General features: G+C 37.1%; 5 protein-coding genes across 8 annotated transcripts; 2 read left to right on the top strand and 3 right to left on the bottom strand.

The window, feature by feature from the left end:
- The first annotated feature begins 15,795 nt into the window (after positions 1-15,795).
- Positions 15,796-18,684, top strand: LOC140815915 (cyclin-J18). Of its 4 annotated transcripts, XM_073174947.1 has the most exons (9): positions 15,796-15,940; positions 16,045-16,121; positions 16,491-16,587; positions 16,658-16,756; positions 16,833-16,850; positions 16,951-17,021; positions 17,116-17,242; positions 17,334-17,394; positions 18,122-18,684. In XM_073174947.1, exons 1-9 carry the CDS (start codon positions 15,896-15,898, stop codon positions 18,229-18,231), a joined length of 705 nt encoding a protein of 234 aa, XP_073031048.1. In that variant the 5' UTR covers positions 15,796-15,895; the 3' UTR covers positions 18,232-18,684. The 4 variants fall into 4 exon arrangements, with proteins under 4 accessions (XP_073031048.1, XP_073031049.1, XP_073031050.1 ...); XM_073174948.1 differs by lacking the exon at positions 16,491-16,587; XM_073174949.1 differs by lacking the exon at positions 16,833-16,850.
- A 1,165-nt stretch (positions 18,685-19,849) lies between these two features.
- On the top strand, positions 19,850-27,368 carry LOC140815914 (IAA-alanine resistance protein 1). Its single transcript, XM_073174946.1, has 11 exons — positions 19,850-20,536; positions 21,616-21,699; positions 21,799-21,848; positions 22,892-22,943; positions 23,914-24,024; positions 24,461-24,741; positions 25,695-25,847; positions 26,010-26,117; positions 26,646-26,747; positions 26,845-26,889; positions 26,997-27,368. The coding sequence occupies exons 1-11, from the start codon at positions 20,215-20,217 to the stop codon at positions 27,150-27,152; spliced, it is 1,464 nt and encodes a 487-aa protein (XP_073031047.1). The 5' UTR covers positions 19,850-20,214; the 3' UTR covers positions 27,153-27,368.
- A 1,247-nt stretch (positions 27,369-28,615) lies between these two features.
- Positions 28,616-34,967, bottom strand: LOC140816912 (uncharacterized). The gene is made up of 11 exons (XM_073176408.1): positions 34,843-34,967; positions 33,569-33,702; positions 32,725-32,806; positions 31,762-31,832; positions 31,169-31,270; positions 30,967-31,056; positions 30,109-30,183; positions 29,989-30,021; positions 29,819-29,899; positions 29,052-29,111; positions 28,616-28,976 (listed from the first exon to the last, which is right to left on the bottom strand). Exons 1-11 carry the CDS (start codon positions 34,895-34,897, stop codon positions 28,806-28,808), a joined length of 954 nt encoding a protein of 317 aa, XP_073032509.1. The 5' UTR covers positions 34,898-34,967; the 3' UTR covers positions 28,616-28,805.
- Positions 34,968-36,649: 1,682 nt separating this feature from the next.
- Positions 36,650-37,159, bottom strand: LOC140816019 (uncharacterized). The gene has a single exon (XM_073175085.1). It carries the CDS (start codon positions 37,157-37,159, stop codon positions 36,650-36,652), a length of 510 nt encoding a protein of 169 aa, XP_073031186.1.
- Positions 36,812-38,041, bottom strand: LOC140816018 (uncharacterized). Its single transcript, XM_073175083.1, has 2 exons — positions 37,514-38,041; positions 36,812-37,419 (listed from the first exon to the last, which is right to left on the bottom strand). Exons 1-2 carry the CDS (start codon positions 38,018-38,020, stop codon positions 37,171-37,173), a joined length of 756 nt encoding a protein of 251 aa, XP_073031184.1. The 5' UTR covers positions 38,021-38,041; the 3' UTR covers positions 36,812-37,170.
- Positions 38,042-72,089: the final 34,048 nt, after the last annotated feature.

Raw genomic sequence — 72,089 nt, 5'->3', positions numbered from 1 at the left:
ACATGTTGGGCGCAGGTGCGGTCTTGCATCGGCCAAAACTCTTATTTTTCATGCATTTTCTCCTATCTTTTCATAATATGCATTCTCATATCTTCCCGTGTCTTTCGTCAATGAAGACTGATAATTCTCGAGCCTTACAAAAATTGTAGAACTTTTTAATACCTTCATTTTGATATAAAATTCGAGTTATTTGGATAAGCATTGAGTGAGTTATGGTGTTTTTCGTGGGACTGCTCAAACTGCATTTTTCAAAAAATTATGTATTGATGTGTTCTTGAGAATTTCTTGTTGCAGGCTTCGTTGAGAATCGTTGGAGGTTCCTTGCTGTGTTTAGGAGTGTCCATTTGGTTGATCATGTGAATTTTGAGGTGTTGTTTCGGGGTGGTTAAGTTGTGCATGCATTAGAAGTCATAGGGAACTCATGTGCAGGAATTGAGGGTGAACTAGCGCAGGCTAGCGCCACAGCGCCGCACTGCGGGCGCTGCAGCGTTGCCAGTACGTGCCAGGCAGCGTCTGCAGCGCCTAGGCGCTGCTTAGTGCAGATTTTTGGCTTTAAAACTAGTTTTTCTTGCTTCCTTTGGGTACTATTAAATCTTTATATCCTAGTATACTAAAAATTAATTTAGATGTCATGAAGTTTGATTTGGGATCTTGGAACTATGTTTTAAGAAAGGTCTGTACCATCTATTGTGTGGAGAAATTCATACTTCTTGGCAAGATCGACTTGGGGGTTGAGTCAGGGGTTAGCATGCGGTTTATCACGATCAAGTCCTGATCATTTCTAGAAGGTCATAAGTTAGTAAGTCAATAGGTGATGCATTTGATAGGCATGTTTATGTTGTGGAATTTAAAGTTCATGGTAGCATGTTACCATGTACAGCAAGGTCCCGAACGAGATCCAACGAATCCCTCAACGCCAAGTAAGTATGTTTGACGTGTAAATAAAATATTTCCAAGTTTTTGAGGTATGCTAAATGTCTTGTGACCAATTTATGTATGGGGTTGGAAAGCGTTAAATCATGAACGGGGACCAACCCACCCCGTTAAATTATGAACGGGTTTAGATCGAGATTGGAAATCATTAAATCATGAACGGGGACCAATCATCCCGTTAAATTATGAACGGAGATCTCATGTATATAGCAGTGGATCTTCCCTGTCAGCCCAGTACTGTGGTTTAGTCTGCTCAGGCGATTATGTTATAGGTCACTTGCTTTGAAACATATCTCTACGCAAAATGATGAAGTTATGTATGTTCAAGTATGTTCAAGTATGCAGCATGTTTAAGAAAAGTTTATGGGACGTCTAAGTATGTATGTACGTACGTACGTTCAGGTTTTTATACGCAAGTTCAATTTTTAAGTATGTATGTTCTATTTTAAAGTTGCATGTGATTTTATTATGTAGTACTTGTTACTTCCAGTTTATACGTGTTGAGTCTTCAGACTCACTAGACTTGATCGATGCAGGTGAGGATATTTATGAGAGACTTGAGGTGGGGGCCAAGGAGCAGGCTTGGACTAAGCGGGAGGCTAAACCCGAGGACCGCCATGTTTTAAATTTATGAAAACATTTATTACTTTTGTCAAACTTCGAATTTCAAATCTTTTGTTGCAACAACGTGTGAGACGTACAATTATTTCTTTTATCGAATTTTGAATGCTCACGTTTTTTTTAAGAAATTTTTTAATTTTTCGCAATTTTAAGTAGTAAAAAGTACGGTATGTTACAGTTGGTATCAGAGCCGTGTTTTTGTAAAGGGTTATGCCTACTGCTAGTCGCAAGAAGCTCACGAAGTCACACCTCAAGTCTGTAAGTTTTAAAGTTTTGAATTATGTTATGTAGTAAGCGCATAGTCATGATTTTCAGCATGTTTATATTTTAAGTTCAAAGTACGTGCATCTTATGCTACTGTTATTATATTCATGCATATTGGGTTTACGTGTTGGGTAAATTGTTGGAACAGTATGCCTCCCAGACATTTGATTAACCAGGAAGTTAGGGAGGAGGACCGAGAGACTCGAGTTGAGGAGAGGGCCAATCCTCCACCTCCACCACCAGATACGCAGGCACAGATGCTTGCAGGGATGACTTAGTTCTTCGCACAATTTGCGGGGAACCAGGCCGCAGTGGGTGCAGGCCAGAGGCAGTCTATGAGAGGTTCAATACGTTGAACCCAAAGGAGTTTTCGGGTACCACTGACCCGATGATAGCTGAAGGATGGATCAAGTCTATCGAGGTAATCTTTGACTTTATGGAGCTGACCGATGCTGATAGGGTCAGGTGTGCCACGTTTCTTCTGTCAGGGGATGCTAGGCTTTGGTGGGAGAGTGCATCAGTGTCGGTAAACCTGCGAACACTGACATGGGATGGTTTCAAAGAGGTGTTCTTCGCCAAGTACTTCACTGAGGAATTACGATCCAGGTTGACCAGAGAATTCATGTCGCTGCGACAGGGAGACAGCAGCGTGGCAGACTTCGTCAGGAAGTTTGAGAGGGGATGTTACTTTGTGACCCTCATTGCTAATGATGCCCGAGAGAAGCTGAAGCATTTCACTGACGGTTTACGGCCGATCTTGCGCCGTGACGTCTGAGTTGCTGGTCCTACTACTTATGCAGTTGTCGTGTCTAGAGCTCTAGCGACAGAAGAAGATCAGAGGGACATCGAGTATGACAGGCAGGGCAAGAGGCCCTTTCAGGCACCACCGAACCAGCAGCAGCAGCACCAGTGACCCCAGCCTAAGAGGCCTTACCAGGGGCCGCCATGGAAGAAGCCTTATCAGGGACCGCCAAAGGACAAGGGTCCAATTCAGCAGCAGGGGGCACCTCAGAAGCCCGGTGTATTCTCGGTGTGCCTTAAGTGCAACCGCCAGCATCCAGGACAGTTCTTATATGGGTCAGGCAAGTGTTTTAAATGTGGAGCTACTGACCACATGCTGAAAGAGTGCCCACAGTGGAAGCAGCCAACTCAGCGCAGAGTGTTCGCCATGCATGCACAGGAGGCGAATCCAGACACAACTTTGCTGATCGGTAAATTTTTCTACCTAAGCTCAGTATTATTTTGCCTTGCATGTTGGAATTTATTTGGGATTAATAGTGTGCTAATATTATTTTTGAGTGACTTGGAATATTGATTTCTACTATGATTAAGGTTAATGTTAGAATTTTGGGAATATAAGTTTTGTGTTGTGCTAACACCTCTCAGAAAATATTTTCATAAGGAGAGTGTCCACGAAGGCCCTGATAGACTCAGGAGCCACTCACTCCTTTATCTCAGAAGCGTTCGCTAGTCACTTGGATATCAAGACCATCGGTCTTGACGTGAATTATTCAGTAACAGTCCCATCAGCGGAAGAGCTGTCAGCTACTAGTGTGGTCAGAGACATTGATCTGGAATTGCACGGCCACCTTGTATGCCGACTTGATTGTCTTGCCGATGCCAGAATTTGACATTATTTTGGGGATGGACTGGCTGACGAGGAATAGAGTACTGATTGATTTTCAGAAGAGATCAGTATTGGTTAGACCGTTGGGCGTGGAGTAGTTTCTGTTTGAACCAGCTAGATGGAGGAGTTTCCCGCGCATGATCTCTTGCATGCAGGCACGGAGACTTATTTCCACAAGACAGCTTTCAGGACCCCGCTATGGGCATTACGAGTTCTTAGTGATGCCGTTTGGACTGGCGAATGCTCCAGCCATTTTCATGGACCTCATGAACCGAGTATTTCAGCCTTACCTCGATCAGTTCGTCATAGTATTTATTGACGACATTCTTATTTACTCGAAGAGCCATGAGGAGCACATCCAGCATTTGGGGATAGTTTTGCAGAGTCGCAAGTTGTTTGCGAAGTTTAGTAAGTGTGAATTTTGGTTGGAGAAGGTAGCGTTTTTGGGGCATATAATATCTAGCAGTGGGATTGAGGTGGATCCAGCCAAGGTGGCAGCAGTCAGAGATTGGGTTGAACCGAAGAATGCATCAGAAATCCGCAGTTTTCTGGGTCTAGCCGATTACTACCGTAAGTTTATTCAGGGGTTTTCCTCGATAGCAGTGCCACTCACTTCACTGACCAAGAAGAATGCTAAATTCGTGTGGAGTTATGCATGTCAGAAGAGCTTCGATACTTTGAAGCAAGCTCTTATTTCAGCACCAGTGTTAGTCCATGCCGATAGGGCAAGGTGATTTTGTGCTATACACTGATGCATCTAAGCTCGGGTTAGGCGCACTGTTGATGCAGCAGGGTCGGGTTATAGCTTATGCTTCCAGGCAGTTGAAGGTGCATGAGAAGAATTACCCGACGCATGACATAGAATTAGTCGTCGTTGTCTTTGCATTGAAGATTTGGAGACATTACTTGTACGGCGAGAAATGTCAGATTTTTACCGACCACAAGAGTCTCAAGTATTTCTTCACGAAGGAACTGAGCATGAGACAGAGGCGGTGGTTAGAGTTGGTGAAAGACTACGACTGTGAGATTAGCTACCATCCGGGAAAGGCTAATGTTGTCGCAGACGTCTTGAGCATGAAAAGTGGCAGTTGTAGCACAGTTGTCAGTGCAGAGACCCCAGCAGTCTGAGATTCAGAGGTTTGGTCTAGAGGTTTATCGTAAGGACAGAGCTCCTAGGCTTTCTAATCTGACGGTGCCAATCTTCTCTACTAGACCGTATTCATGCAGGTCAGCCTTCAGACGAGCAGTTACAGAAGTGGAGACTGAAGGATGAAGCTAAGGGCAGTGTACTCTACATAGTGTCTGATGGTATTGTGTGATACAGAGATAGAATGTGGGTGCCTAGTGTTGATTCGATCAGAGAGGATATTCTGACAGAGGCACATGCATCTCCGTATTCAATCCACCCAGGAGGTACCAAGATGTATAAGGACCTGCAAATTTTGTATAGGTGGCCAGGGATGAAGCGAGACATCCGCAGATTTGTATCTGAATGCCTCACTTGTCAGCAGGTGAAGGCAGAGTATCAGAGGCCAGCAGGAATGCTTAAGTCACTCCCTATTCCTGAGTGGAAATGGGAGAATATTACCATGGACTTCGTCGTTGGGTTTACAAAGTCAGTCAGAGGTTTTAATGCCATTTGGGTTATAGTAGATCGACTCACTAAGTCAGCGCACTTTTTGCCAGTGAAGACGACTTTCTCCATGACGCAGTATGCGGAGCTTTATATCAGGGAGATTGTTCGATTGCATGAGATCCCAGTTTCTATTGTGTTCGACAGGGGCCCTAAATTCACATCGTCCTTTTGGAAGAGTTTGTATGCAGCCATGGGGATGAAGTTGCTTTTCAGTACAGCATTTCACCCGCAGACAGATGGACAGTCTGAGCAAGTGATATAGATTTTAGAAGACTTTTTGCGAGCCTGTATGATCGATTTCCAGGGAACTTGGGAATCGAAGCTACCTCTAGTGTAGTTTACATACAACAACAGTTTCCAATCATCTATTGGTATGGCTCCCTACGAGGCATTGTATGCAAGGAAGTGCAGATCGCCGATTCATTGGGATGAAGTCGGTGAAATAGCAGAACTTGGTCCAGAGATAGTTCAGCAGACTGCAGATGTGGTGGTTAATATTCGAGATAGAATGAAGACCGCACTGAGTCGCCAAAAAAGCTATGCTGATAAGAGAAGAAGAGATCTAGAGTTTGCCGTTGGTGATCACGTTTTGTCAAGATAGCACCTATGAAGGGTGTTATGAGATTTGGGAAGTGAGGAAAGCTGAGTCCGAGGTTTATTGGACCGTTTGAGATTCTGGACAGAGTTGGGACACTAGCTTATCGTGTTGACCTTCCGCCAAATCTGTCTGGGGTACACAATGTGTTCCACGTCTCGATGTTGAGGAAGTACCTAGCTAATCCTTCGCATGTTTTGAGCTATGAGCCGCTACAGCTTGCTCTAGATCAGTCTTATGAGGATATACCTGTCCAAATCCTAGACAGACAGGAGCGTAGACTTCGGAACAAAGTGACCAATTTGGTCAAATTCCGGTGGCTAAATCAATCAGTGGAGGAAGCCACATGGGAAGCCGAAGCAGATATGAGGAGTCGCTATCTAGAGTTGTTCGGTAAGATTTAATTTCGAGGACGAAATTATATAAGTGGGGGATGAATTGTAGTGCCCAAAAATCAGTACACGTATAACCCATACATTTATTTTAATTATTAGATCATTTATCTAAATTTAAATGAGTATTAGCCATGCATGACTTATTTAAATGCATTATTTTAAATTATTCATGTTTACGTGATGCACGTTAAAATGTTTTTCGAGTTTCATGTTTCAGGAGATTATTCGAGGCGGGAACAAGGAAAAGACCAGTGACGATTTTTGGCAATTTAAAATGCGGTATTTTTATTTTAAAGCTAGGATGGGGCATTTTAAATAATTTATTAAGTTTTTAGTATTTAAAAGCCTTATTTATATATTTAGTGATTTAAGAGTTTAGAACTATTAAAATTAGTGTGTAATTATTTTAATTGAGGAGTTTGATCAAATAGTGTGTGTTAACCTTAAATTAGTATTTTAATTAGTTAATTTAGCTATAACTCCCCATAATTAAAACATACACACGTTTTATACACCCACACACACTAGAAACCCATAAACACACACACACACCTATTCATTCAGAATTTTATTATTTTAAAAGTGAAAACCTAGGGTTCTTAAGTAGGTCAGCAGCCACCCCCTCCCTCTGAATTTCCAACATAGTTTCGTTGAGTTTTCTTCAAAGAAAATCGTTCCAAGATCGTCCCGGATCAGTCCTCACGCCATATCCGCTTCGGTATCGTCGTTACAGTATTTTTAAATATCAAAAGGCACGTATATTCTGTTATCTCTGCATAGATCTTGTTGTATTATGCGTTGTGTTAATTATTATGCATAAAATTATATGTGTGACGTAGAAGTTTGAGCAGAAGATCCATCGAATGCGTTTTGAAATATTTTTAGATATGAAATTTACGTTTTTGCTGTCAATTCAAATACTGCGATTTTTCAGTCGCTCTTCTGGAAAAACTTTCAACATGAAAATTGTAGAAATATTTGATACCTTCGATTTGATATAAAATTCGAGTTATTTGGATAAGAATTGAGTGAGTTATGGTGTTTTTCGTGGGACTGCTCAAACTGAGTTTTTCAGAAAATTATGTATTGATGTGTTCTTGAGAATTATTTGTTACAGGCTTCGTTGAGAATCGTGGGAGGTTCCTTGTTGTGTTTAGGAGTGTCCATTGGGTTGATCACTAGGTTCGAATCGCTGCAGCGCTACTTAGTGCAGATTTTTGGCTTTAAAACTAGTTTTTCTTGCTTCCTTTGGGTACTATTAAATCTTTATATCTTAGTATACTAAAAATTAATTTAGATGTCATGAAGTTTGATTTGGGATCTTGGAACTATGTTTTAAGAAAGGTCTGTACCATCTTTTGTGTCGGGAAATTCATACTTCTTGCCAAGATCGACTTGGGGGTTGAGTCGGGGGTTAGCATGCGGTTTATCACAGTCAAGTCCCGATCATTTCTAGAAGGTCATAAGTTAGTAAGTCAATGGGTGATGCATTTGATAGGCATGTTTATGTTGTGGAATTTAAAGTTCATGGTAGCATGTTACCATGTGCAGCAAGGTCCCGAACGAGATCCAACGAATCCCTCAACACCAAGTAAGTATGTCGACGTGCAAATAAAATATTTTCAAGTTTTTGAGGTATGCTAAATGTCTTGTGACCAATTTATGTATGGGGTTGGAAGGCATTAAATCATGAACGGGGACCAACCCACCCCGTTAAATTATGAACGGGTTTAGATCGAGATTTGAAAGCGTTAAATCATGAACGGGGACCAATCAGCCCGTTAAATTATGAACGGGGATCTCATGTATGTGGCAGTGGATCTTCCCTGTCAGCCCAGTACTGTGGTTTAGTCTGCTTAGGCGATTATGATATAGGTCACTTGCTTTGAAACATATCTCTACGCAAAATGATGAAGTTATGTATGTTCAAGTGTGCAGCATGTTTAAGAAAAGTTTATGGCACGTCTAAGTATGTATGTACGTACGTTCAGGTTTTGATACGCAAGTTCAATTTTTAAGTATGTATGTTCTATTTTAAAGTTGCATGTGATTTTATAATGTAGTACTTGTTACTTCCAGTTTATACGTGTTGAGTCTTTAGACTCACTAGACTTGATCAATGCAGGTGAGGATGTTTATGAGAAGACTGGAGGTGGGGACCAAGAAGCAGGCTTGGACTGAGCGGGAGGCTAAACCTGAGGACCGCCATGTTTTAAGTTTATGAAAACATTTATTACTTTTGTCAAACTTTGAATTTCAAATCTTTTGTTGCAACAACGTGTGAGACGTACAGTTATTTATTTTATCGAATTTTGAATGCTCACGTTTTATTTAAGAAATTTTTTAATTTTTCCGCAATTTTAAGTAGTAAAAAGTACGGTACGTTACATCCTCCGTCAAAAGAAACACCCCTTGTTGCTTCAATAACTGAAGACGACATTTCTACCAGAAGAGCATGAAGATTATGGGTCTATCTTATAGAAATGAAAAAAATTCAAGTTTCCATTTAAATTTTATCATAATTTGATAAACGGATCATTTTATTAACAGGAAAAACCACAAGTTTTGTAGAAGATCTATTCGAAAAGAAAAGAAATCTTATGTGGAATAACAAGATGTCGGGGAGTTAAGAAACTCGTCAGAAATTTTTCAATATGGCTCATGTGGGAAGATGGTCAGAACAAATCTGTCCAGAATGCCCAAATCAAAAGGAGCCAGAATTCGGCAAGGGCTTCAGACCTCGGTCATACAGGAAGCATCTTGCAGAGACATGACCAAGTGGTGAAGGACCACAACCATGTTTTCCTCGGGGTCATCAAAAGTGTTAGATTCCTCCACAAAAATAAGTGGACATGTGAACCTAATAACTTTTCCTTGGGGATAACAAAAGATAAAGATTTTCCGACAAAAGATAGTGGGCATGTGACTCACCCACTAAATGAATAAGGAAAATTGGATCCAATTACAATTATAAATAGAGTAAATGGGAACCAGTAAAAATATACAAGAACTAAGTCGAAACGTAAAGAAAATGCATTACACATATTTGAAGGTTTCTAAAAGACGCATCAAGGCAATAAGAAAGCAGCTGACAAATTTCAAAGATTTCCACAAAAGGCTAAAGGAATCAGGAAATGAAATATTAGCTGATATTATAGACATACATATCTACTGGTTATGCCAGAAGATAAAATCATAAGAACAAGCTGTTTCTATATTAATGATCTTGAAGAAGACAATTCAAGAAAAGTGGAAGGACCACTTAACCACCACCCACTCAAGAGATAGTGTCAACCACAACTGGAAGGCATTAAAGAAAAATTTAATGCAAGAGTTTGAAGTCCGAAAAACAAATCCGCCACGGGCTTCTATAAATAAGAAGGCAGAAGGAAGATGAAGGCATCACTCAACCTCTTTGTTTTTCTTCAAAAAAATTTGTAATATTTTCTCTTTCAAGTTTATGTGTGTTGTAAGATCAACTACTATTAATAGCTAAACAAGTTTCTCCTCCTCTACATGAGGTTACTATGTAATAATATTTTGTATGTTTGAATAAAGAGACCAAGGCTTTTGCCCCTCTCATGTATTAGTTTCAAATTGAACTGTTTTACTCTACACCCTGAGATAAGAAATGAAAAAGAGTTGTGCTAAGTGCTGCTGAAGGAATCTGCGTCAGAAACCATCGGTTGTGATTGTGTGGTTGGGTTGTGAGGAGCAGTCTGTAAAAATCGGTGGATATAACCCGACAACATTCTAGGTCAAAAAGGTAAACTATTCAATTTATCATACAGAAGCATGATGGGCCTTGTATATAAAGAAAAAAATCGATCATTTGAGTATGATATATAGGCTGAAAACCTTTCGTAGCTGTATGTCTTGAGGCTATATGCCTTTAAGAACAGACTCGATAGGTATGACAATGCCACGTACCATAATTAAAAGAAAAGGGCATTATTGGAATTTTAAAAAATTGGGGTAGTTAAAACTAAGGTTTGAAGGGATGGGTAGTAAAAAGAAAGTTGAAAAGGGATTTGGGTATTTTTAAATAAGTTGCCCTTAATTATGCCTATCTCCCTTAAACATTATCATAATTTTTTTAAAAAAACTATATTAAAATGTTACATTTACGCTCTTGAGGTTTGTCAAAATGAAGAAATAAATCAAATAATTTCTAAAATTACAAACACCCCATTAAGTTTGTATTTATCCCTTAAGTTTGTATTCATCCTATATTTTTAGAGGGCAAATTTAAGAAAAATACAAATATGAGAGGAGGGGTGTATGTTGTTAAAAAGTATCAATTTGTTACTTTTCACAAATATGTATGTAATATTTAAATATAGTTGAATTTTTTTGTTAATATGACAAACCTGAATGAAAACTAAAGAAATTAACCCTTATAATTAATATAAGTTTAATAGTACAAATAATTTGATTGTTTTAAAACCCATATCCTATGAAATCACACTAATTTTTTAAGATTTTTCATTTAGTTAAATGAAATTCTAAGAAATCCCATCAATATAAATCTCATTTTGCCACACACTAAAATGGTACATCTCACCAAATTTCATCCAATTACATGCTTTTCCAAACACACATTTTCTAAACTTTCCATCTTTTCTCCTCAACTTGCTGCACGTTTTTCTGTTTTCCTTCAATGTCAATATTGATTAGTAAACAACATCCAAATTTCATTATTATTATGTTGTTTAATTCTTTGTCTGGAGTTCTTAAATTTAGATAAAAGAAAAGAAAAGAGTGATGGTTTACGCCTTCAATTTTCAGTCAATTTTATTTTATTTCATTTTATGTAAACTTGTTTTGACTGCTTTTTAATTCCTGTAGATTTTTATTTTATGTCGATTGAGATTCAGTTGATCACTTAAACTGATCATGTCTACTTTTAAAATTTGTAGATTGTCTACTGACCTATAGTAGACATCTGGTGAAGGTCAATAGATTGTCGACAGAAGATCAGTATACGGTTAATTGCCTTTCAATAGATATCTAATGGCAGCACTCGACCATGTCTATTGAAGATCAGTCGACCGTGTACTGACCTTTAAAGTATTCTCACATAAGTAGTTTTTTCTTGAAAATAGGAATGAACCTTAAAATTCCATATTACTCTTAAAGGGAGACTCTTTTATCCACTTGAATTAAAAAGAAAAAGAAAAAAGTGAGACTCTTTGACTGAATTAGAAACGAATTGAAGCCTATATATTAAATTGCCCCATTGTTTCCTTATCTGTTTTTTATTTTTATGAATTTCCTGGAAAGCATTAAATTTTAAGTTCTTTTCCAAATAAAGGTTTTCAAAAGAAAGCTCGTTGCCAAGGATATCTTTGTTTAGTAATAAATATTAAGGCCCAAAATACATAAAGTATTTGGTTCGAATCACATTTATGTGTGTAGTAGATAGAAAATTTCACCACCCTATCATATTAAAAAAAAAGGAAAACAATGCTTGCTCTTTTAAAAAATTAACAGATCGTAACATCTAAATTAACTAGCATTAATCCTTTAACCTTAATATAATCACAAAACTCATGTGAGACCGTTTCATGTGTCAAATTTGTGAGATAAATTTTTAACACGAACCGACTCATGAAAAATATTAATTTTATATTAAATGTAGTATTTTTCACTACAAAATAATCTTTTTTTTATTTATGTAATGAATAAATATTGTGTAAAATATGTTTATTTGAATTAAGATTTTTACTGTTAATTTGAAAATTCCTTAAGTTCTGGTGATAACAAATATTATAGAGCTATTTTAGTGTCTAGGTTTTAAGTTGGATACTATGAAGTCAAGCCGAACAATCGTCGCGTCAAGATTCAAGCTGAATTGTTTAAGTTCAAATTGCACTTTAAGCGGACAACATCATATGCTCAAGTTGCAGACTGATCCTAGCTGGTCTTATCTATCAGATAAAGTATCTTTGATTTATTGGAATCGTTTGGTTCGCTGTATGATTTATTCACATTTTTATCCAATCTAATCTCATGTTTGATGCACCATATTATTTATACATCTAACAATCATTTATCTTACATCAATCAAATCATCAATCATTTATTTCACATCAATCAAATCATTCAATTGAAATTACAATATTACCCTTAATAAATAATATTATAAATATTTTCAAAATAGCAAAACGGTAATATCACATTATCTCAAATTTAATCAAATTAACCGATCATATCAAACATTAAATTACATATCATTTTTATATATTTTATTATTAAAAATATTACTTGTCTTCATACTATTTATCTCATATCACAAATCAAACGGTACCACCAGGTACAATATTAATCCACTTCGGATTGACAAGAATGTTTCCTAAAAATTCAAGAATCAATTAGATTTTCGAAGCCAAATCTGTCTAATAAAAGGTGCATTAAATACGACGTACTATGAAGAAAAATTGATAATGCCCTCTTGTTGGATGCAAATGCATATGATCGTTACAAAAAATTTTATTGTTGAAAAAGGCATATTGAAGACTGAATGAAAATCAGAAAAACATCAAGACTGAAGCTTTCATAATATGATATCCACGAGATCTCGATCAACATTATTATTTCAATATCAAGTTGCTCATCTTTGCACACTCTTATTATACGTATTGATATGGGGTGTTTTTACGTGTTTTATTACATTAGTTTTGTGTGTGTTTGCATTGTGTGTCTGTGTATTTCATCTACATTTTGTTCGTTTTAGAATTAACATGTAATGTCTACTGTTTTAAAAGTGCGGAAATATATATATATATATATATATATATATATATATATATATATATATATATATATATATATATATATATATATAGTCTTGTTACCCTGCATACCTCTTCCTTGCACACCTGTGGGCGCCTGTCTACGTGGCACGCCCACAACCACACAAATTTTTTTGTTTTTTTTAAAAAAAAAAATGGCTGACCAATCATGCACCGTCACGTATGCGGTGCACATGTTACCCTGCACACCTGGTGTGGAGGGTAACAAGACTCATATATATATATTTTGTAAAGCACACGTTTTGAAATTAATCATTTCAATAAATTGCATGCATTCAGTCCTACTAAAAATATCGTTTAAAAATAATTATAAGTAATTACCAATAAAAATATATCGGAGTAAAAACGAGTAAAAATCCTAACATCGAACAGTAAAATAAAACAGCATAAAAATGCTCATATCCTCTCAATAACATAAGATCGTGCGTGTGCAGAAAATCATGAGGTCCTCGGGTCGTGTCACCTCACCAAGCCTGCCTACTCAGAGTTCAGCACCTCCAGTCCACTCAAAATCATGATCACCTGCATCACACATGTCTAGTGAGTCTAAAGACTCAACACACCTGTACCGTGATAACAAATACATAAACGTAACAAGCAGTAGTGAAAAATATCGTAATCAACATACATTTCATGTCTGCAGTAAAATCATATGCCTAATCGTGACCTGTCAAAACATGATAATAATCATAGCATGTATCATCGTATCAACATATACGTGTTAATTTTCTTAATTTGAATTCCGTTCATTAGCTGTGACTTTCGTATCATCATGTCAGTCGATGGATCTATCTACGTGTAAACGTGGTACCCGACGGCAAGGACAACAGCGAGAACATTACCCGTCCACTGAGTCCCGACCTTACATGTCATCGTATCATCGTGTTAGTCACAACTAAATCACTTCCTTCAAAACGTATCATCGTTTTCGCCATTTAATGCAACATATTTATTGTAATTACGTAAAAACCATGAGCATGGTGCATAAACATTTTAAATATCATAAATTTGTACTCAGGGTGCTGCCAGGACCAAAATCTCATCCCGGGTGTAAAATGACCATTTTGCCCCTGGAAACCCAAAAATTGCCGTTTTACCCCTGGAGCTCTAAAATTGACCCGAAGCTTACCAAACTCCTTAAAATGTCCCAAAATATATTTATAAGCCTTCTTAGACGTAAACTCGAGCCCATATTAAAACTAAACTGAGTCGTTTTAAAAACTTGGACCACGGTCCCCGTTTTAACCCGAATCGACTTGAAACTTAGCCAAAATTTTCCAAACTTATACCATGCCTAAAACACGACCTATCAGCCCCAAAACTCCATGTTCCAGCCCTCATAGACTCACGAAGAAAACCTCAAGAGCTGCTGGAATTTTCCAGCATTTCCCCTTCGAGCCTATAGTCTAGAACTTTCATAATTACGCTCCTAGCCTTCAACCCGGGGATCTAGCCACGAACCAACCTCCCCTTGCCCACCCTAGGATCCTGCTGGAACCACTAGACTCATGGACCCAGCCCCACGCAGGCTGCAACCTGCTAAGAGCCGAGAAAAAACCCAAACCATCACATGCATCCTCGCCCCTCGCACTTGCAATCGATCGAACGGCCTTGAGGACGGCTCCAACAGCGGTCAGGCCTCTCTAAGCCGTGTTTCAGACCCAACAAGGTCTGGTCCAAGGCTTGGTTCATCCCTTGCACCTCCGGATCGGCCTCTCACCCGATCCCTACAAAAAAACGTGACCCCCCTTCGACCACTACACCTCTCAGCCCTCACTAAAACACAACCAAACCTCATATCAACCTCATGACTCGACTGTACTGCCATGAACAGCCCCTTAACATCAACAAAACGGCCTGTCCCCTTGCACAATTCATAAAAATAGTAAATTTGTGTTTTGTCAGAATTAGGTGTTGTGCCAGATGTTACAACATCTCGGACAACATCTACATGCGGCGGAAAATTAATAACACAAATTGATTTGAAATAAATAAATGGACAAGATTGAATATGCACAAGTATAAATACTTGTGCGGTGCCTTATGACAAAAATTAATCACTAGAAAAACCAAACCGTTTACAAAAAAAAACCTATCACTAGTGATTATCACGAAAATTAATTTTCTCAACACGTTGAGAAAATAAAAGCTTTCTAAAACAAATAACCAAAACAACAACGACCAAACAAGAAAGCAAAAACGTGTGCCAAAAGGGAATCCAAGAAAAACAGTTTTCAGCCAACTTCTGCACAGATGTTGTCTTCAGATGTTCTCAACATTCAAGGCAACACTTGCTATCGGCAGTCTTCAAAGCAGCAACGTTTGACAGTGATTTTCTCTGAGATTCAAAGCGTGCAGAGTGTGCGTATTACTTCGAGTAGAAAACAGCCACCTTCAACGTCCTAGATTTTCCTTTTTATAGATGAGAGCCTTATCTCATAAGAGAACCTATTAAGCAAGGAAAGTAAGAGTTTTATTAGAAATAAACTCTTTTTAATCATTGAAATCATATTTTATCAATTTACTAGATCTTTTAATATCTCATTATCTAAGGAAGACAAAATCAAATCAAATATTTACTCAATCAAAACAATAAGGAAAAATATACTAGAGAAATAATTAACTATATCAATCGAAAACTTGGAGAACATTATTTCCCTTCAAATATTATTTATATTTTATTAATAATCATAATTTAATTGATTTATTTACTATTTGTATGAATCTATAATACAATCTTTAAAAAATTAAAGTTTCGTATATTTTACTAATAATTAAAGAAAATTATTTAAGAATTTTTTTTGAAAAAATAGTTTTCATTTTTGATATTTTGTTAATTAATTATTTATTATTTATATTATTTATTTTATTTTATTTTACTTTTTTAAAAAACCCCAACATCTGCACATTCTGCTTCCCAAATGCGAAATTCACAACCAAAAAGTTCCCACATTACACACATTTATTTGCGAATTGTGAGAAATCGCTGCTTCACTCACACACAGGGCGATGCTGCGATTCGGAGTGGTAGAATTCCTCATCCAATCTGCTCAGGTGAGATTACGAATCACAATGTAGAGATTACGAATCAATCAGAATTATGTTCTCCATTCCAGTTTTGATCAAGCGTTTTTTGCAAATTATTGGGGAAAAAAAAGCTGCTGGAAGTCTCTCCGATTGTGAAGTACTCTGCATTATCGCTATTCGTCGAGCGTTTTTATCCAGCTCTGTCCAGGTAAATTTTATTGATTTTTATATTCGATGCTCTCGTAGGTATTATTTTGTTGGAATACTGTAAAATCACGACTAGAAGTTGTAATTTAGAATATATCATATTTGATATAGTACTAATTATGAGAACTGGAAAAGTATGAATAATATTTGCGGTCTGAATGGTGGAAATATTATAATTATGTCAGAGATTATCGAGGTAAGAACCGGAAGTACCTCGGATGTGTTGGGTTTTCATGCTTTATGGTGATTTTAGTTAGCTTCAAATCAATCACCTCCAAACCTGTGCTAGAACATATTTCATACAATGATTTTTTGAATGCTGCATATCTTAGGAAATAACTTTATACGCTTTATTTTCCATCTTTCAAAGATTTAAAGATGACGACACCAAAAACTGGCTTCTGCATCCGATTAGAGAAAGTAATTTGCAGCTATTTGCCCTTGTTTCAATATGGCTCTCAAGCAAAGTACGTAGTGTTTAATATTATTGCCTTAGCGACATCCTTCTTTTGTTCAAATGTTATTATCAATATGCAGATACACGATATGACTCCCCTGTCCGTCGAGGTGTTAAAGTCATTTGGGGATGACTTTATAAAGGAGCAGCATTACACGAAGAGGGATCTGTTGGATGCAGTAAGCTCTTTATCTCAGTAATTTAGATTCTGCTTCCTTTTCGTCTTAAGCATGCTGGTTGATGAAGAATCTGCAGGAGATGATCTTAATGCAGGTAATTTGATGAGATGGATATGCACCTTATAACATTGAACTTTCTGTTGTTTCTTGATTTCACTCTTTCATTTGTCTGAGCCGAACAAGTCTCCTTTCAGGTACTGAAATTTGAGATTGGCACATCACATATTGCCTTCATAATGGTAGACGAGCTTCTCAGTCAATTAAAGTAAGCTTCAACGACATCATTCTATCATTTTGCCAAGTTTGAGTTTCCCGAGTCACTATTAATACCTTTTTTTGCTCTTCTTTCTATGAATCAGAGTTATTGCCCGAGTTGGGGAACATGTGAATTTTGAAGTTTGTATGGATGTTCTGGACCTGCTTTATGAAAAAGAAGCTACATCACTTCTCTACAACTCTCCCTGTTTTCTTGCTGCATCAATATTGGCATGTCTTTACATTTCCTCAGCTGCAGTCAGCCTCATGTTCGGTTACCTTTTGAGGATAAATGTTTTCAGGAGTGTTCCGTTCTTTGCAGGTTGTCGCATATGTTATTTCAGTACCTGCACAAAAGTGGGAATTCCCCATTCTTCCTTGGGGTAAGATTTCTAAGAATGTGCACATCATTATATAACTAGCTAGTATTAATCAAAACATGTGGTTTGGTGAATTATTTGAATCTAATATATCTTTAAGTCAACACAATTCTATTCTTGTCGAGAATCACTATCGACACAAGATCTAAATACTCACGTAAAATCTCGTAAGAGAATCTGTTGTTAGGTGAGATGAGCCACATTTATTTCATGGTGATTGGAAGATTGCAAATGTGAATGAAGTCAGCTGCATTTCATTTGTCATCTGAGTTTATTGAGTATTGAAGAGATTCTCTAGTGCAAGATAGAGAATTTCTTGATTATAATCTGGACTGAGATTGCGAGAGATTGACTGTTTTGTATACACTTATAATATTTCTTCCAATAAATAAATATTTGTAGTAGTTTCGTTAACATAACTTATATCAGTTAAACCACACAAATCTTTGCTGTCAATTATTTTATTCCGCTTTTTTTGTAGTATATTATCGTCATGACAATTGCTTCGGTGTATTTTACAATATATAATCGTCATGACAATTACTTCGGCGTATTCCACATCTGTTATAGGCAGTTTGAAGTTCCAAACCGATGTAATATTAGTGTATGTGAACTGGAAATTTGATTTGATATGGACTAAATTGGTGGAGTCGTTAGTATCCATCACTTTTTTTAAAACATGGCCTTTCGTGAATGTATACACTTATCTTATATTTGTTAATTTTTGTAGTCAAATTTGTTACCTCGTACAAAGAAGAGGAAATCATGTGTTGTGTCAGGGACATCCTAAAGCATATCTTTGAACCTCAAGCAGATTACGGAGATCAAAAGTTAAATTGAGGTATCCCTGTATATCCTAGTCTTTTAGGTTAAACTACTCTCTGTCCCTTTGTTAATTTTTTGAAAGTATTTTTCACAACTATTGTTTTAGAAACTTCATCTTCGTTGAGTTTTTGGCTGTCATTCTTCCAAGTTCCAGCAAAGCATCAACAAATCAAAATGCTAAGAGTGAGTCTCATGTGAGACCGTCTCACGGATCATAATCTGTGAGACGGGTCAACAATAAAAAGTAATACTTTTAGCATAAAAAAGAATACTTTTTCATGTGTGACCCAAATAAAAGATCCGTCTCACAAATACGATCCGTGAGACCGTCACACATAAATTTTTGTCAAATGCTAATGCCCTTATGCGTGTAATTCCTTGGCTATTCAACTTTTCTTTGGCCTCGGTTGGCTCTATTTTGACACATTTTCTTGCTTGGGTGCTCTTATTGGATATATTCTTCCCAAACAGCGCGTGTTGTGATTCAGTGTTGTGATTCAGCCGGCTTTGTGTTTCTTGAAAGATCTGGCTTCTTATCTATCTCGTTTTTTTTTGTTAGTCCTACATCTCGATTTTTTTTTTTGCAAATTATCTATCTCGATTTTGAGTGATAGTGCTTAGTAAATGTTTTTTTTTTGAATTTTTTTTAAAAAAAAAATCGAGGTGTATTATTTATGTTAAGAAAATATAATTTCGGAAAATTAATATACGTTCTCACGGATCAATTTTGTGAGACTGATATTTTATTTGTATCATCAATGAAAAAGTACTACTTTTATTATAAATATCAGGGTTAACCCGTCTTGCGAATCCACAACCGTTGCTTTTCGATGTGTACCGGGTAATCACGGGTTAACACAATTGTCTTTGATCACGTTAATCGAGTAAATCACATTGAACTTAAACGTTGTTACGATAAATCAAACTCTTAAATAGAACCTATAACAAAAGTTTTAAAATTTAAATTAACAAAGTTAACACCATTATCAACTTATTTTAATTAACAAATACCATTTTTTAAAATCAAACGCCTGATGCAACCTATCATGTTTGTATAATATAAACACAATGTTTACATATTTGTATTTGCATGTGGATCATAAACACAATGTTTACATATTTGTATTTTCATGTGGATCAATGTATTGGATTACACTCGTAAGTCGTATAAAATTGACGGATTAGATCGATAATTTTTTAATCAACCCGTCAAATTAAAGAAAGAAATTGACTAAGCATAACAAATCATTTAAAATGAGGTTTGATAGATGTTATTCACCTGGATAGTTTTTTTATCAACTCAACACATGACACACTGTTGAGTGGTGAATTATTTTCGTTAATTCATATATGACAAAAACTTATGTGAGACAATCTCATGAGTTGTATTTGTGAGACAGATATCTTATTTGGGTTATCCATGAAAAAATATTATTTTTTATACTAAGAGTTTTACTTTTTATTGTGAATATCGATAGAGTTCACCCGTCTCATAGATTAAGATTCGTGATACTCATTCTTTATATATTATGGTTAAATGATTGACTATATTTTCAAATCAGTATGATTTATTGAGGGGATAAGAATATTGTCTATAAATGTAACATGAACAAAATCCTCAAATATTATTTCCACCGATCTACACATTTCCTATCTTGAGCCCGCTTTTCGAGGCGAAATAAAGTAGCAAGAATCTCGAACAGTTCTGATACGACGACGTACAGTGGACTTCCAAGTATTATATCAGTGACTAAATTATATGCAAATTACCCTCCTTCAAATTATTACATGCTTTCGGAATAATATATGTGTGTGTGTATATATATACCTTCCATTCAATCGATGGATGTGGTAACGTTCGGCGTCATCATCGGAATCATAGTTCTCTTTTTCTGCGCTGTTTGCTTTATTACAATCGAGGGCACCTGTAAGAAAAACCGTGCTACTTAATTCTTGAACCCCAATTCTTGATCTTCACCATTTCGATCATCCTAAATAATGCGGGAAATTTCGAATAAGAGGCGCCAGATCTGTCTCTTTTTCTGCGGCGTTTTGCTGGTGACTGGATATGGATTCTCCGTGACGGCGGCCCACCAGTGTAGCCACGACCACCACCACCACCACCATCATAATGCTCGTGATGAGAATGTAGGCGCAGTGAGGAATGATAAGCAGCAACACCCGCAGAGGCTACTGCTTCCCGAGGAAATTGCTGAGGAGGAAGATCTGAAGAATATGTGGGCTGCCCATGACCACAATCATGGCGATGGACTTGGATATGGGCATAAACACGATGGTCATCCGAAGCCTTCTGGGCTTGGTAACTATTCTTTTTCTTTTTTTGAGAACTTTTTTAGGTTCACGGCTTTTATCGTGCTCCTTTTTGTCGTGGTTTCTCTTTTTCACTAATTTTCATATTCTAACTTGTTTTCGGCAATGTTCTTGTGAGATGTCATGTTATCCCACACTGTAAAAGGTTTTCTTTTCTGTTGATTCCTTTTTGTTTGTTTGCTTTTTTCTTGCATGTTTATTTATTATGTTAAAATGTTTTTTTTAACAGATGCTTTAAGCTCCTATGATTCAACTTGGGTAAATGTTTGAGATTCTTGGTGTCACCAAATTTTTATCTCGTAATTGCTTGTGCCATCTGTACTCTGTAGGGCTGCGGTGTTGTATGGGCTTGAAATGAGAAATCCCATGTGATGTTTATAGAAAGTCTTAAATACGTGGAATTTCTCTTGAAAACATCATCTTTTATTTCTTGTTATTTGCATCTCAATCAGTGGAATGTTACAACAATTAATTCTTTTATTTATGTGGAGTCATCTTTGCAATTTAATCCTTATACGTTCCTTCCATACCTGCCAAGATCTTCATTTCGGTGGTTGTTTAAATGTTGTTAAAATTTATGAATTTTTTTCACTCATTTATGTGGTTTTAGAGTTTCAGAGAAAAATTTCTCAGTATCAAACTCCAACTATTTAAATCTTGTATAAATTGTACTAGGTTTGCGCTCAGAAAACTTGACGGATTTCATGTTTGTAGGATGGATAATTCCGGTGTTCTTCCCTTCTAATCTACGTGATTGTTATGTGTTTGTTCTCAGAACTATCTTTTCTTATTTTGTACTTTTTCACCTTATTTTAAATTTTGATAATTGGCTCGCAGCTGCATTCTCTATATTACATGTAGTATGCCTTTCCTTTTTGGTAGTCTTTGATCGAAGTTTATTGAGTGGATTGTGGCGCGGCATTTTAGACTAAATAAGTTTTCAAAAATCAAATGTCCGTTACCCGCAGATAAAAGAATTTCTAATAATATATTTTGTGCGAAGAGTTTGTCATCTTGCATTTATATTAATTTTTTATGTAGACACTAGTTTTCTGTGTTGTTTGGCAGGCCTCTGGATCCATGCCATGGGATGCTCACTATTGGTTAGCTTAGCATCCCTTATTTGCCTGATCTTATTGCCTTTAATATTTAGTAAGTACTCCAAATGTCATCATTAGCATTGGATCCTGTTCACAAAAGGGTTTCTTATGCCATTGCTATCTAACCATGTTGAACTCTTGATATGTGCAGTAAAAGGGAGGCCATCAAAGGCGGTAGTTGATTCTTTAGCATTATTTGGGGTTGGATTTCTTTTCTTGTTCTTGTTCTTGTTCTTGTTTTGTTCCTTGTGCTCATAACTATATATAATTTTTTAGTTATTTTCCTTAGTATTAGATTGTAGGACCTTACTGTATGTTTGACATCAGCTGATTTTACCTCACCTATAGTTCTCCTTCAACACCTTTGTTAAACCTTGTGTTTTTGTATCATTCTTCAATAAAAATTTGGACTGAGCAGATAATGATTTCTGTCGGGGTTCCCATTTTAACTTTGATCAAATAATGATACACAACACTTCAATATTGTTGTAGGATGAACTACTTTTTCGTTAGCTGGCCCCTTTAATTCGGATATCATTATAGTATTCACTAAGCATTATGGTTTTAGTAGTCTATTGCTTTTTACTTTTTGGGTACTCATCATCGACTCTGAAAATAATTTAACTCAGTAAACGAAGAACTGTTGGGAGTTTTCTTTTCTGGACCTAGAAATCACGGTTCGCATTTTCCAATGCTTCACACAAAACTGGATATAAGTGAAATCACTTGCATGGATCTTTCAGTCACAACCATTCATTACCTTCATCAAAATGTCCGATCAGGCTTAGGATTTCGATAAGTTGAAACCTAAATGACCCCATGTTGTAATCCATTTATGACTGACTCTTTGATGCAACCTAAAAATGCTATTCTAATCCACATCCACGACCACCTACGGTAATGACTCCTTAAGTCATGAGCTGCAGGAACGTGTAGGATATGCATCCTTTCAATGAAAGGATTTAGGGATTATTTGGGACAAAAAATAATTTTCTTTGTAGATTACAACAACATATAAAATGAACCTCTAGCCATCCTCTTGCAACCAGAGGTTTAATCCAAGAGTGGTCATTTTCAAATAAAATATTATGGCATTTGTGGTGAAGACTATTACTGTGCTATTGTAATTACAAAATTTCCTACTAACCACAAATAATAATGGTGGATTCTATTTCGCACCTGCTTAAACATAGAATCACTTCTTAAGTTAGAAATTTTGTTTAATATGTACTATACTTGTGCAGGCAGGGGCTATGCTAGGTGATGCCTTTCTACACCAATTGCCACATGCTTTCGGTATGAATACATAACAGAATGTTATTCTTCTTTGGTGACATGTTGATCTTTGTATCACTTTTTTTTCCCTTGTTTTATTTCAAATTGTTATCAAGACATGACATGCAAAATGATCAATCTTCACCTCCTTGATGAGAAATTTTATGATTTTTTGGCTTCAATTTTATATTTTCGTGAGTGATCTCTTCCATTCACATGATCTTGAGAGATCAATTGAAGAATGACAGAGAGGGATGTTCTTTGTTACTTGCATCCTTTTTAGGTTGTGGTTTGTAAGCAGAGCTGGTTAGTAGCATTCATCCTCTCTTAAGCATACTTACCATGTATCTTTTAATGTATGATGTTACTCCAAAAAGACCGAGAGTAAGATGTTGCAGATGACTGGCTCAGGCTTTTAAATATCTGCTTTCTGTTCTGGTCCTATTTTCTATTGAAAATTGACAAAATTTCATATGTTTTGTATTAATTGGCTTGATGTGGAATATTATTTTATTGATAACTGTGACTTTGCAATACCATGAGCATATGTATTGCCTGTGGAGCCCGGTCCAATACCTAATTCAGACGTTTGGAAAAATCTTCCTTTCATCATTGTTCTGATTCTGTGTTGGTTGATAGAAGGTATCTGATGAAAGTCATAAGCAAAGTATCGTGTCTTCCTTCCACATGCTAACCTTGTCTTCCTTCCACATGCTAACCAGGTTGCTAGTTATTTCAGATGTTCAGATTCGATATTCTCCTTTGGTAGATTTTTACTTTAGTTCTGTCTATGTAGCTTGAGAGGAAGTTATCTGGTAAACGTAATTAGCTTTATGCCGTGCTTTATATTGAAAGGGTATAACCTCCTTTCTCATCCTGGTGCTGTTTTGAGCTTGTTTAACTTCTTGTAGAATTCACCAATTTAATGGGTTATGATTCACTTATATAGTACTTGTATCTTAGCTGCTTGAGCTTTGATTTATTTTTTCAGGTGGTGATCACTCCCATTCACATGATCACCATGATGGTCAGGCTGAGCATCATGTGCATTCCAGACACTCACATTCATTACAGGATCTTTCCATCGGTTTGTCAATTTTGGGTATGTATAAATATTTGTTGACATATACTTCCAAGTGTAATCCATGTTTTGTTCAATGTTCTGGCATCCTTGCCTGCACAATTCTTGGAAACTTGATTCTCACTTTAGCTATTGTCTCGTTTGTTTCAAAATGAATCTTTTAGAATTGTGTACATTCACACAAAGTTAGCATGGTAATTGGTATTTTGGTATCATGCTGCATGACAAGAGTGGAACTCATGTGTTATTATTGAATAAACTGGAAGACATTTCTATTCGACGAGTCTTCTTGGTGCTTAGTAATTTACCTAAGAATTTTTTTCTTATTTATTGTCTTTTCTTATGCATCTCGTCTTCCTACATGATGCAACCTAGTCTTTCTTTACTTCAGTGCCTTTTATTTATAAATTATTATGATTGGATATTCAGAATTGTTTTATGATATTTTCTGGCACAGCTGGAATCGTGGTATTTCTTATTGTTGAGAAACTGGTAAGGTATGTTGATGCTTTTTCTGGAGGAGTAAATGCTTGGAGTCACCACCACCATCACCATCACAAACACACTAACAAGTTGAAGGATGACAAAGAGACTCACAAAAATCTTCAGGGATCGGCTGCTGAAGGGAAAAATGAAAGAGTTGAAAAAGAGACATTTGAGGAAAATGAACTGGACAAAACACCACCCCTGGACACCCCTTGTGGTGATAAGCCACGTGAAAAAGATGTTTTGCGGAAGGTATAAAACAACATTTTTTTAAACTTTTGCTTGATTGATGTGATAGGCTAATAAAGTAATTGATAAATATTTGATTTTATAGGATTAAGAATTATATGTGAAAAATATCGAAGTGTGTGGTTGACTATTTAATAGAATGATAATTTATCATTTTTATCTTACATGACAATTTCATATCGATCGATAAATATTTATTTTTCTTTTCTTAATGACCCATGTTCATTCCCTTCGCCTCTCTCTTTGCTCTTTAGTGCATGTCGTCCATTTCTGTTCTGTTAATCTTCATTTTCATTTTATCCACACTTCAAGCTTCGCTATATTTCTTTTCCTCTGTCCTTGATCTTTGCCTAATTAAAGTTTTGGAGATAGAATTCATTGCCAACACCTTAAAATCTACCACCATAATTCCATTTGTGCAGCCACTGGCACCGTCGGTGCTCGCCAATTTCATTCCCCAAATCATACTCACCACAGTCGGTGCTAGTCTCCGCCATTCTCTCCATAGCTTCAGTTTGGTTGTGCTGCTTCTTGCATGTCTTTTTCATTTAGTTCTACAGATTTGGGTTTCAGTTTGCTTTATTGTTATTATCGCAATTTCAGAAAAAATAAAAGCTTCAGATAACTCACACCTTGCAGGTGTTATGAGTTATTGTCTAGAACATCTAGAAATTAAAATTACAACCGGGCCCAAGTATTTGTGCTTGAAAAAAAAATGAACAGGAGATAGGAAATCTTAGTATTAATAATATATCATGCCCTTATCCTGGAAACCATATGTAACTTTCTTCTGTATGATCCATCAGTCAATATAATATGGGTTCCTAATAAAATGTCTTTGATGTATCAAACATGGAAATTAAGAACCAAAGGGTAAAATATTTTTCATGCATGACATAATTCATGTGCGTCTAGTGTGAAATTCAGAAATCTCGTCCTAATTATTGTTGATGCAGAGAACCACTGGCGATAGAGCTCATGAAAATGGAACCGATGAATGTGCTGAAAGCATCTCTGATGTTAACGCAGAGTCACTTGATAGAAAAGAACCTATCAAGTCACAGCCAAATCTGGTGTTTGGTTATCTGAACCTCTTCTCCGATGGAGTGGTATGTTTTCTCGTTTTCTCTGAATTTCTGTATTTCTCTCTTTGTGGCTATCAAGAAAGCCACCGAAGTGTTATGCTATGGTTTTCATATATAAATTTTAAATTTTATCCAATTTGAATTTGATGATATTATCTTCATTAAATGTGTTAACTACTGGCTCAGCATAATTTTACCGATGGAATGGCTTTGGGAAGTGCTTTCCTCCTTTATGGATCAGTTGGTGGGTGGTCCAGAACTTTGTTTCTACTTGCTCACGAGCTACCTCAAGAGGTTTGGTTCCACATTTATCACCATCTTCATCGTGTTTATATGCAGTCTGTAATTCCTGATATCTTTTTTTTTCCTTTATTTTCCTAAATAATAGAACAGGAAGTGTTATTCTTGTCATAGAGAGGACATAACCTCTTGGTGATCATCCAATCATTTACCATATGGGTTTAGGTTAGATTTTGATTGTACAATTTACTCTTGAAAGAAGAATCTGATTGAATTTGGCGGAAATGAGCCTGGGTCGACAAACTGGTTTACTCCATATCTAATCATTCGAGATGAGACAAAGTAAATATGCTTTTGTGAAATAAAGATGAAGCATTGTTCAAGTATTACAAAAGCAGGTCAAAATATGTGGTGCATCACTAATTATGCAATAGATGGGGTAGTGAGGGCTGGTTTTCTCTGTATGATGTTTTGTTTCCTTGAATTGTTCACACAGTTATACGCCACTGAATTGGAATATTTCTGCTCTTTTAATGGGAAGATTAAATAACATTAATACCTGAGATTGGCACTGTTTTGCAGATCGGTGATTTTGGAATTTTAGTAAGGTCGGGCTTTAGTGTCTCCAAAGCCTTATTCTTTAACTTTCTGTCTGCATTGGTCGCCCTTGCAGGAACTGCTCTGGTTTGTAGTCTCTTCTCTAACTTATCTACCTTAATATATCTGTTTGATTTATTTACTGGAATATTAAGAACTGCTGCTATACATTATCGTACCGCAGGCTTTGATGTGGGGAGGAGATCCTGGGCAATCGTCTTTGATTGAGGTGACATATGGTCTTTTTGAATGTTAGTTATTTTGAATGTGGCATTTTTATAGAATTTTTTTGTGAATATGACGTTTTCTTGTGGTGTTTTGGTTGTAAAATTGCAGGGGTTTACTGCAGGAGGCTTTATCTACATAGCCCTCGCTGGCGTGCTAGCTGAGATGAATAGTGGAGGCATGCCTGGTTTGAGAAGCACAACAATACAGTTGCTATCTTTGTTGCTTGGTATTGGTGTCGCCCTTTGTATATCCATTCTAGAATGAATATTTATTTACCAATTTTCCAGGAGTTTTTTTTTTGTTTTTTTTTTTTTTACTTTTTTGTCGAATATATGCTTGTAGTTTTCTTAGTACCTATATTTAACCATTTAAAACTGTAAAAGTATAAAAAAAACTTTTGCATCTTCATTCACTTGTATCATCATGAAGCCAGGATTCTGATAGCTTGATTGATAGTAAAAATTGTGGATTTCAGATAAAGCGTTTTCAATACATATTTCATGCACAAGGACAAATGCCGAGACCATTTTCGGCATAATTGCATTAGTGGGACATGATTAATGATTTGGTTTTTATCATATTGAAATGTAAATTTTACATGCAGCATCCGTGATATATTAAAATATGCATGAGTTTTATGCAAAGTCACTTGGGGCTTTTATATATGTTATTTAATTAATTAGTATTTTCAGTTGTGGCATAATCAGCGTCAAATTGTCAAACGTCAAGCTATCACACAATATTGCACATTAAAAAAAAACTAGTAATTGAGGAGTTAGCTGGTGTAGATTACCAGCTAGCTGCGTCCGGTACGGTTTGCGCATAGAATGTATGCTAAGCATATAGATCAAATGAGAAATCAAGAAAGAAAAGAAAGTGTCAAGTTTTTTTCCCCTTTCTCCAGTAATGCCAAGCTAACGACACAAAAAATGCATATAATTCAGTGAAAAAAAAAGAGGCGTGTACATGGGAGAAAGTAGTTGCGATGAGAGGATAAATTGTTTTTAACATCAAAATGAGAGAGGATATTTTGGGTGCTTATAAAGGTGGGTAAATGGTTTCGGGATGACCAAGACTTTTCTCCCCATATTCACTTCAGGTAGATCTTAAGTTCCAAAACAGTACATATGTTGATTTGAATACAAGGGTTCAATCATAAATTTTAGCTCGACTGGCACAGACACACAGAAGGTAGACCTGGAGACTGGATAAAGCTAGGCAAATGGTTCGATATGTTTCAGAAGTAAAATTTGTGTTTATTAATGCTTTCTTCTTATTTAGGTGCAAACATCCGTGGAGTTGGACTGGCAACGGTTCTAGAACCGATAATTTCGATTTCGAAACCGGCATTTGCAATTCCATTGAAAAGTAAAATCGAAATCAAATAGATATATGATTTTGGCTGAAGATTGCTCGAGTATTTCTCTACGGTGTATAACGAATTAAATTCGTTTCAGTTTTCATATTTATGATTGAAGAAGTTTTTGTTCCAAAAAAAAAAAAGTGTTGGAGTTTTCAATGATGAATTCCGTGTATTTCAAGATTTCCCAAAACTAATATCCAATGTAACTTCGAAATGTTCACAAGTTCATTTACAAGCACTCCAATGCCTCAGGCAAGACTTGCAAGTTCATAATCATTTATCAGGTGTGTCAAGAGCATATTATTAGTTATGCAATGATCATATACATAACCATGTGGTATTTCAACAACATTTATGAACAAAATTGGCAATGATTTCTTCCATATATTTGCTTCAAGCTGACACAAATGTTTCGAAAAACTTTTCATGAATTCGGTGAATATGTCTTAAACCATATATCCACATGTATGTATATTTTATACATATACACATGACAAGGTCTGTCAAATAGTGTGTTATTACCTTCAATAAGAAAAAATGTGAAATCATGGGTTTCAACCCAAAATATCTCTAGCAACAGAGAGGCCAACGGGATACGAACGATGAATTCTCTTATTTGTAGAATGCATCTTTTTAGAAGGAAAATTAGCGTCTTTCCCATCCATACCTGGGGAAGTTTTCTGTACTGTATTTGGTTCGTCGTCACCGATGATGAACTGAAGCCCCTGGACAAAAATTGGTGGACATTGTCATTAAGATGGTTCTTTTCCTGCTTTGAGGAAAAGTGTCAGTTAACTAACCTTTGCTCTCTCTGCCTCCTGCAAGATGGTCGAATTGTCTATCAGCTTTGCCCCAACATCCTGTCAAAAGACTGATACATTCTAAGGAAAAATGTAGCTGAATGAAACAATAAAGCACAGGTGATGGATTTATTGAAGTAACAAATCAAGCAAAACCAGCCTAAACTTTGATAGAAGCTCCAATATAAACGCATTCAAAAGGCAAATTTCTTATTGGATTGATGTGAATTTGATAACAAAAAATATTAAAGTATATGATCCACAATCCCTGTTTCATAATCCACTTGTCTGAGTAGATCACGATCTGGATGTGTGCGTATAAGTGCGATGGCTTGGGCTCGTCTAGAACCCACATGCAAGAGAGCAAAGTAGCACTTAGCTACTACTTTACAGTTAACCTTACTCGAGGAAAATGGTTCATTTTTATGGAAGCTGGTTTCATTATTTCTAAACCACCCAGATCTTCCACCCTTTCCAAAAAAATGGGAGCCAAAAGTAATTTTAATCACTGTGCACGAGTGAACATGAATGGTGCAGACACTTTCTTCCTTTTTTATACAATATATTATGTATTAATTTCCAAGTCAAGGCTTATACTAGGTAGAATATTATGTATATGCAGGATAAAGTCTCTTTCGATTTTATTCTCCACACTGATTGTTACAGATTTCCTCCCTCGTTTGATGCTTCACTGCGGATATATTTGTAAAATGTCAAATTTTCGCACATTAAAGGGCAGAAAGATTATTTCAATCAAGAGTCAAGACCTGTATAATTTTCGAACTCCGCCCATCTTCAATGTTTCCAGCCACGTGACAGAGATACCACAGACCAGAATTTGTCATATCCTGCAGCCAATGAAGGGGGAATAATATATATACTGGCTGTTACTTGTGACAAATCAAAATACCAACTCTGAAAAGATTGGGAACTTTACCTGCTTGCTTTCAAGAAGCTCAATCTTTCCTTCCTGCAAATTAACAAACAATAAAGAATGCGTAAGATAACATTATGTATGGCTAAGTAAATTTGAATTAATGAAACAGGTATTGCAGACCAGGCCAGATAATGTCTCCTGAATCAAACCAATATCATAACCAATCTGATTGAGATTTGATTTCACATCACCAACCTGCATCATTAAATCATCATTAGAAACGAGACATGTTCACGTGTAATTTCAGAATAAGGCTATTTTCATCTGGGGAAGTCCCTCAGGCAAAACATTAAGTCGGCAATTGCCGAGTTCTCCATTACTTTCAACTCAAAAGTTTCCATATTAGTTTTTGGCAATGTTTGGTAAGGAATTCCTGGAAGCTGATTTCATATTTATTATCTGAAACACATTTCGGCTTTGAATGTGAGATATTTCCTATTTATATAGTTTGCTTATAGAACTTACCTCTCGAATTTAATTATCGATCATGAGAGAAAGTTAGTTTGAACGAGATAAAACTTGATGAAAACAAGTCATTTTCCCAGTTTTCAAGTGAAGAAAATAATACTCCAAAAGCCAAGCAAACAGACCTAAATCAATTTAGGTTAATCATAATGTAATATTCGACATCAATAGTTAGAGCACTCAATTAAAGAAAGAAACACTCGTACTCGTTTTTATTCTTACATATAAAAGTTGATGAATATTAATTCCATTAATCAAATCCCGCTTGTTTAGTAAAGCTGACCTAGGTAATGCAATCTCTTATACTGCAGAAGAAAAACATATGATCACAAGGATGCCAGAAAATAGCTAAGCTTCTTTTCATTTCATGACAGACATGATACTCAACTATTTTTTCATTAAATGAGAATTTTAAATCTAAAGAAAGACAAAAGATGTAACCACGATCCAAAAAGCAACTATTTAATTGCACAAAATAAACATTCAATCACGAGGAAATACGAGTCTACATACATCATTGGAAATAAATTTTGATATCTCCCTCTGCTCATCAAGTTTCCAATCCAAGTTTTCCAGTCTCTTTGATAGGTGTCTCCTTGTTGACTGCAATTTGAATGAATTGATGTTGAGTAAAGAAATGAAAGTAAAAGAAGGAAATGGAAAAACAGAAAGGTGACTTAAAATGCTTGGCTTGAGTTGACAGTAAGTCACATACAGCCAATGCTTCAGAAACATGCTCCAACTGCTTAGACACAGATGCAACAGCATTTTCCATGTTTTGCTTTGTGACAAACATAATATCAGAGAATGACCAGCCCTACAGGGAAAGAGAGGAAATAAGTTTAGTTAAGAAAAAAAATAGAACTACTGAAGAACTAAAAAAGAAGGGGGCAAGGTCAAACACCTCAGCACCTACACCAAGTCCCTAACCCCACTCAAAAATAACAAAAAAACTGCCCTAGGAAACTGAATGTTTCATAAAAATCTTTCTCCAAGATTAACAAATAACCACATTCAGACTTTTACCATATGATTATTATTCACTCAAGGTATATGATATAATTAATGATGGAGAAGAAAGGCACAAGATTGATATTCTTTATACTCAACCCTGGATTTTAGTAACTTCTTTGACCTAAAACAGCAAAATGATAGGCACAACTCAATTTGTGAAATAATGAACTTAAATTCAAAAGTTTAATTAGAAATTAAATCCTGACAAATGGGAGTTGCCAATAGCTTCCACAAAGTCAACAATCCAATAACAATGAAGATTCAATGACTCAATTGCCAAAACTAAATTCTTGCCTTCCACCACACATAACAACATCCCATAGCACCAAGAGCTGCAGTAGGCAATAGGTATGAGGCATAACTCCCTGCAGAAACCATTTCCATCATGAAGCTCTTCAAATAAAGTATGAATTGAAGATCTAGGATCAAGCTAAAAGTGAATTGAGGGTTTTACAAATAATTCAACTAATGGTTCTGTTAAAGTTCTAAAAATCAGAAAGAAGCTGTTTCTTTGGCACACTAATAACAATTAAGTTCAAGAAAGTATATCTTTGTAGCATTCAATCAACAGAGCATAATCAGATTTCTGCACATTCGTGCTATTAAAATTAAAATTGAAAACTTATCTTCTTTCATACAACTAAAATCAACAGAAACTCTTTTTACTGTGCCGTAGATAATTTCCGATTCTTCACCAAGAGATTTATCTGCTTTAGTTTTTAGAGGACTGACCTTCAAAAGCAGTCACAAGGTTGAGATCATAACTAAAGTTAAACCTCAAAACCAAACCACGAGGCTTCCCGAAATACAATATGGTAGGTAAATTAATAGAAAGCAACATTTGAAGTTTGAACTTTCCAGTAAGCATAAAATAGTTTTTGAATTTGCAAGCTAGTTAGTACACTGTCGGTTATAGCTAATCTACCTAGTTAGAACCGATTTACCTTTCCTTAATTATACGGGAAAAATAATGCAGGATTTCATATTCATTCATTTTTCATTCCAATGGAAATTACTTCACAATTTAAATTTTGACAGTTATATTGCAAAATCGATAACTTAAGATACCCAAATCTTACAGTTACAAACAAAGCTTTAAGCAAGACTAACTCTATGAATGTGGAAGGATGAGTCCAAAACATATAAATAAAAAAAGCTTACAATCAATTTCAGGTAAACCGAAATGTTAGGAGCAATGCAAGCAGCTGACTCAAGAAATTTTTTTTAGAAAAAGAACTCATAGAAACAATTGCATACCGTTGGAGGATGAATTTCCATTAAATATCGTAACCGGATTGGATAAGCTCAACTCCTTGATCTCTTTAGCTAATAATCGAACCTGAAGCAAAGGCCATGTTATTAGAAAACGAAGAGATGATTTGCTATGCTTCTCACAAAACTCTTTAAATCTTAGTTCAATTCAAAGGAGCCGACTTGATCACATGTAGATGGTAAACCAAAGAAAGACCCTAGGTACCAGATTGAATATCCACATGCATGTAAGAAGTTTAAAGAAATAAAAGGAAATACTTTTTTCACCAGTGTTATGGCATATATGGAAAATTAAATCAAACCGACTTTTCCAATTCGTAGGGAGCAGCAGAACATACCTCCACTGCTCCACACATATAAAAACTTGCAAACTGATAAACATCTCTATTCCTGAGTAACAGCACATGCTTCTCCTTATTTAATCATAGAGAAACTTACAAAGCTAATTAGTCCAACTGTAATCATGATCTCTGTTTGGCTTGTAAAATCATATGGAACTCAGTATCTCACACAAAAATGGAGCGGGATCATGACCCACAAGTGGGATCAATCATAGCGGGACTGTGACTAGGATCGCAATATCCTACCAATCCACATAAATGAAAAGTTTCATGTTTTACTACAACAGCAACAAAGCAAAACTACACTTACTGCTGAAAGAATTATGACATTTTTTTATCTGGATCAGCAGATGTTAACGACGAGTAAAACCCATGAGAACCCGACCGAAAGTAAATTTTCCAGACTATTAAGGTTATATATCCAGGTACGGTAAGACTGCTAACAAGAAACTGATATTGGTAAATCAAATAAAAGATTTAATCCGTACTTGAGTGGCTAGGAGAGCTGCATCGTACTTTCCAGGTAATTTTTCAGCTTCATTTAATCTTTGTATCAACTCTTGAATCTGCGAAATTATATCAGACAAATGCCCACTCCTCAAGATGATAGAACCAGTTAAACCTGTTCAAACCCAAATATTTCAAGTAACTTGTTGGTTAATTTTCAGTTTTCAAGAAGTTTATGGATACTATAAATACATCCAATGCCAATCAAGTATCAGAGTAAATGGACTATGCTGCAGATCACTTCTTTCAGCTGGAAAATGCTAATTCTTCCGAGTTATACACAAATTTTTAACTACTATAAATTAAATATAATACTTCCACACATATAATAGCCATGATAGCATTGACAAGGTGAAGTTTAGGATTATTAAGATGAAACAAAGCTCAGAGACATATGAAAGGTCCAAACAACAGCCACCAATGAGGTATATAGTTTTTAACTTGAAACAAAAAATCACTAATCACTAGGGCTAAGTGATAACACAAAGTAAGAAAATGAAAAATTTCCACGTGGAAACAATGTGATTGTTTGAAATCCTAATTCACTAAGGTCATACTCTTTTCAATAATATTCCCAGTTTCCACGAAATAAAATACGACTACACATCACCCATTAGAGTTGACCCACCCAACCCCTTCATTTGAATATACGGAGAGAATCAGAATAGAAAGCTATATGCTGCAAAAGGCATTGAAATGAAAAGCACACCCATAGACTTGGCATAGGAATATTTCATGTAAATCATAGAAATAGTCTACCGAAGCTTGCGCGACAATAAAGAAACGAAAAACACCATCATTTGAGCATTTGGGTTGCAGAAGTGAACACCATCCTTTCATTGAACTGTGAACAGACCGTTGGGAGCATTTAAAGCAGGAGGAAAGAAGAAAGATTAGCACTTGAGTTATTGAACCTTACAAAATCCTCTGCCAGAAGTTGCTTTTACTTTGAAAATCAGGAAACAATGATTAACAATTTCCCTGTCGATTATTTAGGTCCAAAATAAAAGCAGTAGAAATGACTTCGGATCCATATACCCCCAAACTTCAGCACAAGGAAAGAAATAAGCACAAAACCAAAATTTAAACTTCAGGAACCAATAATTTCAATGCGTAGAAAAATAACCTAATCTACTTCAAGTTTCCGTAAAACTCAACTAAATCTGGCGACTTAATCCAAAAAAAAAACAATAACAACAAGGTCGATCCATCGTTAATCAAACAAAAAGCTAAACGTAGATGGATTAAAAGTAACCTGCGCCGACGATGACGAGGACTTTGGAGGCGGCAACGCCAGTTTGCATCGCCATGGCTGAGTTACCTTTCCACCCTTATGTTTTCCTTTTTCTACTTTAGCGATTGTCAAAAGACGGTATTGAACCTACTTTTAAATTGTGATAATTTAAATTTAAGAAACATAAATTCATCCCAACTCTCTGCACCTCAAAAATTTTGATTCCCTAAAATAATAAAAATTACAAAACTATCCTTATTTGTGCTAAGTTTTACAGTGTGTTTGGCATTTAGGATTTGGGAGGATTTTATGAGATTTGGAATTGGATTTGGAATTCAAGATTTGGAATTCTATTTGGTGTTTGGTTTAAAAGTTAAAAATAGTATTTACAAATCCATTTCTTGTTTGGAGTAAAAAGAATTCGAATTTGAAATTTTAAAATTTTACTAAGCTACCCTTATTAATCATAGTGGACATAAAATAATAATTAAAAAAAATCATCAAACAAATTTAAAATATGAAAATTTAAATCCAGAAAAATTATCAATAAAGAAACCAAAATAATCTAAAACATCAATAAATTCATCAATGAATCTAATGCATAATCAAATTCATATTTTATCCTAAGATGAGTTGTTCATTTTCCAATTCAACCACCGAAGACGAGCATGATGTGGAATCCCCAAGAAAAAATCGGCTGCAGTTGGATTTGACATAAGATAATCACTTGCTGCAAAAATGAAATCTTCATCTACTCCATTAAGTTTTGTCAGTTCAGTGTATATCTCTTCACATCGACGCTTGCTCTGTTCATTGACATCCATCGCCTTAGCCATTTGTGAGATCATGTTATTCAAAGTGTCAAATCTCTCATTCATTTCATCAAATTTTGACACTTTTTTCTTGCCAACTTTAGAATTATTATTTGTGAACGATGAATGAGGAACAAATGTTTGTTGAACATTCTCCTCCTCAAAATCATCCAAAATTTCTAAATGTATATGTTGCTCGGCTACCAACCGATCGATCTCTTCTATTCTTGAAGATTCTCCATAGCTCGGCTCTTTCCCCTCTCTTGTCCAACGACGTGTCTTCTCTTTTCCAGTTTCTGCTCCTTTTCCAGTAGCTCTATCCTTTTCAAATATTTCTCGAAGCACAGGAAAATACGGAATTGCAATATGTCGGACATGTTTAGCTTCAGGATACACCTAATTACATTATATTGATATTTTAAGATAATAACAATTGAAAAAAATAAAAACAATTAAAACTGAACACAATAACAATGCATACCTTGATTAATGTATCCCAAACCTCCTCTGGTGCTTTAATTTGTTTTGTTATGTCATTCCAACCAAAACCACTACCTCGTTTGAAGACTTCCAAAGCAATGGTCATCTTTCTTTTCAAAGTTTTTAATCTATTTTGCACGTTATCTTTATTTACTTTCATAGTGAATTTGGAATTAATAGCCTCGATAGCAGCATTGTACGCAGCTTGAGAAAAATTTCTGTCTGGTTTTTGTCCTTGATTCTTTTGTTCAAGTAAAAAATCAAGCAAAAACTCATCCATCTGTTGAGTCCAACTTTTGTAGTGGATAGCTTCAATAGCTGGAGCATCAATACTCATTTCCTAAGATGTGATAAACATTACAAAGCTCAAATCTTAAAAAAAAATAATTAAAATGTCTAATGATAAGACAACTAGCAATTAGTTTGTTGAGTAAAACAATAAAAAAAATATAAATTCATAAAAAAGAACAAATTTTACATAGAAATCAAACAACTCTAATATTATTAAATTTAAATTATAGGACGACCAAAATATTCTAAGTAGGACCACACGAATAATCTTCCCACATTTCTTGCGCTATTCTATTTCTTATCATTATTCCACGCCTACCACTATCGGATCTACCACGAGATGCTGTATTTTCTTCAGTCACAATATTTTCATAATTTGTTAGTTCACTATCGACTTCAGCAATCAATCTTTCATCAGGATCTACTCCCATGAGAAAATTATGCAAAATGCAGCAGGCTAATATAATTTCGGAATGTGTCTCTACGTTGTAGTTGGGCTCGGCACCACTAGCTAAAATTGAAAATCTCTTCTTTAAAACACCGAATGCTCTTTTAATGGCATTTCTCAAAGATGCATGTCTGTGATTAAATATTTCTTTTTGGGATTCTGGCCCACGATTAGTGTATTCTTTTAGATGATATCGGGTTCCTCTGAAAGGAGCAATGAAACCATCTCTTAGCATAAATCCAGCATCGACAAGATAAAATTTACCTACACAAAGTAATTGAGGATTAATAATATTTTTATGTACCATTTTTACATTTATTAGTATATGTATGATGAAATACCATTTGGAACTTTTAGCTTATCTTCTCTTTCGAGTGCATCCTCAAGGACACGTCCATCAGCTGCAGAACCTTCCCATCCAGGTAACACATATGTAAACCTCAAGTCAAAGGTACATGCAGCCAACACATTTTGTGTTGGGAAATCTTTTCTTCCTCTATATCTTGCAACATGTTCTTTAGATACTTTAACACGGAAATGTGTTCCATCGATTGCACCAACGCAATCCTATTATATGTATCAAAATTAAATTATTTTTTAAACATGTATGGCTTAAATTTTAATAAAACAATAAAAAAAAGTTTTATCTATATATTTTTACCTTGAAATATGGATATAATCTATGATTATCAAAGATTTCAGGTGGGACCTCATTCCCATCAGGTTGGATCATGAATTGATCTTGAAGAGATATGATCGCCTTCAAGATATTGTGAAAATGTCGACTGATGGTTTCTCCAGATCGTAAAAATATAAATCCCATTGAGCGAGTACTTTCATTTTGCCCAACAACATACAAAAATTTTGCAAATTGTTCTTCTATGCTGCTGTAAATAGTATCTTTGAGGAAAGTTTTCTCTCGTAATAGTGTAACAAATTTCATAAATGTTGTTGGCCCCATAAGAAGCACCCCACGAATTCTTTCATCGGTTTCAATACGATACATTAACTCCTTCCTAACTACATCTCTTCTTGAATCTTTTTCTGATATGATGCTACTTATGTGGCTCTTATTTTTATGAAATAACATATTCAAGTAAGCAACACAAGCTACTATTGCTACAACCGCAATATGTGATCGTCGAGTTGATTCTTTGACTCCATCCATCTATAAAATAAAATTTTCATATACAAAATAAAAAAACTATTGCAAAAATCCAACATGTATTATAACCAGAAATAATAAACTAGTAGCACACAAAAGCATGATTAACAAAAATATAACAAAAACAAAAAAAATAAATACCAGTATAAAGATCAAGCAACAAAAATTGATTTTGGACATCAACATGCACTCTATTAAACGTAAAAAGAGACTTTGATAATTACTATAATTTTTATTATATTAATCAGAAAATAATACACGAAACTTATAAAATTCAAACAAAAGCTTTCAACTTCTAAAAAAAAGTTAAAAGGAAAAAAGTCTAACCATGTAGAAACTTTTGGTGGAGAAATTTGAGATGTGTTGAAGAAGAATGATGAAGAGAAGAAACAAGATTTCTATATAAGTTCTCAAAAATAAATAGAGATACTTGAAATCTTTTTCTCGAATATGCAAAATATTATTATAAATAAGAACCAAATAAAAAGGGAAGATGATTTGAAGAATCAAACGATGATTCATTATAATTAGTTTTATATTATACAAGTTAATGAATTATATTATTACTATTTTGATAATAAGTCTCCTCCCGCCGACTATTGTAATGCCCGGAAATTAATCACTGTAATTGACGTTGATTGATTTATAATGTCATGTGATTATGAATGGACCAATCGGGATACCAAAAAGAGTATTTAAAATGAAAGTAGGGATTTTTGGTGCGAACCAAGACCGCACCCGCGGTCCCTACGACACAGCACCCGCGGTGTAGATGATGAAAAATGGATAGGATTGCCGTGGGGTGACCGCACCCGCGGTTCTTACGAGACCGCACCCGCGGTGCAGCAAAGACCGCACCCGCGGTGCTGCGTGTTGCGCGGAAATGCTGCCACTTCGTCGAATGCATGCAGGGTATATATATGTTTGATAGCCATTCATTCCTTCGAAAATCATTCAGCAGAAATCGAGAAAGGGTCAGAGGAATTGGGTTGAAAATCCTTACGCCTTTTCGGAGAAATCCGTCCGTCTGATTTTGATTCCGACTTCGGTATTGAGTTCCTAGCGACGTAGGCTACAACTGGACGTAAGTTTTGCTACGTTTTGACATGCTTTGAAATTATGATATTGTCAGAATTTAATGGAATTCATATATGATGTTCTTGACATATTAGACATCATAGAATCGAAGTCAGATTTAGAAACGGACTGATTATGGAATTATTATGAATTTTTAGGGTATATTGATATATACCGGACAGATTTGAATTATGATTGAATTATGGATTATATTGGATATAGTTTATGGATTGTAACTGTTATCTGGTGTTGTTGTATTGACGGGAATATTGAGATTGTTCAGTTATGCCGTCAATTTCGAATTAAATCCAGATTGACAGATTATTATGGAATTGACTGGTATATTGATATGAGATTGTTGGTATTGTCAGTACCAGACAGATTGTGAGTTCAGGACTTCGACTGAGCCAGACACCGACGAAAGAAAGGTATAAGTCAATGTGGTATTGGGAGATGGACTTGAGTCGGTTTAGACTTGGGTTTCCCTAAATCACATACTTTATTTTATTGCATGGATATTTGCATTACATTGATTAATGTACTTGTTCTCTTGAATTTAGATGACAGGTATTAGACGAGTTATCTTGTGACAGAAGTGCCGGATAGTGGTGGCATCGCCACGGCACATTGCACGATGTCACAAGATAGGATGCTAGCGATAGAACTACAGTCCTTGACGGTTAGGTCAGGACACTGGATGTTTGGTTATATCGAGTAATGGAATCTATTACGGAATTCGATATAGGAACACCATATTTGGTTATATCGAGTAAAGGGTATTGGAATTCTTCTATTACGGACTTCGATATAGGAATACCAGGGCACTGGTTATATCGAGTAATAGAGATTATGGTTCCATCCTTTACGGAATTCGATATAGGAATACCACATATGGAAACCGGGATCCCTAGACTAGGATTGAGTCTAGTCTGAATTATGATTGATGTCGACAGTTTGATTTGATATTGTTTATGTTTCAGATTTTGATACATATTCATGTTACCTGATTACATGCTTTATATTGTTTATATGATTGCATGTTTCATTGATTTATACTGAGGATTATATTCTCACCGGTATATCCGGCTGTTGTCTTGTCTGTATGTGTACTTGACAACAGGTGGGACAGGTCCAGGGTCGAAGAGATGAAGAGCTAGATCGTGATTAGAGTGGTGGCACCGGACTTGGACTAGATGTAGGGTTAAACACTTGACTTTAGTTTTAAACCCTAGTTTGAATAAATGTTGAAATACAGGATTTGTATTTTATATACTGATATGTATATATGTTGTATGTCACTACGTTCCGCATTTTAAAAAAAAATTTAGACCCTGTTTTAATTGATTAATTAGTCCCAATGATGATTAAGAACTTGATTAGCGTCCGGGTCCCCACAACAGGTGGTATCAGAGCGATAGATCCTTGAGATTGAGATAGGAGCTAGTGAGCGGGGTAGAATGTGTTTTCTTTCCTGCTTTTGATTGCTAGCGTGATTTACTGCTTTATAATGCATGTTTATCTGTTTATCTGATTTGATTTGAAAACATGTATTATTGAGATTGAATCAGAACCGATTCTGGATCAGCAGTAAGATGATCCGAGGAGGCTTGAAACAGGATTATTGTTGGAATTGCTAACCCTTTTGGTTATCAGATATGCCTCCGAGGAGAATGCCAGAACAGGGGAGTACCTCTAATCCTCCCATGGATGTGACACCTACAGCAATGGAGAAATTGCTGAAAAGGTTTCAGTCATTTCATCCACCGACTTTGAAAGGAACGGAGAACTCCGTGGAATGTGAAAGTTGGTTGGACGACATTGAATCACTGTTTGAATCTTTGGAGTATACTGAGGAAAAGAGGGTGAAACTGATAATACACCAGTTGCATGACGTTGCTAAACACTGGTGGATCACGACTAAAAAGGCATTGGAACAGCGAGGTACGGCCATTACCTGGAATGTGTTCAAATCTGAATTTTATCTACGGTTCTTTCCAGTTTCTTATAGGAAGGACAAGGGAGCCGAGTTTGCAAACCTGAAACAAGGCCAGTTGAACATTGAGGATTATGTGGCTAAGTTTTCGACATTGCTCCGATTTGCTGCCCACGTAGCTGAACATGATGAGGCCGTAGCAGATCAGTTCATAAATGGCCTAAATCCTGAGATTTTTACGCTGGTAAATACTGGGAGGCCCAACAACTTCACCGATGCCCTGAACAGAGCCAAGGGAGCCGAGGCAGGCTTGATGAGGCAGAGAGAGGCTTCATTTGTGCTTCCAGCACCGGGACAGCAACAACCACCTCCTCGATTTGAAGGAGGCAGCAGCAGTAGTACCGGGAAGAAGGATTTCTTGAAGGCTAGAGGGAAGCAATTTAAGAAATCAGGGACTACTTCGTCCAGTTCGAGTGGCTCTAGACAGACCGGTCAGAGCCAGAGCTATGAAGGACCGTACTGTTGTACTTGTGGAGGGAGGCATTCCACAGATCAGTGCCGAGGAGTAGTTGGCAGCTGTCGTATCTGTAGACAGCAGGGACACTTTGCCCGAGTGTGTCCACAGCGAGGTGCCCAGGGATCCCAGGCAGCTGAGTCATCTGGATCAGTGGCTCAGGCAGGTAGACGACCATCTGCCGTTCATTCCTTTCAGCCAGTACCGTCTCCTCTGTCACAGCAGAGGCCAGGAGAGGGCCAGACCGCGAGCCAGCCTCCTAGATAGCAGGCCCGATTGTTTTCTTTGACTGAGGAGCAAGCACAGGATGCACCTGATGATGTAGTTGCAGGTAACTGTTTTATTTCTGGTTATCCTGCATATTTACTGATTGATACTGGTGCATCACATACTTTTATGTCTGAGCGATTTGCTTTAATGCATGCATTGCCTGTTGAGTCCTTAGCTACTGTAGTATCTGTCACGTCTCCGTTAGGAACATGTTTGATATCGGTGAAATCTGTGAAATCGTGTATACTGCAGTACGACGGGCATACGATTGATTTAGACTGTATTGTTCTTGGTTTATCTGATTTTGATTGTATTGTCGGCATCGACATGTTGACCAAGTACCGAGCTACAGTCGATTGTTTCCACAAGATAGTTCGATTCAGACCTGAGATGGCTGAGGAGTGGAAATTTTATGGTAAGGGTTCTAGAGCTAGAGTTCCTTTGATATCTGCCATAAATATGACTCGATTATTGCAGAAGGGAGCGGATGGATTCCTGGTATATTCAGTTGATTTACTGAAGACGAGCCCATCATTGGCGGACTTGCCAGTGGTGTGTGAGTTTGCTGATGTCTTTCCAGATGAGATTCCTGGATTGCCTCCGATTCGAGAGATAGACTTCGGCATTGAGTTAATGCCAGGAACAGTTCCGATTTCGAGAGCTCCTTACAGGATGGCACCGATCGAGTTGAAAGAGTTGAAAGAACAGTTGGAGGATTTATTGGCCAAGGGTTACATTAGACCTAGTGTATCTCCTTGGGGTGCTCCAGTACTGTTCGTGAGAAAGAAGGATGGGTCGATGAGACTTTGTATCGACTACAGGCAACTGAACAAGGCAACGGTAAAGAATAAATACCCCTTGCCTCGTATTGATGATTTATTTGATCAGTTGCAGGGTTCATCGGTATATTCCAAGATCGACTTGAGATCTGGATACCATCAATTGAGAGTCAGGGATTCTGATATCTCAAAGACAGCATTCAGAACCAGGTATGGACACTATGAGTTTATTGTCATGCCTTTTGGTTTGACGAATGCACCTGCGGTATTTATGGGATTGATGAACCGCGTATTTCAGAAATACTTGGATGATTTTGTTATCATATTCATTGATGATATATTGATTTATTCAAAGAATATGATTGAGCATGCTAATCATCTGAGGACTGTGTTGAGAATTTTGAGGGCAGAGAAACTGTATGCTAAATTGTCGAAATGCGAGTTTTGGCTGAAACAGGTTGTGTTTTTGGGTCACATTATATCGGGAGATGGTATATCAGTTGATCCTAGTAAGGTTGAAGCCGTGATGAGTTGGCCGAGACCTATATCTGTACCAGAAATTCGCAGTTTTATGGGTTTGGCAGGATATTATCGACGATTTATTAAAGATTTCTCGAGTATTGCCAAACCGATTACGCAGTTAACTCAGAAGAATGCTCCATTCGTGTGGACAGAAGACCGTGAATCCAGTTTTCTTGAGTTGAAAAAGAGACTGACCAGTGCGCCTGTGTTGACGATTCCTTCAGGCACTGGTGGATTTGTTGTTTATTGTGATGCATCTCACCGAGGATTGGGTTGTGTTTTGATGCAGCGAGGGCATGTGATTGCTTATGCCTCAAGACAGTTGAAACCCCATGAAACTCGTTACCCAATTCATGATCTTGAATTGGCAGCCATAGTCTTTGCATTGAAGATATGGCGGCATTATCTGTACGGTGAAAAATTTGAGATATATTCTGATCACAAAAGCTTGAAATATCTGTTTTCGCAATCAGAGCTGAATATGAGACATCGGAGATGGCTGGATTTACTGAAAGACTTTGATTGTGAGATTAAATATTATCCAGGGAAGTCCAATGCAGCAGCAGATGCGTTGAGTCGAAAGGTATGTGCACTATCCTTATCGACGATAGGTGTCTCGAATTTGATAGAAGACTGCTGTTTGTCTAGATTAGCTTTTGAGACGGATTGTCAGCCTCTAAGATTATATGCAATTCGAGCTGAACCAGAATTGATATTGAGAATCAAAGAGGCGCAGAAAATTGATCAGAACGTACAGAATTCGATTGCGATGGTTAGATCTGGACATCAATCGGAATATCAGGTTCGTGACGATGTCTTGTATGTGAATAATCGTCTTGTTGTGCCAAATGTTTCAGATTTGAGACAGCGGATATTGACAGAAGCGCACAACAGTCGTTTTAGCATTCATCCTGGTGGCAGGAAAATGTATAATGATTTAAAGACACAGTATTGGTGGAAACAAATGAAATCTGATGTGACTGAATTTGTAGCTAAGTGTCTGAATTGCCAACAGGTGAAGGCTGAAAGAAAGAAACCAGGAGGATTGTTACAGAGTTTGTCCATTCCTGAATGGAAATGGGATCACATTTCCATGGATTTTGTGACACAGTTGCCGAGATCCTCCCGAGGTTATGATGCGATTTGGGTCGTGATTGATCGATTGACCAAATCTGCATGTTTTATTCCATACAAGATGACGTATAGATATGATCAGATGGCCGATATCTATGTCCGAGAAGTGATTAGATTGCATGGAGTGCCGAAGTCGATTGTTTCAGACCGTGATCCTCGATTCACTTCGCACTTCTGGCAGAGTTTGCAGCAAGCTCTTGGTACGAAATTGCATTTGAGTACCGCATATCATCCACAAACTGACGGACAGTCAGAGCGTACGATCCAGACATTGGAAGATATGTTGAGAGCTATAGTGCTGGATTTTAGCACTAATTGGCAAGAAGCATTGCCACTTTGTGAATTTTCGTACAACAATAGTTATCAAACGAGTATTGAGATGGCACCATTTGAAGCGTTGTACGGAAAGAAGTGCAGATCCCCATTATATTGGGATGATATCTCTGAAGTTCCTGAGACTGGACCGGATATGATCAGAGATATGACCGAGAAAGTTAATGTAGTGACCCAGAGGTGTACCGCGCGGCACTATCCACTTGGCGCCTCTAGACTGAGCATTTTGAGATCCTTTGTGATTCCTGTTTCTTGACTACCCTGGTATCATATCATAGCATGTGCATTTCATATAGGTTTGTATACTCATACTTTTGTACTGGGCGTTCTTATCGCTCACGTCCTCGGTTTTGTTTATTCTTGGACACCCCATTCCCACGGGGCAGGCCTCAGGTTGGACAGCTCAGGAGGAGCAGGAGGAGGACGTTGAGTAGCTGGTTGGTTTAGTTTATTGGTATTGTTTTGATTCGATTTGGTTGTATTGGATATTTTTATTTTGAGTTATTCTAGACTTCGATTGGGTTGTATAACCATTATTTTGTTGACTTTTTCCGCTGTTATCTCTGATTATAATTAATTAGGTTAATTGCATGCTTAGTTTTTGATTAGTAGGTGATTCTGGAACGGGTCACTACATTTATGGTATCAGAGCGATGCGTATGATTTTGGGATATAGATTTCTGTTTTGGGATTTCCGTTGACCAATTTACTAGTTTCCCCATTCTATGTTGTAGCGATGGCTGACCACTTTGGTGATGAGAGTAGTCAGGGGAGTGTAGGTCGTTGGGGTGACCAGGACGATCGTAGGCGTCATCGTGACCGTGAACATCGTCATCGTCGGGATGGTCCTAGGCGTTTCGATATTCATCGTTTCATGCAGATGGGGCCTAAGCCTTTAGTTGGTGGTGAGACTCCCGATGATGCGGAGGATTGGTTAGAGCGCATGGAGAGTTGTTTCCGCGCATTCCAGTGCACCGATGAGCAGAAGATGGAGACCCTTAGTTTTCTTCTCGAGGGCCGTGCTCACAGGTGGTGGCGATCGACTTCTGCGCCGATAGTTCAGTCGCAGGGTAGAGCGACTTGGGTTGATTTCCGTGCAGCGTTCATGCAGCTGTACTTTCCTCCAGCCCTTCGCCAGGCCAAGACGATTGAGCTCCTGAACCTTAAGCAGGGGAGTATGTCTGTTGATGAGTATCAGCAGAAATTCTTCGAGTTGTTACCCTTTGCGCCTCATATCAGTGGCAGTTCTGAAGCCAAGTACGATCATTTCCTCCAGGGCCTTAACCAGGAGATCTTTGATCGAGTCACTGTCTGTGATAATCCTACTTCGTACGATGGGTTGGTGAACCGGTGTCGTCAAGCAGAGATCAGTCTCCAGCGTGGTAGGGCTATTTTTTCTTCTAGACCTCCGAGTACTTTGAGCCCTAGGTCTCAGTCGTTCAAGAAATCTGGTTCTTCTTCTTCTGGATCTGGATCAAGGTCTAGCGGTGTTGTTCGCTTTGGTGAGAAGAAGGATTCTTGTGCGCATTGTGGGAAGAACCATCCATCGGAGCAATGCCGATTAGCAGCAGGAACTTGTTTTCAGTGCGGAGAGATGGGTCATTTCAAGAAGAATTGTCCTCAGCTGCGAGGTGGAGCAGGATCTGGTTCTGGATCCCAGACAACTGTTCAGCAGAGGAGACAGGGTCAGGCAGTGGGTAGTTCGAATCTTCGACCTCGTGCCCAAGGTCAGGTTTTTGCGCTGAACCAGGATCAGCCTGGGATGTAATTGTTATACAGTTGTAATGAAGAATATTTGCAGTGTATTACTATTACAATGGTGTTTTATTCTCTTGCCTAGATTTCGAGGACGAAATCTTTTTAAGGGGGGGAGAATGTAGTAGCCCGAATCCCAAATTGGGTAATTAACGGATTATTGGTGATTAAGAAGGTTTAATGTGTAATTTGGACCGTGGTCATGATCGGACGGACCGAAGATGGTTCGGTAGCAACGAAGAGTTCGGAAGGTCCGAAGTGAGTTCGGTGGATCCGAACATGAGGTGTCAAGAGTCGATGGACACGTGGGAGTTCGGACGGTCCGAAGTGTATGATCGGAGGATCCGATCATGAGCTGTCAAGAGCCGATGGACACGTAAGAGTTCGGACGTTCCGAAGAGGGTTCGGACGATCCGAACATGGCCTATAAATAGTGGTCGGATTTCCTCATTTTGACTCGCCAATTCAGAGAATTCCATAGCATTTCAGTCGTTTTCTGACAGGTTCTAGTCTTGTTCCGAGATTTGGGCACTAGCGGGGAGCTGCTGGTCTTGTAGCAGAGCTGTGCTCTAGTTGGGAGCTAGCGGCATCAGCGGGCTAGCGACGGACAAAGGCTTGGATTAGACCTGTGGTCTGGTTGTTCCAGTGGATTAGGATTGCTGTGTTAGAGGTACGAAAGTACTATCCGAGATATCCTGGTTGAGTATACATTCATATATGTGTTGCATGATTATGTGGTGCATTGATATATGTCATTTGATGCATGCTATTATGTCACGTTTATTACTGCACGTTGCATTTCACGTTGAGCCGTATCTCCTTCGAGATAGCCTTTGCTGTTGAGCTGTATCTCTTTCGAGATAAGCTATATCTTGGGGCCGCTCAGCCCTGTCTTGTGGACGCATGGACACCGAGAGTACACAGTGGCCGACGGGTCGGGAGGGCTTCGGTGGTCCGGGACATTTTAGGTCCACGTCTGTCTTGTAGTGGATGCAGTGACCCAGAGGTGTACCGCGCGGCACTATCCACTTGGCGCCTCTAGACTGAGCATTTTGAGATCCTTTGTGATTCCTGTTTCTTGACTACCCTGGTATCATATCATAGCATGTGCATTTCATATAGGTTTGTATACTCATACTTTTGTACTGGGCGTTCTTATCGCTCACGTCCTCGGTTTTGTTTATTCTTGGACACCCCATTCCCACGGGGCAGGCCTCAGGTTGGACAGCTCAGGAGGAGCAGGAGGAGGACGTTGAGTAGCTGGTTGGTTTAGTTTATTGGTATTGTTTTGATTCGATTTGGTTGTATTGGATATTTTTATTTTGAGTTATTCTAGACTTCGATTGGGTTGTATAACCATTATTTTGTTGACTTTTTCCGCTGTTATCTCTGATTATAATTAATTAGGTTAATTGCATGCTTAGTTTTTGATTAGTAGGTGATTCTGGAACGGGTCACTACAGTTAAATTGATTCAGAAGAAAATGAAGGCAGCTCAGGACAGACAAGCCAAATATGCCAACCTTCGACGACGACCGTTGGTATTTGAGACTGGAGACCGAGTATTCCTGAAGATTTCTCCTTTCAGAGGTGTTGTCAGATTTGGCAAGAAAGGGAAATTGTCTCCAAGATATGTAGGTCCATATGAGATTCTTGAAAAGATAGGAGATCGTGCCTATCGACTAGTATTGCCGCCTTCATTATCTGGAATACATGATGTTTTTCATGTATCGATGCTGCGGAAATATCTCCCTGATGATTCACACGTGATTCAACCAGATGAGACCGAGCTGGATGAGACATTGAGTTATGTCGAGAAACCGATCAGGATTATTGATCGTAAAGAAAAACAGCTCAGAACGAAAATGATTCCCCTGGTAAAAGTTCAATGGACTCGTCATGGCGTTGAAGAAGCCACTTGGGAGACTGAATCTGATATGAGACAAGAATTCCCAGCATTGTTTCATTAATGTAAATTTCTTATACAGTGTTTGTATATACTCCTTATTGATACGAATGAAATGCTCGTGATTTCGAGGACGAAATCGTATCTTAGGGGGGGAGGAATGTAATGCCCGGAAATTAATCACTGTAATTGACGTTGATTGATTTATAATGTCATGTGATTATGAATGGACCAATCGAGATACCGAAAAGAGTATTTAAAATGAAAGTAGGGATTTTTGGTGCGAACCAAGACCGCACCCGCGGTCCCTACGACACAGCACCCGCGGTGTAGATGATGAAAAATGGATAGGATTGCCGTGGGGTGACCGCACCCGCGGTGCTTACGAGACCGCACACGCGGTGCAGCAAAGACCGCACCCGCGGTGCTGCGTGTTGCGCGGAAATGCTGCCACTTCGTCGAATGCATGCAGGGTATATATATGTTTGATAGCCATTCATTCCTTCGAAAATCATTCAGCAGAAATCGAGAAAGGGTCAGAGGAATTGGGTTGAAAATCCTTACGCCTTTTCGGAGAAATCCGTCCGTCTGATTTTGATTCCGACTTCGGTATTGAGTTCCTAGCGACGTAGGCTACAACTGGACGTAAGTTTTGCTACGTTTTGACATGCTTTGAAATTATGATATTGTCAGAATTTAATGGAATTCATATATGATGTTCTTGACATATTAGACATCATAGAATCGAAGTCAGATTTAGAAACGGACTGATTATGGAATTATTATGAATTTTTAGGGTATATTGATATATACCGGACAGATTTGAATTATGATTGAATTATGGATTATATTGGATATAGGTTATGGATTGTAACTGTTATCTGGTGTTGTTGTATTGACGGGAATATTGAGATTGTTCAGTTATGCCGTCAATTTCGAATTAAATCCAGATTGACAGATTATTATGGAATTGACTGGTATATTGATATGAGATTGTTGGTATTGTCAGTACCAGACAGATTGTGAGTTCAGGACTTCGACTGAGCCAGACACCGACGAAAGAAAGGTATAAGTCAATGTGGTATTGGGAGATGGACTTGAGTCGGTTTAGACTTGGGTTTCCCTAAATCACATACTTTATTTTATTGCATGGATATTTGCATTACATTGATTAATGTACTTGTTCTCTTGAATTTAGATGACAGGTATTAGACGAGTTATCTTGTGACAGAAGTGCCGGATAGTGGTGGCATCGCCACGGCACATTGCACGATGTCACAAGATAGGATGCTAGCGATAGAACTACAGTCCTTGACGGTTAGGTCAGGACACTGGATGTTTGGTTATATCGAGTAATGGAATCTATTACGGAATTCGATATAGGAACACCATATTTGGTTATATCGAGTAAAGGGTATTGGAATTCTTCTATTACGGACTTCGATATAGGAATACCAGGGCACTGGTTATATCGAGTAATAGAGATTATGGTTCCATCCTTTACGGAATTCGATATAGGAATACCACATATGGAAACCGGGATCCCTAGACTAGGATTGAGTCTAGTCTGAATTATGATTGATGTCGACAGTTTGATTTGATATTGTTTATGTTTCAGATTTTGATACATATTCATGTTACCTGATTACATGCTTTATATTGTTTATATGATTGCATGTTTCATTGATTTATACTGAGGATTATATTCTCACCGGTATATCCGGCTGTTGTCTTGTCTGTATGTGTACTTGACAACAGGTGGGACAGGTCCAGGGTCGAAGAGATGAAGAGCTAGATCGTGATTAGAGTGGTGGCACCGGACTTGGACTAGATGTAGGGTTAAACACTTGACTTTAGTTTTAAACCCTAGTTTGAATAAATGTTGAAATACATGATTTGTATTTTATATACTGATATGTATATATGTTGTATGTCACTACGTTCCGCATTTTAAAAAAAAATTTAGACCCTGTTTTAATTGATTAATTAGTCCCAATGATGATTAAGAACTTGATTAGCGTCCGGGTCCCCACAACTATACACGTAAATCTCCTCAGGTTTGGGTCAATTGCATTGAATTTATATCATCATGTATTTTATTTGTTTATTTGATTGTTGTGTCACACTTTTCACCATTGATGATAGGTGAATGAAATAGTATATTTCATTTGGATAAAAGAGTAATTCTGTGTTTTTAAATTCCAAATCCCATCAAATCTTATCAAATTTGATGGGATTTGGATATTCTTATTGAAATCCTATGAAATCCCATGAAATCCTAAGCAAATCCGAATTCCATTTTTGACTCAAATTGCCAAACATAAAAAATAGAATTTTGAAATCCAAATCCCCTCAAATCCCACCAAATCTTGGTTGCCAAACACAGTGTTAATGATTGACTTTGCTGGAGTAGAAATTGTGTGAGAGACTAAAGAAAATTATTGCAAACATAAAAATTTATTATTATTGTGTAATTAAATATTTTATTAGGAAAATTTTCTCAAATAACATGGATTCGAACCTAGGTTCGATATGAATGATTTGCAGGATTTATTCCAAAACTTTAGAATATTTGAAATAGGAATATCTAACCAATGTTAGATATCAAGAACAAAATGGAACTTATCAGAGTCCTAAGGTAAATGTATGATTCAAAATAATAGGTTCCTAGAAATAGAACTGGATTCCTCTAGACTTTCTGGAAATCTTAGATAAATTCAAAAGACAGTACAAAATTATGGCAATATGATGTATTATGTACAACAAAATGTGGAGAAAATCCTTGAAAATCGGGAAGAAATTCTTGGAACATTAAAGGAGATTCAAACAAGAATTCAAAAACCTAGAACAACAACCAAGTTCTAGTAAAAGAACTTCAAAAGGAAGGTTACCATCATCCTTTGGAACCGAACCCTTATTACACCAAAGAGAGAATGCCAAAGTAATGTCAAAACCTTTAACTGCAGAAGAAAAAATGATCAATCTGATTAAAAACAGTCTCAGAGAAGAATTAATGTGATGGCAACTTTAGAAAGGATTGATCTCGAAGATCTCCAAAACCTTGCAAAATCCTTTGCAAATCTCAATGTTATAAATCTAAAAATGAACACAACAGGGGGTGAACCACCCACCATAACATGGTCATATTCTCAGGAACCACCAAGAGAAAGCGTGGGATCTCAGAATATAAATATGAGATAACCCCAACAAGATTTTCATACTTGTGGAGAATCATACCCAACGGGAACAAGGTCAAAGAGAAGTCAAATTTCCTTGCACCAAACACCTTATGGGAATCGGTTTTAGATCATATACATCCTTATGGGGTTATGATTAATCTTAATGTAGTGGATTTAAAAAACAAAGAGGATCTCATAGATGATTGGACATCAGCTATGAGAATCGCAGTAAGAACACTTGATCTCAATAGAGAAAGATTCATCAAACCTTTAGAAACGACTCTAATGAGATCAGCTAAAATTGCTTGGGACATGACTTCGGTGGAAACTAAAAGAGTCAGTCCTAGCCGTTGAATCTCTTAGTGAGATAGCCAGAAGAATGGTTACCCTATTTAAAGCACAATTTATAGGGATAAACTATTTTAACAGTCAAGATACAGAGAAGAAAAAGAAATGCACTCATGCTATGTATAGTCTTGAATTACATAACATATGTTTAGTGAATGAATATATCGGTTTAAACTTATAAGTTTAAAATCGGTTTCAATTTTAAATTTTGATAATTTCGGTGTTTAAATTTACGAAACATAAATTCATCATAACATCTCTACACCTAAAAAACTTAAGTAGATCTCTTGTGAGACTGTCTCAAGAATCTTTATCTGTGAGACGGGTCAACCCTACCGATATTCACAATAAAAAGTAATACTCTAAGCATAAAAGTAATACATTTTAATGGATAACTCAAATAAAATATATGTCTCACAAAATATAATCCGTGAGACCGTCTCACACAAGTTTTTGCCCAAAAACTTGGTTTAAATTCCCTAAAATAATAAAAATGACAAAAATACTCTTATTTGTGCTAAGTTTTAATGATTGATTTTGCTGGAGTAGAAATAGTATCAGAGACTAGACAAAATTATTGCAAACATAAAAATTTATTATTACCGTGTAATTAAATATTTTAGGAGGAAAATTTTCTCAAATAACATGGATCCGAACCTATGTTCGATTGAATGATTTGCAGGATTTATTCCAAAACTTTAGAATATTTGAAATAGGAATATCTAACCAATGTTAGATATCAAGAACAAAATGGAACTTATAAAAGTCCTAAGGTAAACTTATTATTCAAAATAATAAGTTTCTAGACATAGTACCAGATTCTTCTAAACTTTCCGGAGATATTAGATAAATACAAAAGACAGTACAAAATTATGACAATATGATGTATCATGTACCACAAAATATGGAGAAAATCCTTGAAAACCAGGAAGAAATTCTTGGAACATTAAAGGAGATTCAAACAAGAATTCAAAACCTAGAACAACAACCAAGTTCTAGTAAAAGTACTTCAAAAGGAAGGTTATTAAAATCTTTTGGTACCGAACCCTTATTACACCAAAGAGAGAATGCCAAATTATTGTCAGAACATTTAACTGAAGAAGCAAAAATGATCAATCTTATTAAAAGAGTCTCAGAAAAGAAATTAATGTGATGACAACTTTAGAAAGGATTGGTCTCGAGGATCTCCAAAATTTTGTAGAATTCTTTGCAATTCTCAAGATTACAGATCTAAAAATGAACAAACAGGGGATGAACTACCCACCATAACCTAGTCATCTTCTCAGGAACCACCAAGAGAAAGTGTGGGATCTCAGAATATAAATATAAGATAACCCCAACCAGATTTTCATACTTTTGGAGAATCGCACCCTGCGGGAACAAGGTCGAGGAGAAGTAAAATCCCTTGCACCAAACACCTTATGGGAATCGGTTTTAGATCATATACATCCTTATGTGGTTATGCTTAATCTTGATGTATTGGATTTAAAAATCAAAGAGGATCTCATAGATGATTGGACATCAGCTATGAGAATCGCAGCAGAAACACTTGATCTCAGCAGAGAAAGATTCATCAAACTTTTAGAAATGACTCTAATGAGATCAGTTAAAATTTCTTGGGACATGACTTCGGTGGAAACCAAAAGAGTCAGTCCTAACCGGAGAATATCTTAATGAGATAGCCAGAAGAATTGTTACCCTATTTAAAGCACAATTTATAAGATAGACAATTTTAACAGTCAAGATACATAAGAAAAAGATATACAATCATGCTCTGTATAGTCTTGAATTACATAACATATGTTTAGCGGATGGATATATTATGTTATTCACTAAATATAGATGGAATTCAAGGGTCGAAGAAAATATGGCAATGCAATTTTTCTTTGCCAAAATGCCAAGTTCCTGGAGAGAAATGCTAATAAGAGAATATGCTCCGGCAATCCAGATACGTTGGCATGAAAACCCTCTTTTCTCAAAGGAAAATTGGCAGAATTGTGTCATATGATAGCATTACAAAAGAATTATAAATGATTAAAGGGTATTAACAAAAGTACTCATTTGTGTTGTAAAGAAGATGATCTTCCAACAATTATTGGAAGTAAACCACAAAGACAGAAGAGGAAAAGTTTTAGAACTCGTCCTAATGACAAAAGTGGAAGAATTTCTTGGAAACAAGAACAGTATGGTCTAGACAAAAGGCGAGATCTTACAAATTTGGGCAAAGTAGCAGACCATCAAGAAGTAGGACATCATCATAAGCATCGAGTACATCTCGAAGTATGGGGAGAACATCTACATTGAAAACTTTCAGAAGAGCTCACACCCGAACTAATAAAAATTTTAAAGATTGCAATTGTTGGACATGTGAGACAAGAGGTCATATTTTAACTAACTGTCCAGAAAACGAAAAAAGAGGAATTAAACACTTCGATCCGACCCCAGATATTGAAGAAGCAGTTTATTACAAAATCTTATTCAAGTATACTGGTTTGAGAATATTTCCTCGGACGAAAGTATATATGAAGAAGAAGTCTTAAATTAGTAGGAATCTGATGGAACAGAATCGAAATCTAACTGAAGACGAGGTGTCTTGTCATGAAACACATGAAGACTTGTCTAGTTTCTTTAGTCAAACAACAATATTCCGTAACATGGTCCAAAAGATCATAAAACGAAATCCTAGTTTTCAGATATATCAATGATATTCTACAGGACATGTAGAAAAGTTTTTAAGAAATCTTGACCTAAAAACAGAAAGCATCTAATCTATAAAATTTCCAGAAGGGAAATGACAATTCCATGAACTTACGGGAAATAAAATGGAGATGCAATTAATTCATTCTGAAGAAATTAATGAAGAATTAAAAAGCTCAAGATAGAAGTAGTAAGAACCATGTCCTGGATTCATATCGTAACAATCCAGATTATTATAAAAGCTACTTTCAAAGAAGGAATAGATTCACCTATTGATATTGCTATATGCGATAAAAGAATGGGTAACCTCAAAATTCAGTACTGGGAACTATCTCAGGAAACATCTGTGCACGGAAAATTGTAGGAGTAATTTATCCAATAATTGCCTACAACCTGGTATATCTAGATTTCAATCGAACTTTGACGTTGTATCAGAATTTCAAAGAAAAATGTCAATGAAAGAAAGTAATAGACCATATTCTATTACTTATCAAATTTCATATGCTCTATCTATTACACATCATTCAGAATTGTTTATTAGAAATGAGTTTATTGAAATACCTGAGATATTTGAAAAATTTGCTAAGGTAATTTATCCAGAAAGAGTTGAGTTTTCATCAATACAAGAAATAGATATCCAGATTCAAGATAAAAAAAATTCTACAAAGGAATCAAAGTCTTAAACTGGAACTAAGAATACTAGCTTTTCAGTAGATAGAATTACGAGCTACAAGTGGGGAAAAACACATGTCCAAAAAACCCAACAAGTACTAAAAAGATTTTCGACAATAGGAAAGCTCAGATGTCTAGAAGGTTGGAAAGAAGTTGAAATAGTATTTGATATTACAAAACAAAGGGATCAGTATCCTTGTAATACCATATACTATTTAGAACAACTTATGACAGGAACTTACCAAGGAATGATTAACATCGAAAAATTGGAAGTTCATATCAAAGAAATACCAGAAAAAGAACCAGATCAATTGGTTCTTGGGCTAGAGTTTCTCGAGGAGCATAAACCTCGGATACGTCTAGAAAATGGAATGAAGTTTATGGTGGAGGATAGATAGTGGAAAATCTAATTACCACGAGCCCATTCTCGAAATACATCCATGTATGAATGTTATACGAACAATATAAAGCAGAATATTTTGCTGCTTATACTGATTCAAGAGCTGGAATTTGTACAACAAAAAGATGAGTTTTTCCAAAAAAAAAAGGTGGAAGAATAATTACCTCAGATTGTTGGATGAGACTTTTCTAAGAGAATCTTAATCTTTTGTAAAGGGATTAAGATGACAGAAATATTAATCGGAGGTGCTAGACAAACACCTTGGTGTAAGCTAAAGACACGATCAATTTATTTTCATGATACAAGAGCTGACATTCTGTTAGGAAACAATTTCCTAAAAATGTTTAAATCATATATACAACAAAATGAGACTAGAAGATTAGTATTCACAACACTATGTGATCACAAAGTCATATTCCAGAGACTAAGAGAGACATTTTACAGAAAATTGTCAATCAAGTTTCATAGCAAGCGTGGTAATGAAAGAAAACTTCTTAACCCAAAAATGAAGGATTCCAGATGGTTTTGGGAAACAATGTTCCGATTAATAACAGAAAAGGACCTCCAACCTGAAGAAATAGAATTCATAAGATAGCTCTACACAAGAATGAGGAAGAGTTTGAATCAAAGGTATCCATAGAATATGTCATGGAGAAGATCAAAGAAAATTATGATGAAGATCACTTGGCATGGTGTGATAAAAATCAACTCAAAGTCTGCCTCAAAATAAAGGAACGCAAAGAGTATGAATTTGTCTGATGCAAACATATCCCGATGAACATAATTGATCAAAAAGATATGCAGATTATTATCAAGGAACATCTGTGTCACGCCCCGAGTTCGAAGCATCGGTGACATCCGGCATTGTTTAACAATTAAATTGAAAACAATAAAGCCTCGTATCAAATCAAACCAGTCTTTTTCATAAATGAGATATCGTCTTACAATGACAAAGGAATAAAATACATCAGAGTTTCAAATAGCGGAAACGAAAGAAAGTAACATGTTGAATTCTGATCTTGATCTCCGGTTCACCAACCCCAGAAAGCGTTTTGCTCTTCCTCATCCAATTGTTCCTCATTTTTATCTGAAATTGTAAGGGGTGAGTGTTTTGGGAAACACTCAGCAAGTGGGGGTCGATCGATTCCAAAGATACATATAGAACTTAGTCCTTAAAACATTTCTTTATCAAACTTTCAAAGCTTATAATAGTTAACTTATCATATCGAAACAAACAATTATAACAGATCAGATTTTACAGAATGGTTCAGAAACATATCAGATCATATACAGAATATAACAGATCGGAACAAACAGAACACTGTTACTCATCTAATTTCCATGGTCAAATTGTCTCCAATATGTTAGTCCTCTAAGGGGTGAGGCTAGAACATGGTTTTATACCCACCAATGGGGGCCAGACAGAACATGGTTTTATACCCACCAATGGGGGCCAGACAGAATCACAATTCTCGTCCCATTTCAAATTCGAATCGTAACAGTGCAAACAGAATTCAGAAGTCACGGACAGAACTTTTCAGATGTTCAGATTCCAGAGTTTTCATACTGACACAGCGGAATCAAGAAATTCGAAGCACAGACGAGAACATATAATCGATCGAAAGTTTAAAATACAACATGCTGGTTTTTCGAAAATAAGGACACACCCTCATGTATGTCATGTTATTGATATCAAGGTTCAAAAATACAAACGAAGTACATAACAAAAGCCCACTTACTTGAATTGTTATATGAAATTCCTTCTTGGAATTTCGGCAGCACTTCGGCGCAACCTAGACAATTAAGATCTTCGGTCGATGTGGGGACCCGGACGCTAATCAAGTTCTTAATCATCTTTGGGACTAATTAATCAATTATAAAACAGGGTCTAAAATTTTTTTTTCTTAAAATGCGGAACGTAGTGAAATCAAACCATATATACATATCAGTATATAAAATACAAATCCTGTATTTCAACATTTATTCAAACTAGGGTTTAAAACTAAAGTCAAGTGTTTAACCCTACATCTAGTCCAAGTCCGGTGCCACCACTCTAATCACGATCTAGCTCTTCATCTCCTCGACCCTGGACCTGTCCCACCTGTTGTCAAGTACACATACAGACAAGACAACAGCCGGATATACCGGTGAGAATATAATCCCCAGTATAAATCAATGAAACATGCAATCATATAAATCATATAAAGCATGTAATCAGGTAACATGAATACGTATCAAAATCTGAAACATAAACAATATCAAATTAAACTGTCGACATCAATCATAATTCAGACTAGACTCAATCCTAGTCTAGGGATCCCGGTTTCCAGATGTGGTATTCCTATATCGAATTCCGTAAAGGATGGAACCATAATATCTATTACTCGATATAACCAGTGCCCTGGTATTCCTATATCGAATTCCGTAATAGAAGAATTCCAATACCCTTTACTCGATATAACCAAATATGGTGTTCCTATATCGAATTCCGTAATAGATTCCATTACTCGATATAACCAAACATCCAGTGTCCTGACCTAACCGTCAAGGACTGTAGCTCTATCACTAGCATCCTATCTTGAGACATAGTGCAATGTGCCGTGGCGATACCACCACTATCCGGCACTTCTGTCACAAGATAACTTGTCTAATACCTGTCATCTAAATACAAGAGAACAAGTACATTAATCAATGTAATGCAAATATCCATGCAATAAAATAAAGTATGTGATTTAGGGAAACCCAAGTCTAAACCGACTCAAGTCCATCTCCCAATACCACATTGACTTATACCTTTCTTCCGTCGGTTTCTGGCTCAGTCGAAGTCCTGAACTCACAACCTGTCTGGTACTGACAATATCAATAATCTCATATCAATATACCAGTAAATTCCATAACAATCTGATCAATCTGGAATTAATTCAAAATCAACGGTATAACGGTACAATTCCAATATCCCCGTCTATACCAATTCACCAGATAATAGTTACAATCTATAACCCATATCCAATACATTCTATAATCAATCCATAATCCAAATCTGTCCGGTATCAACTGATTATAATCCGAAAATCATAACAATTCCATAATCAGTCTATTTCTTAATCTGACTTCGATTCTATGATGTCTAACATGTCAAGAACATCATATATGAATTCCATTCAATTCTGACAATATCATAATTTCAAGACATGTCAAAACGTAGTAAAACTTACGTCCAGTTGTAGCCTACGTTGCTAGGAACTCGGTACCGAAGTCGGAATAAAAATCAGACGGACGGATTGTGAACGATTGTAACTTGAATCACAAAAAGCTAAACTTTTCCCTCAGTTTCCTTTTCTATTTCTGAGGAATGAATTGCATGTACATATATATATATATATATATATATATATATATATATATATATGTATACACACGACATGCAGCCAAGCAAGTGGCTCGCTCTTGGCAATCCACGTCTCGCGCATATGCGCGAGTTCCTCGGCGCATATGCGCGAGACCTTCGGGTCTCCGCACAATTCACCTCGGCAGCTCGCGCATTTGCGCGACTCTTTCCGCGCATATGCGCGAGGGCTATTGGAGTTTACCGTGGCGTTCCGCACAACTCGCGCATATGCGCGCACATTCATCGCGCATATGCGCGAGACCTTCTGTCCTGTTGGCGCATGTGCGCGCATTGGTTCGCGCATGTGCGCCACAGCTACTGTCCTCGCACATTCCTTTTCACGTGTAATCTTATTTCGTGTCTCGGTTAATCCTTTCATAATCATATCAACTTATAATTCAATAATTACTGATTACTGGGATTAATTTTCCGGGCATTACATTTCTCCCCCTCTAAGATACGATTTCGTCCTCGAAATCACAGGCAATCAAATAATATCATTAAGAAGAAATGTAATTACAATCGAGTACGTATTTACATCAGTGAAACAAGGCTGGGAATTCCTGTCTCATGTCAGATTCAGTCTCCCACGTGGCTTCTTCAACACCATGACGAGTCCATTGAACTTTCACCAATGGAATCATTTTCGTTCTGAGCTGTTTTTCTTTACGATCGATAATCCGGATCGGCTTTTCAATATAACTCAGATTTTCATCAAGTTCTGCCTCGTCTGGTTGAATCACGTGTGAATCATCAGGGAGATATTTCCGCAGCATCGATACATGAAAAATATCATGTATTCCAGATAATGAAGGCGGCAATGCTAGTCGATAGGCACGATCTCCTATCTTTTCTAGAATTTCATATGGACCGACGTATCGTGGAGACAACTTCCCTTTTTTTGCCAAATCTGACAACTCCTCTGAAAGGTGAAATTTTCAGGAACACTTGGTCTCCAGCCTCAAATACCAACGGTCGTCGTCTGAGGTTGGCATATTTGGCTTGTCTGTCCTGAGCTGCCTTCATTTTCTTCTGAATCAGCTTTACTTTCTCAGTCATATCTCTGATCATATCCGGTCCAGTCTCAGGAACTTCAGAGATATCATCCCAGTAAAAAGGGGATCGACATTTCTTTCCGTACAACGCTTCAAATGGTGCCATCTCAATACTCGTTTGATAGCTATTGTTGTACGAAAATTCAATAAGTGGCAATGCATCTTGCCAATTAGTGCTAAAATCCAGCACTATTGCTCTCAGCATATCTTCCAATGTCTGGATCGTACGTTCTGACTGTCCGTCAGTCTGTGGATGATATGCGGTACTAAGATGTAACTTCGTACCAAGAGCTTGCTGCAGACTCTGCCAGAAGTGCGATGTAAACCGAGGGTCACGGTCTGAAACAATCGATTTCGGCACTCCGTGCAATCTTACCACTTCCTTGACATAAATCTCAGCCATCTGATCATATCGGTACGTCATCTTGTATGGAATAAAACATGCAGATTTGGTCAATCGATCAATCACGACCCAAATCGCATCACAACCTCGGGAGGATCTCGGTAACTGTGTCACAAAATCCATGGAAATGTGATCCCATTTCCATTCAGGAATGGACAAACTCTGCAATAATCCTCCTGGTTTCTTTCTTTCAGCCTTCACCTGTTGGCAATTCAGACACTTGGCTACAAATTTAGTCACATCAGATTTCATTTGTTTCCACCAATACTGTGTCTTTAAATCATTATACATTTTCCTACCACCAGGATGAATGCTAAAACGACTGTTGTGCGCTTCTGTCAGTATTCGCTGTCTCAATTCTGAAACATTTGGCACAACAATACGATTATTCACATACAAGACATTATCACGAACCTGATATTCCGATCGATGTCCAGCTCTGACCATCGCAGTCGAATTCTGTACATTCTGATCAACTTTCTGAGCTTCTTTAATTTTCAAAAGTAGCTCTGGTTCAGCTCGAACAGCACACAATCTCAGAGGCTGACGATCTGTCTTAAATACTAATCCAGACAAACAGCAATCTTCAATCAAATTCGATACACCAATTGTCGATAAGGATAGTGCACATACCTTTCGACTCAGTGCATCTGCTGCTGCATTGGACTTCCCTGGATAATACTTGATTTCACAATCGAAGTCTTTCAGTAAATCCAGCCATCTCCGCTGTCTCATATTCAACTCTGATTGCGAAAATAGATATTTCAAGCTTTTGTGATCAGAATATATCTCAAATTTCTCACCGTACAGATAATGTCGTCATATCTTCAATGCAAAGACTATGACTGCCAATTCAAGATCATGAATTGGGTAACGGGTCTCATGTGGTTTCAATTGTCTCGAGGCATAGGCAATGACATGCCCTCGCTGCATCAGTATACATCCCAGTCCTCTATGAGATGCATCAAAATAAACCACAAAATCACCAGTACCTGAAGGAATCGTCAACACAGGCGCACTGGTCAATCTCTTCTTTAACTCACGAAAACTGGTCTCACATTCCTCAGACCAATTAAACGGAGCATTCTTCTGAGTCAAATGCGTAATCGGTTTGGCAATACTCGAAAAGTCTTTAATAAATCGACGATAATATCCTGCCAAACCCATAAAACTGCGAATTTCCGGCACAGATGTAGGTCTCGGCCAAGAAATCACTGCCTCAACCTTACTGGGATCAACTGATATACCGTCTCCCGATATAATGTGACCCAAAAACACAACCTGTTTCAGCCAAAACTCGCATTTTGACAATTTAGCATAGGGTTTCTCTGCCCTCAAAATTCTCAACACCATCCTCAGATGATTAGCATGCTCAATCATATTCTTCGAATAAATCAATATATCATCAATGAATATGATAACAAAATCATCCAAGTATTTCTGAAATACGCGGTTCATCAATCCCATAAATACCGCCGGTGCATTCGTCAAACCAAAAGGCATGACAATAAACTCATAGTGTCCATACCTGGTTCTGAATGCTGTCTTTGAGATATCAGAATCCCTGACTCTCAATTGATGGTATCCAGATCTCAAATCGATCTTGGAATACACAGATGAACCTTGCAACTGATCAAACAAATCATCAATACGAGGCAATGGATATTTATTCTTTACCGTTGCCTTGTTCAGTTGCCGGTAGTCGATACAAAGTCTCATCGACCCGTCTTTCTTTCTCACGAACAGTACTGGAGCACACCAAGGAGATACACTCGGTCTGATATATCCCTTGGCCAGTAAATCCTCCAACTGTTCTTTCAGTTCTTTCAATTCGATCGGTGCCATCCTGTATGGAGCTCTCGAAATCGGAACTGTTCCTGGCATTAACTCTATGCTGAAGTCTATCTCTCGAATCGGAGGCAATCCAGGAATCTCGTCTGGAAAGACATCAGCAAATTCACCCACCACTGGCAAATCCGCCAATGATGGGCTCGACTTCAGTAAATCAACTGAATATACCAGGAATCCATCCGCTCCTTTCTGCAATAATCGTGTCATATTTATTGCAGATATCAAAGGAATTCTAGCCCTAGAACCCTTACCATAAAATTTCCACTCCTTAGCCATCTCAGGTCTGAATCGAACTATCTTGTGGAAACAATCGACTGTAGCCCGGTACTTGGTCAACATGTCGATACCGACAATACAATCAAAATCAGATAAACCAAGCACAATACAGTCTAACTCAATCGTATGCCCATCGTACTGCAGTATACACGATTTCACAGATTTCACCGATATCAAACCTGTTCCTAACGGAGACGTGACAGATACTGCAGTAGCTAAGGACTCAACAGGCAATGAATGCATTAAAGCAAATCGCTCAGACATAAAAGTATGTGATGCACCAGTATCAATCAATACGTAAGTAGGATAACCAGAAATAAAACAGTTACCTGCAACTACATCATCGGGTGCATCATGTGCCTGCTCCTCGGTCAAAGCAAAAACTCTGGCCTGCTGTCTCGGAGGCTGGCTCACGATCTGGCCCCCTCCTGGCCTCTGCTGTGACAGCGTAGACGGTGATGGCTGAAAGGAATGAACGGCAGAAGATCGTCTCCCTGCCTGAGCCGCTGATCCAGACGACTCAGCAGCCTGTGATCCCTGGGCACTCCTCTGGGGACACACTCGGGCAAAGTGTCCCTGCTGTTTACAGATACGACAGCTGCCAACTACTCCTCGGCACTGATCTGTGGAATGTCTTCCTCCACAAGTACTACAGTATGGTCCTGCATAGCTCTGGCTCTGGCCGGTCTGTCTAGAGCCACTCGAACTGGACGAGGTAGTCCCTGATTTCTTGAATTGCTTTCCTCTAGCCTTCAAGAAATCCTTCTTCCCGGTACCGCTGCTGCCCCCTTCAAATCGAGGAGGTGGTTGTTGTCCCGATACTGGAACCACAAACGAAGCCTCTCTCTGCCTCATCAGGCCTGCCTCAGCTCCCTTGGCTCTGTTTAGGGCATCGGTGAAGTTGTTGGGCCTCCCAGTATTCACCAGAGTAAAAATTTCAGGATTTAGGCCATTTATGAACTGGTCTGCTACGGCCTCATCACTTCCTGCCACATGAGGGGCAAAGCGAAGCAGAGTAGAAAACTTAGCCACATAATCCTCAATGTTCAACTGGCCTTGTTTCAGGTTCGCAAACTCGGCTCCCTTGTCCTTCCTATAAGAAACTGGAAAGAACCGTAGATAGAATTCAGTCTTAAACACATTCCAGGTAATGGCCATACCTCTCTGTTCCAATGCCCTTCTAGTCGTGATCCACCAGTGTTTAGCAACGTCATGCAACTGGTGTATTATCAGTTTCGCCCTCTTTTCCTCAGTATACTCCAAAGAGTCAAACAGTGATTCAATATCGTCCAACCAACTTTCACATTCCACGGAGTTCTCCGTTCCTTTCAAAGTCGGTGGATGAAATGACTGAAACCGTTTCAGCAATTTCTCCATTGCTGTAGGTGTCACATCCATGGGAGGATTCGAGGTACTCCCCTGTTCTGGCATTCTCCTCGGAGGCATATCTGATAACAAAAAAGGTTAGCAGTTCCAACAATAATCCTATTTCAAGCCTCCCTGGATCATCTTACAGCTGATCCATTCCAATAATACACAATACCATATCAATAGCAGATAAGTCAGGTAACATGTATTAAAACAGGAATCATGCTAGCAATCAAAAGCAGGAAAGAAAACACATTCTACCCCGCTCACTATCTCCTATCTCAATCTCAAGGATCTATCGCTCTGATACCACCTGTTGTGGGGACCCGGACGCTAATCAAGTTCTTAATCATCTTTGGGACTAATTAATCAATTATAAAACAGGGTCTAAAATTTTTTTTTTAAAAATACGGAACGTAGTGAAATCAAACCATATATACATATCAGTATATAAAATACAAATCCTGTATTTCAACATTTATTCAAACTAGGGTTTAAAACTAAAGTCAAGTGTTTAACCCTACATCTAGTCCAAGTCCGGTGCCACCACTCTAATCACGATCTAGCTCTTCATCTCCTCGACCCTGGACCTGTCCCACCTGTTGTCAAGTACACATACAGACAAGACAACAGCCGGATATACCGGTGAGAATATAATCCCCAGTATAAATCAATGAAACATGCAATCATATAAATCATATAAAGCATGTAATCAGGTAACATGAATACGTATCAAAATCTGAAACATAAACAATATCAAATTAAACTGTCGACATCAATCATAATTCAGACTAGACTCAATCCTAGTCTAGGGATCCCGGTTTCCAGATGTGGTATTCCTATATCGAATTCCGTAAAGGATGGAACCATAATATCTATTACTCGATATAACCAGTGCCCTGGTATTCCTATATCAAATTCCGTAATAGAAGAATTCCAATACCCTTTACTCGATATAACCAAATATGGTGTTCCTATATCGAATTCCGTAATAGATTCCATTACTCGATATAACCAAACATCCAGTGTCCTGACCTAACCGTCAAGGACTGTAGCTCTATCACTAGCATCCTATCTTGAGACATAGTGCAATGTGCCGTGGCGATACCACCACTATCCGGCACTTCTGTCACAAGATAACTTGTCTAATACCTGTCATCTAAATACAAGAGAACAAGTACATTAATCAATGTAATGCAAATATCCATGCAATAAAATAAAGTATGTGATTTAGGGAAACCCAAGTCTAAACCGACTCAAGTCCATCTCCCAATACCACATTGACTTATACCTTTCTTCCGTCGGTTTCTGGCTCAGTCGAAGTCCTGAACTCACAACCTGTCTGGTACTGACAATATCAATAATCTCATATCAATATACCAGTAAATTCCATAACAATCTGATCAATCTGGAATTAATTCAAAATCAACGGTATAACGGTACAATTCCAATATCCCCGTCTATACCAATTCACCAGATAATAGTTACAATCTATAACCCATATCCAATACATTCTATAATCAATCCATAATCCAAATCTGTCCGGTATCAACTGATTATAATCCGAAAATCATAACAATTCCATAATCAGTCTATTTCTTAATCTGACTTCGATTCTATGATGTCTAACATGTCAAGAACATCATATATGAATTCCATTCAATTCTGACAATATCATAATTTCAAGACATGTCAAAACGTAGTAAAACTTACGTCCAGTTGTAGCCTACGTTGCTAGGAACTCGGTACCGAAGTCGGAATAAAAATCAGACGGACGGATTGTGAACGATTGTAACTTGAATCACAAAAAGCTAAACTTTTCCCTCAGTTTCCTTTTCTATTTCTGAGGAATGAATTGCATGTACATATATATATATATATATATATATATATATATATATATATATATATATATATATGTATACACACGACATGCAGCCAAGCAAGTGGCTCGCTCTTGGCAATCCACGTCTCGCGCATATGCGCGAGTTCCTCGGCGCATATGCGCGAGACCTTCGGGTCTCCGCACAATTCACCTCGGCAGCTCGCGCATTTGCGCGACTCTTTCCGCGCATATGCGCGAGGGCTATTGGAGTTTACCGTGGCGTTCCGCACAACTCGCGCATATGCGCGCACATTCATCGCGCATATGCGCGAGACCTTCTGTCCTGTTGGCGCATGTGCGCGCATTGGTTCGCGCATGTGCGCCACAGCTACTGTCCTCGCACATTCCTTTTCACGTGTAATCTTATTTCGTGTCTCGGTTAATCCTTTCATAATCATATCAACTTATAATTCAATAATTACTGATTACTGGGATTAATTTTCCGGGCATTACAGTCGAGCAGCTCCTTGACACAGAATGGCGACACTGGACTGCACAACACTTCCTCCTTCTTTCTTCTTGAGTTCGGCCGAGGGGCTAGAGAGAAGGGAAGAGCCGAAATTTTGGAAGGTGAGGGGAAGGGGAAAAGCCGAAATTTGAGAGGTTTTTGTGGTGGTCTAGAATGCATGGGATCACATGTATTTATAGAAGGATTTTTGCCTCTTGATATGGCCATGATCGACCACTTGCTCCCCAAGTAAAGCAATAATTGCCTTGATAATCCCCATGAGTCACTTTGATTATATCAATAGTCATTTCTTACACCATAATGTTGTAATGTTTTCCTAACCCTTAGCTTATTCCCTTAGCTCCTTTATGGGTTTACTCAAAAGCCTTTTCTTGCATGTTTAATTTGTCCAAAACTTTAGCTCATCTTTTAGCTCCCTTTATGGTCTTGTTAGGACAAGCTTGGTTGAGCTTCCTCGAGCTGGAAGTTTGCGTCTTTGAGCTGGGGTTTTACTCTTCTCATGAAAACTCTTTGATGGACATGGTTAGTTGCAGCTTGGCCTCCCGTTGAGTTTCTTCTCGAACTTTGAAACCACTTCCTCGAGTTACACTAACTGAAAATCTTATTTACTTTGTATCGAAAATATCGGGTTCTCACAATCTGGACCTTGGGCTAGTCAAAGCATAAATATCACCGTATAGCAGTCCATGTTTTCTAGTAAGAAATCATAGTGAGATCAAAATAAACAAACCAATGTTAGTTATTAATTATCAAGAAATTAATAAAATCTTGAAATTTGATGAGTATTTTATACCTAATAGAGAATATTTAATCAGTTGCATACGCAGCTTCAAAATATTCTTTAAATTTGATTGTAAGTCTAGATTCATCAGATCCGGATACAGGAATAAAACAAGAAATTCACAGCTTTCTCCACACCACAAAGACATTATATTTGGGAAGTCTTACCAATATGATTAGCTAATTCACCTCAGATATTTTAAAGGAAAATGGATAATCTATTTAAAGATTACTTCAAATTTATGTTTGTCTATATTGATGATGTTTTAATAACATCTAAAAATATGGAAGAACATATCAAGATTTTAGATATTTTCTCAAAAGTTTGTAAAAAATAAGGACTTGTTTTATCTGAAAAGAAAGCAGTCGTTGCTACAAGAATTATTGAATTCTCCGAACAGAAATCAACGAGTCTGAAATAACTTTGTAGGAACACATAATAGAAAAAGTGCAAATTTTTTCAAACAAACTAAAAGAAAATAAACAACTTCAGAGTTTTTTAGAAGTTGTTAATTTTTCTAGGATGTTCATTAAGAACCTAGCAGAACACAAGAAAGTGTTTAGTACATTGCTGAAAAAAGATGTAAAATTTATATGGAGGGAATAACATACACATAGACTTAGCCAGCTAAAGGAGATTTACAAAAATCTTCAAAAATTGGCTATTCCTCATGACGAAGATGATCTGATATTACAAATAGATGCCGGTGATCATTGGTGGGCGACAGTTTTAATCTAGCTCACACCAGAAAGAGAACAATCATGCAGGTATTGTAGTAGATTTTTCTCAGAAGCAGAAGCCATAAGATGACATATAAACGAGAAAGAATTTTATACATTAAAAAGGGCTTTTGAAAAATAGCCATTATTTTTACTAGCAAAGAAATTTACTTTAAAAGTTGATAACACATAGGTAAAAGCTTTCTTGAAAAATAGAATAAAATCTAAACCTGAGAATACTAGATTATTAATATTGCAAGCTTTATGTCAAAATTATATTTTTATATTGTGATTATTAAATCTCATGGAAATATTCTTGTAAATTTTTTAACGAGAGATGGACAGCGGTGATATCGATTCATTATAAACATGTAGAGGCATTTGAGGGAACACCTTGAAATGCTTCAAAACGAGTTCAACAAGTTTGCCCTAAATCCAGAAGTTGTGGGGAGGATACAACAAGCTGATAAGAGAATAGTATCTGATCAAATTACATGATGTTTATAGGCGTATAATCAGTTAGGGTCTGTAATGTAAATGCTTATCCTCCAAGGCATTGAGAAGCCACTGGTTTTTCGAATGAAGAGTTTTCGAGTATAGAACTATATACCTGAAGCAGAGGATTCAAATACCCCTAGCACAAGTGTTAAGTCGGGATTATCCCCAGATGAGTCTACTGAAACAAAAATTGAAACTTCATATCCTTATCTCAAGTTTTCAAGTCAACCCTTGACCTCGGGGATTGAAGAGGGAAAGATCAATCTTAGACTTGATACAGAGAATGGTAAATCTAAAGGTTGGTATTAATGAAGCTGCAATTTCTCCATTTCAAGTGTATCAACAAAAATGGGAGAAATTAAAACAAGAATACCCATTAACCCAGCAACAATCATGGTTTATGTATCAGGAAAATATCACAGGGTATGGATGAAATTATATCCAAAAGAGGTAAAATCATGGTATGAATTCGGGGATCTTGCCTCAGTTTATACCACATCACCCAATTTCCTAGAAATTTCAGATTTACCCATATGGATCTAGGAAGATGTTCATGAAACTTGGAAAAACAATGACTATCTGTCTAGATGAGACATTCTGGAGTTATAATTTTTCAGTATAGCACCAGAACCAGTAGGAAAAGACTCACACTCATTTTATCAAGTTAAGGTAATATTCAGAAATTTATCAAAGATCCTCCAACTGAAGAAACACTCCTTGTTGCTTCATTAACTAAAGATGACATACCTACCCGAAGAGCATGGGGAATATAGGTCTGTCTAATAGATATGAACAAAGTCAAGTTTCCAGTAAGTTTTATCATAATTCTGTAAATGGATCGTTCCTGTTAAATACTATGACAGGTAAAATAACAAGTTTTTCAGAAAACTTATTTGAAAATAAAATGAATCTTTTGTTGAATAGCAAGCTGTCGAGTAGCAAAGAAACTCGCCGGAAATTCTGTAACATATCTCATGTGGGAAGATGGTCAGAGAACATCTACCCAGAATGTCCGAAACAAAAGGAGCCAGAATTTGGCAAAAGCTTTCGACCCAGATCAGACCGGAAGCATCTTGCAGAGACAAGACCAAGTGGTGAAAGACCACACAAAAAGCAATTTCCTCGGGGACAATACAAAAGCAAAAGATTCTCTGACAAAGAAAAGTATACATGTGATCCAACCACTTCATTAGTAGAAAATGGACCACCACTAAAATATGATTCCAATAACTAGTAGAAAGATGGACCACTCAACCGCCCATTAAAGAAAAACATCCAACTTGTGGTTGAAGGGACTGTCAGCCACAAGATTTCGGTCACAACTGACAGAATAATTCACAAGGCATTAAAGTCCATATTTCAAATCCACCAAGACTTTTATAAATACCAAGGCAGAAGGAAGAGAAAGCATCATTCAACGTCCTCATTTTCTTTCAAATAAAATTGTAATATTTTCTCTTTATAAGTTTTTGTATGTTGTATTTCAAGCTACTATAGATACCTAAACAAGTTTATCATAATCTACAGGAAGTTACTATGTAATAATAGTTTGTATGTTTGAATAAAAGAACTAAGGTTTATTGTCACTCTCATGTATTATTTTCAAATTGAACTACTTTATTATATACCTTGAGGTAGGAAACAAAATAGGGTTGTGCCAGATTCTGTTGAAGGAATCTACGTTATGAACCATCTGTTGCGACTATGCGGTTAGGCTGTTAGGAGTAGTCTGCAAAACTCGGTGGATACAACCCGACGACACTCTGATCAAAGAGGTAAACTATTCAATTAATTATATAGAAGCATGATGGGCTATTTATTTTAAAAACAAAAACAAAACAAAACGATCATCGGAACATGGTATATCGGCTAAAAACCTTGCTACATGTTTTTTAGGCTATGTCTTTATGTTAAAAAATTATTATTACCCAAAAGTTTTGGTGATCGACAAAATAAAGATAGCACTTCACTATTTCATAAAACAATTGCATATCTTAGATGTAACATGTATCAGTTCAACCGCCCAGCCTAGAAACCGGACTGCTTCACTACCGGCTACAGCAAAAAGAGTTCCACCACTTAAACAAAGGATATTCGAAAGAAGTCTGACCGCTGATAATTCAACCGCTTAAAGTAAAAAGAAGATGAATCTATCAACTGACTGATTCGAAGAAATCATTAAACAAGGTTATTTATTACACACTTAATGAAAGACATTCTCTGACCAATTCTGTGGGGACCCGAACCTAATTCATCTTCTTAAATCATCTTTGGGATTAAGTGGATAATGTACTGAGTCTAATTTTTTTTAAAGGAATTGAACACTTATAATCAAGTGTACAAATTACTATACCAAATTATGCATCATCTTATATAAACATTAAGATCAAAAGTACAAGTCTTTTACAAAATAAATTTATATCAAACTAGGGTTCAACAACTACACATCAAGTGTCGAAAGCCAATTCTACTTCTAAGTCCGGATCTACAATCTAATCTCGATCTCTCATCCTCTTCTCAACCCTGATCTTGTCCCACCTGTTGTCATGCACACATACAAACACAACAACAGCCGATAACTCCGGTGAAAATATATTCCCAGTATAAACAACGTATACATGCATTTAATATATAAAAGCATAGAACGGTTATCAACAACATGTATCATAATCTGAAAACATGAATGGATATAAAACTGTAAATCAAACTCTTAATCTTGACTACTCTTATCTAGTCTAGGGATCCCAGTTCCCGGACTTTGGTACATGATATCGAATCTCTACAATAGGAGACGATCTACTCCTAAGCACATCGACATAAACCAAACATCCAGTGTCTTGGCACCTCTGTCAAGACTTTGCACCTCTGCCAAATACTCTTTCCCGATATTTTTCTTCTATTCTCATGTATGTCCCGAGACTTGATTACTATAATCTGAGATGATTTATTGATTATGAATGGATATGAGTATAGTTGGACCGCTCCGAGACCAAAATGGTTAAAACATATGAGTTAGGTGATTTTCGGGCAGAACCTGTGGCGCCCGAGCGGTAATAAAGAAAGGCTCGGACAGAAGTATGGCGCCCGAGCGGTAGAATATTACCGCCCGAGCACCAATTGAAGATAAGATAGGAATCCGGACAGAAAGTGCCGCGCTCGAGCGGTACTTTCTTACCGCCCGAGCGCCGCCTAAATTGTTTGAAAATAAGACGCGTGGCTTGGCATGCAATTGGGATGTATATAAACGTAAGTCTTCAGATTTAATGGGATAGAATCGAGAAAAGAACAATAAAAGCTTCAGAAAAGTTACGAAAAATCCTTACGCCTTTTGTGAGAAATCCGTCCGTCCGATTTTGAATCCGACTGCGGTACTGTGTTACTAGCGACGTAGGCTACAACTGGACGTAAGTTTTGCTACGTTTTGATATGATTTGAAATTATGGTATTGTCAGAATCTGATGTGATTCATATATGATGTTCTTGGCATGTTAGACATCGTATAATCGAAACCGGACGGAGGAACGAATACCATATGAAATTGTTATGATTTTTGGAGTTGAGTTTATTGAGATTTGATAACAGAATGGACTTGTTATCAAATATGAGATGTTAGAATGAATATCTGACTGATATGGTAGTGCTGGGTATATTGAGACTATGACGTTATGTTGTTGAAACAGAATTTTATTAAATTCTGATTATATCCAGTATTGATTGAATGGTATATTGATACTGTACCCTCGATATCGTTGTTATCAGATTGAGTACTGACAGGCTTGGGGTTCGAGACTTCGACCGAGTCAGAGTATCAGATAGAAATGTATAAATTAATGTTGAGTTGGGATTGCACAACTCGAGTGA

This window comes from Primulina eburnea, chromosome 16 (assembly GCF_022965805.1).
Source record: "Primulina eburnea isolate SZY01 chromosome 16, ASM2296580v1, whole genome shotgun sequence".
NCBI lineage: Eukaryota > Viridiplantae > Streptophyta > Magnoliopsida > Lamiales > Gesneriaceae > Primulina > Primulina eburnea.
The sequence above is the reverse complement of the archived record's forward strand: the minus strand, read 5'-3'. Positions and strand labels throughout refer to the sequence as shown.

Excerpts from the sequence above, each read along its gene's own strand:
- LOC140815915 (XM_073174947.1), top strand. The coding sequence starts at position 15,896 with ATGCTGCGATTCGGAGTGGTAGAATTCCTCATCCAATCTGCTCAG. Across the intron at positions 16,122-16,490 it reads TTTTATCCAGCTCTGTCCAG|ATTTAAAGATGACGACACCA; the intron begins GTAAATTTTATT and ends CATCTTTCAAAG. Across the intron at positions 17,243-17,333 it reads TTCTTGCTGCATCAATATTG|GTTGTCGCATATGTTATTTC; the intron begins GCATGTCTTTAC and ends CGTTCTTTGCAG.
- LOC140815914 (XM_073174946.1), top strand. The coding sequence starts at position 20,215 with ATGCGGGAAATTTCGAATAAGAGGCGCCAGATCTGTCTCTTTTTCTGC. Across the intron at positions 20,537-21,615 it reads TCCGAAGCCTTCTGGGCTTG|GCCTCTGGATCCATGCCATG; the intron begins GTAACTATTCTT and ends GTTGTTTGGCAG. Across the intron at positions 25,848-26,009 it reads ACCTCTTCTCCGATGGAGTG|CATAATTTTACCGATGGAAT; the intron begins GTATGTTTTCTC and ends CTACTGGCTCAG.
- LOC140816912 (XM_073176408.1), bottom strand. The coding sequence starts at position 34,897 with ATGGCGATGCAAACTGGCGTTGCCGCCTCCAAAGTCCTCGTCATCGTC. Across the intron at positions 32,807-33,568 it reads CAGCTCTCCTAGCCACTCAA|GTTCGATTATTAGCTAAAGA; the intron begins GTACGGATTAAA and ends CCTTTGCTTCAG. Across the intron at positions 31,833-32,724 it reads TGGAAATTCATCCTCCAACG|GGAGTTATGCCTCATACCTA; the intron begins GTATGCAATTGT and ends TGGTTTCTGCAG.
- LOC140816019 (XM_073175085.1), bottom strand. The coding sequence starts at position 37,159 with ATGGTACATAAAAATATTATTAATCCTCAATTACTTTGTGTAGGTAAA.
- LOC140816018 (XM_073175083.1), bottom strand. The coding sequence starts at position 38,020 with ATGGATGGAGTCAAAGAATCAACTCGACGATCACATATTGCGGTTGTA. Across the intron at positions 37,420-37,513 it reads GATTATATCCATATTTCAAG|GATTGCGTTGGTGCAATCGA; the intron begins GTAAAAATATAT and ends TACATATAATAG.